The sequence below is a fragment of the Miniopterus natalensis genome, chromosome 10 (assembly GCF_054644295.1).
Source record: "Miniopterus natalensis isolate mMinNat1 chromosome 10, mMinNat1.hap1, whole genome shotgun sequence".
Lineage (NCBI taxonomy): Eukaryota > Metazoa > Chordata > Mammalia > Chiroptera > Miniopteridae > Miniopterus > Miniopterus natalensis.
The window spans coordinates 25442258-25514346 of NC_142090.1; the positions used below are offsets into that span (position 1 = coordinate 25442258).

Below are 72089 nucleotides of genomic sequence, written 5' to 3' on the forward strand. Positions count from 1 at the left end.
TCCCAAGAATCCTGAAACACTAATCACAAAGAATTTATGCACCCCTATGTTCATACCGGCACAGTTTACAATAGTTAAGACCTGGAAACAGCCCAAGTGCACATCAGTAGGTGAGTGGATAAAAAAGCTGTGGCACATTTATACCATGGAATACTATGCAGCTGTAAAAAAGAAGGATCTTTTTTCCTTTGGCACAGCATGGAAGGAACTAGAAAGTATTATGCTAGGTGAAATAAGCCAGCCAGAGAATGACAATTATCACATGATCTCATTTATATATGAAATGTAATAAACAAAATAAACTGATGAACAAAGTGGATCCAGAGACATAGAAGCATGGAACAGACTGAGGGATCTCAGAGAGAAGGTGGGAATGGGGAACTGGGTGGGGAGAGATTAATCCAAGAACTTATATGTTTATAAGCATAACCCATGGACACAGACATTGGTCTGGGGAAGGCCTGGGGGTGGGGTGGATATGGGATGGAGGGGTTCAATGAAAGTAAAAAGGGGACGTCTGTAATATTTTTAACAATAAAGAAACAGAACAAAAAATAAAAATAAATCATTATACCCAAATAAAGGAAGAAAGAAAGAACTTATAAAACTCAACAAACACAATAAAACCAATCATATTAAAAAATGGGCAGAGAACCTGAATAGATAATTTTCCAAAGAGGATATACAAATGGCCAGTAGACATATGAAAAGATGCTCATCTGTCATTAATCATCAGAGAAATGCAAATTAAAACCAAAATGAGATATCACCTCATACCTATTAGAATAGCTATCGTTAATACATCAGCATACAACTGTTGGCCAGGATGTGGAGAAAAGAGGACCCTTGTGCACTGTTGGTGGGAATACAGACTGATGCAGCCACTGTGGAAAGCAGTATGGAGTTACCTCAAAAAATTAAAAATGAACTGCCTTATGACCCAACAATTCTACTTCTGGGAATATATTCAAAGAAATCTAAAACAATTAATTTGAAAGAATATATGCACCACTATGTTTATAGCAGTGTTATTTACAACAGCTAAGATTTGGAAGCAGTCCAAATGCCCATCAGTTGATTAGTGGATAAAAAAGCTGTAATACATTTACACAGTGGAATACTACTCAACTGTCAAAAAGAAGGAAATCCTACCCTTTGGGACAGCATGTATGGACCTGGAGAGCATTATGGTACGTGAAATAAGCCAGTCAGAGAAAAATAAGTATCATATGTTTTCACTCATATTGGAATGTAATGGACAAAATGAACTAACAAGCAATATAGAGACAGTCCCATAGACAGAGAGAGCAGGCTGGCACCTGTCGAGGGTGGGGGATTTTGGGAGCTGGGTGAGGGTGTGAGAAAATTGAGACAAAAAGAGAGAGAAAAACTCATGGACAGGGACAACAGTGTGGGGATTACAGGGGAATGCAGAGGTGGAGATGGGCGTAGTCGGGATAAATGGTGATGGAAGGAGTCTTGACTTGGGGCGGTGAACATACAATACAGTATGCAGAGGAAGTGTCATGGACTTTTTCACCTGAAAACTGTATAATTTTAACCAGTGTCACCCCAATAAATTTTAAAAAAAGAAAAAGAAAAGAAAAATAAACCAAATAAAATACATCAGCTTTGCCTAAAGCAACTAAGTATAACCTTTTTACTTCTATTTACATGATAGAATAAAAAGTATTTGACTTTGTTAATTTTTATAAATATAATTCTACCTAAATATATAGGTGTGTTTTTCATGACTTTAATAGAAAAACATGACTACCCCAATTATTTCATTTTAGACAAATGGATATTTTAATGCTTATCTTTATTGTTTGTCTTAAAAATTATTATTCCTATTTCTTATACGTAACTCCTTCTACTAGGGTTCTTTAATATTTTATGTCACTGGAAAGTAACCATGTCAAACAAAATATCTACTAGTTTATTGTTTCCACAAGATTAACAATAGAGCTTATAATAATAGATATTTTTCTTCTGAGACAAAACATCACACACACTACCAAGGGCAATGCTTATTTAAAGACAAATCCTTAATCCAGCTGGTAGTGCCTGGGGCAAAACATTCTGAGGGATAAACTTTTTCAGAATGATATTGGATAAACTTTTCTTAGGTAAGTGAATGCCAAATTTAACCTTATACTCATATTGCGGTGTCTAAAAGGTACAAAACAGTAACTCAAAAGGTAACTCATTTAGTGTCATTTTAGCTGAGTAATAATATAAAAAGCACAGTAAAACCAACTAATTTAGCAAAACATGTTAATTTAAAAGGCTAGAATATCTTGAAAATTTATTCAAAGTTTGTATAAGCATGAAAAATTTTCTTTTGCTACCTATTTTAAAACTTTATAAGCAATGGTAAGGGAAAATTCAAGTTTATTTTGCCCCTACTAAATGCCAGAAACTGATCAAGATGCTTTATCCCATTTGAGAGTGCTTACATTATGACTATGAGGAGACTACGTCTCTCACTCCATTCAAACTGGGAGAAGATATTTCACTACAGTTTATAGTTCAAGAAAACTTGAGGTCATATTGACCATAGACACTTTTATATGGTTTAAGACAACTCACACTTATTATTTGTTTCAATAACAACTAATTCTCTTGCTGTGTTTAGCTGTGTTACTCCCCATGGTTTTGGTAAAATGATGCAAACCTAAGTAATGTGTATCATTAATCTCAATACATGACCAGTCCCTTCAAAACTAATTTATTATGTACATGTTTTTGACTATTTTACATTTGGCTAATAAGAAATGATTGCCTAAACAGTTTGAAAATAAGAGCAGTGAATTAACAATGTACAGTTTGCAGGCTTCAAAACACAGAAGATATATAAATACAGAGGAATTTCACCCATCAGTTACCAGATCACATAACCTATTTGTAAAGTTGGAAGACTCTTATTTCTAGCCACTTAAGTTTAAAGAGTGCCTAAGAATATTCTCCCCTTACTACATAAGTTTCTTTACCAGGATAAAAAGAATCTTAAGTTTTCTGTATACTGGAGAGAATGAACTTTACCGGAGCTAAAAATAGTGAATCAGAAACCAGAGTTCATTGACCTTATTTTTCAACTGTGCCAATCATATGGTATATGGATTTGAGAGTCATTACTCTGCCTTCCTTTTTATTTGATTGTAAAATACAATGATACCTCACAATTATGATGCCAAACAAATTTTTATTTATATTTTTAACAGATGTTGATTTTTTTAGTGCACAGATTTTTCATAAATTGTTCCACAAGTAAGGAGGTGGGAAAACAGTTATGGAAGCCACATAATTAAATAGAGCTGATCCCAAGTAATGGACCTTATAAAATTGTAAAGCAACTCTTGCTTGGTAGCCATGGCTCAGTGGTTGAGTGTTGACCTATGAATCAGAAGGTCATGATTCCATTCCCAGTGGATTTCAGGCTCGATCCCCAGTAGGGGGCGTGCAGGAAGCAATCAACCAATGACTCTCTCTCATCATTGATGTTTCTGTCTCTCTCTCCTTCTCCTCTCCTCTCTCTGAAATCAATGAGAACGTATTTTAAAAAGAGAAAAAAGGGAAAAGTAACTCTAAGTCTCATGTGTTGCTGAAAACAGCTCATCTCTGCCTTTCAAGTTCTATGTGTTATTATCGGGAGTCCATTTTATTCCTGTTGTCTATAATATAAATTTCCATCCTTCAATCACACAGGTCATAAAGAATGGAAACATTTTAGAACAGTTCTTAGAATTAATGCTCAGGAGAGCCCTTACCTTTTCACAGGTTGCCAGATAGATGTTGCCTGAGTAGAATCTGAAGGTAAGTTCAAGGTTCACTGACATCAGTGGCTTTGGTTTGGAGGGAAATGTCAACACTAACGATTATCTGAGGTATGCTTTCTCTTGTCTTTTTTGTCTATAAAAATACTCTGATGAACCCACATGAGCATGAAAAGTAACTGTTGTATTTATACCTCAGCTCCCCATGCTGATCTCAAAGTTTCCTGGCTTCTCCTTCCCCTCCTCACTCTTTTGCTGTCCTGTAGTGATCTCATGAAAGAAATGACTGCTGCCTACACCCCACCTCCCACCCCCATTTCAAGTTTTATTATTACAATAAAACAGCTTTAGGCTGGCTTTTCTCAAAAAACAACCAACCAACCATACACAAAAACATGTCCTTATGCCAACCAGTCTTTCCTTACTCTGGCCCTTGGTCTCCAGCTTTAGTAGAAACAAAAGGAACATTATTTAGCAAATTGGAGGAGAAACAAATTGATCATTACCTAAAAAGCTGTTTTGAAGACAAAATAAAACTATTCAACTAAAAGAATATAGTTAAGAGAAACAAGTAAATGTAATGAATTCACTTTTGGCTAATTGACCTATAGCCATTTCTATGTAAGCCTGTCTTCAAAAGTGATGTTAGCCAAAAATTTTAATAGAAGCTGATTGGACCCAGGCTGTGCTTCATTTACATGGATAACAGCCCTCTCATCTTTTCCCCACTACAGTGTGTTTTGATACAATCCCCATAGACATTACTTTATTATATTCATCTTTCTCTTTCTGCCCACTTTTGTCTTATCACCCAGATTTTCTCTGCTTATTGAGCACAGAGAGACATACGGAGAGAATCACAATTGAAAGCCTTCTATCCAAATAATCTGGTATCTCCAGAGTTCCTAGGAAAATTATATTACACTCATTCTATTTTCTTTTAAAAGGACAGTAATATAGATCTTTATTTACAGAATTAAATTTTGGTTTTGGCACTAAGAAATTGGAGCAGTCCCCCACCTTATCCATGGGGGATACTTCCAAGACTCTCAGTGGTTATGTTCCAAGACCCCTATATATACTATGTTTTGTCCTATACATATGTACTTATGACAAAGTTTAATTTATATATTAGGTACACTAACAATAACTAATAATAAAGTAGAATCATTATAACAATATACTGAAATACAGGCTATGTGAATAGGGTCTCTCTCTCAATCTTTCTGATAACTGATCTGATAACTGAGCTGGCTATTAAGTCACTACTGGGGGAACGGTCTAGGAGTGCACACAGACAGCATGGATCTCCTGGACAAGGGGATGATCCACTCTCTGGGATAAACTTGGACATCATGAGATTTCATAATGCTACTCAAATGGCATGCGATTTAAATCTTGTGAATTGTTTATTTCTGGAATTTTCCATTTAATTATTCAGAGTTTGACTTTGGGTAATTAAAACAATGGGGAACAAAACTTTGAATAAGGGGTGACTACTATACCCATAATCATTTTCTACTCTCAGTTTACTTCATTGTTTTTTAATAACCCCTCTCATTGTTCAGCACAAAATCTTCTAGTTTATCATTTTATACAATGTTCTGTTATAGTTGTTTGAACATTTAGATATATCCATCTTCATTCCCTTATGTTGCTATTCTGATAGTTGTAATAGCTGTAATAAGAATCTTTGTGAGGACCGTTCTCAAAAGCAGGTCCTTATAAGCTTAAATAAATTATATCTATCATAACATGTTCTTTGGGTTCTCTAACTAATTTTATAATAATCAGTTGGGGATTTGTTGTTGTTGTTTTATTCCTCACCTGAGGATATTTTTTCCATTGCTTTTCAGAGAGAGTGGAAGGGGGAGAGAGAGAGGGAGGGAGGGAGGGAGGGAGGGAGGGAGGGAGGGAGGGAGGGAGGGAGGGAGGGAGGGAGGGAGGGAGGGGGAGAGAAGTGAGGAGACACATCGATTGGTTGCCTCCTGCTTGAGTGCCAACCAGGGCAGAGATTAAGCCTTAAACAGAGATACTTGCACTTGGCTAGAATCAAACCTGGGATCCTTCAGTCCTTGGCCGACACTCTAACCACTGTACCAAACCAGCTAGAGTTCAGTTGTTTTTTTGTTTCCAGGAATCACATTTCAAAACAAATGTCAAAATTATATTAACTATTCATTACATTTAAAAAAGTATCACATGATATGATATGATATTTTTCATATCATCTCAATTTTCAAATCAAAGTGATAACATTATAAAACATAATTGTCACAATAGCAAAAAAAATCCTATTTTTTAAATTAATTTTATATTTGCACATTAAATAAAATATTCAATTAAATAAATAATTTACTTTTAAGTATTTCTAATATTTTAGTAAATACAATTTCAAAGTACAATTTGATGTGTAGCAATTTTAACATTGGCCTTGTGAGCTGTTTGCAAGGTTTTTGGTGTAAGGTGCTTGCAAGATATGAAATATCACCAAGACAGAATAAAGAATCTCTTTATCTAATCATAATAGTCAGAGCAGCTGTTTCTGAAAAAGCATTCCAAAATGTTTTTGCTCAGAACCTCTTTCTCAGAATTTCTCAAACTGGACTAGCATTTATGTGCTTCATTTTTAACACAGAATATAAATATTTTAAAATTTAATGTAATTTTTAAAGTTAGTGTTCAAGTAAAATAACAATGTTATTTACATATTTATACATATTTATAACTCCTACCAATAAAAAAGACGTTGGATTTTTTTTAATACTCCCATCCCCTTCTTCTTGACCTAATGTGTTGCCAGCTCATTTTAGGATATAAGTAGTAAATTACCAGAATTAAAAACAAGGAGGCAAGTACTAAATTAATATCTTTATATTGAATTCTTACTGGTTCTGGAGTGGACAGATTTGTTCCCAACTGTGGAACTATAGCTGAGTTACCTTTTTTTATTTATTTCATAAAAACAATGGACTTATGGATATGAGAGAGTAACACTACCTTGTCCACAATAACAGAAACAGAAAAACAATTACAAGATCACCGTCTGAGTGAGGTGTTTGTTGAAGACAGATTAAAACTTAGAGTTGTGAAATTTTGGAAGATCTATCCTCCAAATAAATATTCTTCAAAAACAAATTCAGTTTTTGTTAATGAGAGAAATTTCAGTTAATGGAGTGCTGTTCTAGTGGATTGGCACAAAAGGAAAGAAAATGTAAGTGGGAATGTAGAGGCAGTGTGCAAAAATGCCTTTCAAGAGAAACTGGGTTGTTGAAGAGAGCAAAGGAGACAGACGTCCCCTTAAGATGGCAGAGTAGGTGGACGCTATGCTCAGCTCCTCCCATGACCACATCAAAATTGCAACTAAAGGCTAAACAGAAGTCTTACAAATAACGATATAAAGAAGAAGCCACATGGAGATTGTTAGGAGGGGCAAAGACAGAACCTGCTGCCCCCACACCCACATGAAGCCATTGAGAATCAGTGGGGTGGGTGACATTTCAGCTGCAGAGTTCCCCATGAGGAGTGAAGGGTCCCAGCCCCACACCGGGCTCCCAAGTCCTAAACCAGTGTCAGGAAGAGAAGCCTACAAAAAGTCTGCATTAACCTGGTGAATTCCACTAGTCCCACCCTAATGACTTCCTGAGACCATACCCCACAACAATGGTCAGCAGGCCCCAGGGGGTTGGCAGCTGGCCTCAGTGTATCCTGAGACTTTTGTTGAGTGGCCTCAGGCACAGCACTGGCACCAAATTTTTTTTTTTTTTAACTTTTATTTATTTATTTTTTAATATATCTTTATTGATTTCAGAGCGAGGAAGGGAGAGGGAGAGACAGAGACAGAAACATCAATGATGAGAGAGTCATTGATCGGCTGCAGCCTGCAACCCGGGCATGTGCCCTGACCAGGAATCTAACCCTGATCTCCTGGATCCTAGGTCAACGCTCAACTGCTGAGCCACGCCTGGCCGGGTGGCACCAAATCTTAATCTATGTCAAACTGGTGACTCACTCCAGTCTGGTGATTACCTCAGAAATTGCTTCACCCAACCCCTGTACTGCTCAAAGATCTTCAGTGGCTGAGCCTTACAGGTAACTAGTGGGTGGCAACAGGTCTTGGGGTGCCTTGTGCATTTTGCTGATCTGCCCCAGGCCTGGTACTGGTGGCATCCAGCTTTGGTTCACAGCATGGCTTCTTCCTCATGCATCCAGGTCCAGCAAAGGCAACTACAAAACATGGATCACATTATAGCTTCTAACAGGCAGCCCTGGACCAGTCACAGGCAGTGTTTGACAGACAGAGAAAGACAAATGCCATATGACTTTACTTGTATTTGCAACTTAAAGAACAAAATAAACAAACCAAACAGAAGCAAACTCATAAATACAGAAAACAAAATAACGGTTGCCAGATGGGAGGGAGTTTTGGGGGCTTAGTGAAAAAGGTGAAGGGATTAAGAAGTACCAGTTGGCAGCTACAAAATAGTTACAGGGATGTAAAGTATGCCATAGAAAGTACAGTCAATAATATTATAGTAACTATGTATGGTGTCAGGTACTAGAATTACTGGAAGGATTACTTCATAAATTATATAAATGCCTAACCAATATGCTGTACACCTAAAACTAATATAAAATAATGTTGAATGTCAACTGTAATTAAAAAATAAAAAATAAATAAATAAACAGAGCAGAGAAAAAGACCATTAACTGGTGGGCAATGTGTGGCCTGAGTCTTGCTTATGCTAGTGAGAACAGTAGAATACTAATGGATAATAAATAGAGCACAGAGCTTCCCAAATCCATCTTGGAACATAAATTTAAAGGTTGAAATTGAAAGCAAGGAATACTGAAAAAGATCCATGATAAAAATGAATATTGTAAGAGAGAATCTAGCTTCTCTAAATGACTTCAATTTCCCAGGTACAGGTACACCATATTTCAAGGTGCAAAAGAATTTACTAATGAAATGCTATATTGCTGACATCAATTGTTGAGAACAGTATAAATATCCCAAAAAGGAATATGAGCAAAAATATTTTCCATTGTCCAAGCAGGGGCAATGATAGATTCTGCAGACCAGTGAGCTCAGCATCAATGATGGGCAAAATGCTAGACTACATTATTGGAGGTGGGATGTGTAAACGTTTAGGAAAAGTATCCAAAATCACCAAGCACCAGCTTGTGGTCACTTAGTACAAACCGTGTACATTTTACTTTAATTCTTTCTTTGAGAGAATTCTAGACTAACAAATCAAAGAAATAGAATACATGTAGAGAAGACATCACAAACTATGCCCAACAGGCCAAATCCAGCTTGCTGATTTTTTAAAATAAAGTGTTTTGGGAATAAAGCCATGTTTATTTATTTATATTTACTTAAGACAATGAGGCTCTTCTCTTTTTCTCTTTCTCTCTCTCTCTCTCTCTCTGTCTCTCATTTTCTCTTGGGGAATCCAGCTGCGTTGCTGTTGAATAGGTCCATGTGGCAGAAACGAAAGACCTAAGGCCTTCTGTCAACATCCAATGAGGAACTCAGGCCTCTAATAAAAAGATGAGTGCATAGCCTTCTTAGAAATTGATTCTCCAACTGCAGTCAAGCCTTGAGATGACTTAAGTTCTGGCCAACATTTGTCCTGCAACTTCATAAAAGACCCTGAGCCAGACCATTCCAGCTAATGCCTCTCCCATATTCCAGACCCCCAGAAATTATGAGCTAATCTATTTTATGTTTCTTTATTTTAAGCTACTATGTTTAAGTTTTTATTTCTTGTGAATCATGTTCACCATTCTTACAAATGAATCCAGGACTGACTCTTTACATATCCAGTATTTCCCCAAAATCACTGATAAATCTGAAGTTCTTGAGAATAAAAATATTTAAGACATAAATCAAACATTTCTCCAGACCCCTTTCCTTTACTTTAACTTCCATACTGCCAGCAATTATGTTTTTATAATACAAATTTTGCCCCATTCTACTTCTACTTAAAAATCTTTTAATAGTTCTCTATTGTCTGCAGATGAGAACCCAGACTCCAAGCCAGCTCCCTCAGTGGCCTGACCACAGCCCTTTTCCCTGTACATCATTCACCTGAACCACAATGTTTCCAGGCTCCTTTATTACTTAATTATAAACTCCAAGAGTATAGGTACATAGTATCATTCGTCACACACCACACACACACACTCACACACACACAAAAGTTGGATGTAGGTTCAACCAAGTGGACAAATACATAGTTAATTGTTCATACCTGAAGCATACTGAATAATGTGTTATGAATCATTCTTGGCTTTTGTAGGCAATGCCACATGGCTCTGTATTCAGCCTTTTTCCATTCAACATTTTAATCCCTAATGTGAATAAAGATACAAATTTTATCACTTTTCTCACACAGCCAAATCATTATAAATGCATTGGATAATGAAATTAAAATTCCATTAAAAATCTCCGAAAGTTAATATATTTCAAGATGAAACGTAGTTAGAAAAATGTGAAGTTCTACACTTTGATAAATAATAATTACAATGTTCCAAGGTGGAGACTATAATTTAATGACAGACCTCATGCAAAGGAATGAGGACTTTCATTAAATATGCTTCACTAATATGTATTTTTATTTAGTTCACTTATTTGCCTAGAAGAAGCTCCACTGCATACTAGGCATTCAATAAATATTGTTTGAATGAATGAGTCAGGTGTAAGTTATCACTACTACAAAAAGCCATTAAAACTGTAGGTTGCTTTAATAGAAATGAACAGGAAATAGAACAAGAGAGAAGACTGTTCTGTCTGCCTTCCAGAGCCAGCCCACAACTGTAGTAAGTTATGTCCAGTTCTGAAAAAACATACTATTTCAGGGGAAAGTTGCCAGAATGATTATGATACTCAAAACCTAGCAGGAACCTCAGACCAGAGATTAGTTATCAGGGTCACTGTCTTTAAACATACGAAAAGCTATTTAGAAGAGGAGTTTGAGGCATTCTAGATGGTGTCAATGTAGAGACTAAAACAAATGACAAGAAGAAAGATTTTAATCAATATAAAGGAAGGATTTTCTGGAAGCAAGACCTATCCAAAGATGCCAGAAATGTCTTAAGAACTAAGAAGTTCCTGCATTTTGAGGTGTGCAAAGATAAGATGGACAACCACTGGTCAAATGTTGAGGGAATAAGAACATCATAATGTATCAGACTTAAAACCTTTAAGATACCTCCAGTCCTTACTCTTTTAGTGATTTCTAAATAAGTTTATACCAAAGGTGAGGAAAATCTTCTTATGATTCACAAAAACCATGAAAAGGTAAAGCAGAAAATAAAACAAATTCATTAAGTCATATATGTGTGTATATGTGTGTATATATATATATGTATATATATATATTTCATGAATATGAGCCTGGTGTTTATCTGAGGAAATCTGATGAACTAGAACAATGTAGTAATACACATGTATTTAATTTTTACATGTTATTTTCTAGAAATGAAGTTATATACTTATAAATAAATGGACAAGGGATAAAAAACATTTAATTCTCATTAACCAATAATAAGTGGTAAAAAAAAAAAATCAAAATTATGAGATATTAATGAACGAAGTGGCCTTAGCAGTTAAGTACAATCTAAGCCAATTCTTTCTAATTTAAATGTATTTCTCACAAGAATGGCGCATTTAGCACTGTCCTTCTGATGCAATAATAATATACATCTGTTGACCAATGTCAGCCCAATAAATTTAATAAAAATAAAAAGTATACACACACACACACACGCACACACACGCACACACACACAAAGTATATATATGATCCATATCATGGTAGGAAACAGGGGTAAGGGCTTTCAAAGCTGGTACCAAGTGTCCACTGAATAAATCTCTGTACACCAAAGAGAAGCTGTTTCCTTGGGCTCCATCATGTCTGTTGTAGCTTCCAGATCTCCACAATTTTCCCAGTATCCTTCATTCCAGCACCATAGCACTACAGACTCCTTTAACACCTAGGTCAAGCACCTCAGTCTCACTGTCTCAGGCCACCTCTGGAACTCTGCAGCACATGTCTCTTTGTTATAATGCTGTCCTGCCACCCTCAGGGGCACAGTTGGGAGTTAGGGGTGGAGACTGACATAGCATCATATTACCAAAAGCAAACAGTAAAGGTACCTTACTTAACAAATGACACTTGGGCATACAACTAACAACCTCACAAAATACATGCTTCCTCCCCGAATGCTACATAATCCCATAGAGAGCAAAGGAAACCCCTAGATCATTTAAATATGTGTGGAATTATTCTGCAAGCCAGACACAAAGGAAATCAAATGGGTGGTGTTTACCTCACCATGCCCTGCACACAGATGGGAGTTATTGACTGAAAACTGATTTCTATCCTGGAACCAGATCTCTATCCTGGCTCTTCCCTGCCTTTGAATGGTGTCACCACTCTGCTTCTGCCTGTCCTGGGCTTTAGTTCATTTTTCAAAAGTAAGAAAGATGGCAAAGAGAAAGTGGGAGGGGTGGTTTAGGGCAGGGATGGGCGGGGATGACAACCTGTAAGACAAAACAAAAATAATTCAAAAATACAAAAACCAGATTTACTCCTACAATATTTCATAACATTCGAAGGTAGCTGAAAATACTACATGCTAACACAGACAATGATACACACCCCAGGAGGAGGAGTCAGTGAGAGACTGTGGCAGAGGCCACTGGTTTAGACTAAGAGCCCTTTCAATGGACTGCTGAATGGATTGGATCTGCTGCATCAGCTGTGAGCATTCTTTGATGGTGATACAATAGGCACGACAGGTCTGCTTGGAGCATACAAATATGGACACATTCTTGACTTCACACAGCAGCGGGAGGTGCAGGGTGATCTTCAGTGTCTCTACATCTGCAGCCATCACAATAAACTCATATGTGCCTCTGTTGAAGGTTGTGATGGCCTCACTGGTTCCTTTCCAAAGTTGCTTATAGTTTATATAATTGCTAAACAAGGTCCAATAGTCTCTTGGTGACTAGAAAGTGACCTAAAACCATGCTCATTGCCTAGGTGTGTACACTCCTCAATTTCATTAAAGGAAGCCTTAATTAAAGAAAGCACATCAATCAAATTGTGAAGAGTACAAATGGCCAGGCAATTCGCACAGAACCCAGTACTCTGATTAGGTCTGCCCAGCATAAAGTTGAAAAGCTTGCCTTCACAGTGGATATCCAACTCCTGATACTTTTAACTATAACAAAAATACCTTTGACTGGTCAATATGAATGATTACATTACCTAGCACAGGTATTGGTCCACACAAGGAGCTATGTAAGTAGTGCCATGAGGTTCCTCTATATTACTTCTGGAAATATGTGGAGTAAAAATCAGTCAATAATGTATGGGAGGCAAATATTATTATTCCTATTCACAGATAAAAAATGTGAAACTCATAGACTGAATGACTCCATCAAGGTCACACAGCCAAGACAAAATAGAAATGAGTCTAGAATTATCTGACTCTAGTACGCTACAGTTTTCATTGCACCATACTACCTTCTGTTATAAGATAGAAAAAGGCTAGGAAAGTTTGTTTCAGGGCAGGAGGAATAGGGAAACTGAAGCAGGAAAATTAAACAAAGCCTAAAAGCTTTGCAGGCCACTTGTAGCAGGACCTTATCGTTAGAACAAAGGGTTAAAGCCTCTCCTTCTCACAAAACGTTGCAGGACAGGAGGGGGAAGGGAAATAGGAGAGGAAGAATCTTAATTCAAATTAATCAGAGAGACTCCCTAGTGTGAATCATCCTGAAGCTGTTATAACAGCAAGGAGAAGGGGAAGAGAAGAGTGCCCACTGTGTGAACAGTTAAGTCAGTGGTCTTGGGTTTTTCAAGATTAACTTACCAGGTACTCCTTATATACTGTGGAAAAACCATAACAAAGAGTTAACCTGTACCAGGATATCTGGCAGAGGAATTTTTAAAAACTTACAGACAAGTGAGTATATACGACAGAAAATCCCCATCGCTCTTGCTCTTCAGATTAGCTGAGAGCCCGTCTGTGCTTCATAAGCCAGATGTATAGATTTGCTAGCCTTGTTTCATTGATAAATGTGTATGCTTTAATTTTTTAATTCATTTGCTTTAATGTTTTGATAAATTCATTTCATTGTAAAGTAATCAAGGCCTCTAACATAAAATCATTTATATGAGAAGACAAGAACTGAGGCTGGGAACAGCCCTCTCCCAATTGATTCAGCGAGCTGTCCCATAACACCTCTCTGGTGTCTGTGAGAGGTGCCTGTCACACTTCTTATATGTTTTCCGTGATCTATATCTACAGCATAATTTTATAACAAATAAAATTATTGTACAGTAACATAGAGTTAGAGTATGAAATAGTTTGAACATATAACCTTATTGTTTGTTTTCTTATCCTTCTGTGTACGTGTTACCAGAGAAAAACATGGGTGGTCTTCCCCCGTTGCTAGTGGGAGTGGGGTTCTTGGGGTACTGATGGAAGAAGAATTTCCAGAGGTCCCCATGCAATCCAGTCATAGAGGTATAGCTGGGGTTTCAGTAAAGCTAAAAGCAAAGCCAGTATCCAGAGTTTCCTTTCCATGTTGGAGCTCGGTTCAATTCAGCATCAGGCTAGCTACAGTCCATTAGGCCATTGTGTGGGGGTCCACATGGTTATGGGCCATGTGGACGAATGCAGGGAAGAAGGAGCAAAGGGGCCACACAAACCCAGAGTCACAGGAGTCCCAAGAGAGCCAAGAGCATAGGAGAGCAAGCTCCGTTGTTTAGGCAGTTAAGTATCCCAAATCTTCGAGGGCTTGCAGTGGCCACGCCCGTTCTGGCCAAAGACCTCTCTTCCCAGGTGTGAATGATAGTTTAATGTCTTACCTATGTCACCCCAACTTTACTGGCATGCACCTGTCTCCCCTTTGTCCAGTCACCTCCCCCCAGTATTTTGCAGGGAACTTGCCTATAATGCCTGGCCTTCCCTTTTCTCTTTTCCTGTTATTAATAATTAGTTAATTACAATGGTATCATACATTTTTTTAAAGTACCTAAACAAAAAGTTTAGGGCTCCTTTAGCACTTCCAAATGAGATTTTTCTTACAATATTTAAAGAAAAAAACTGCCTTTAATTCAAACTGACAGGTAATTTTTCTTAAGGGCCTAGAATGATGAACGTAGCATTTTTATACTAAGACTCTTGAGACTGTAAACAAAATAAGAATTATGTATTTGAACCTAAAATTATGAACTATGTATTCAAAATTTATTAGCTTATACTTAAAAGCCATTTATAAGATTGAAAATGTTGCAGTTTTCACTAGCTTTCAGTTCCTTTCTAGCATGGAATTGACAAGTCCATTAAAGCCATAATCTATGTCTGCAAAGAGAGTTCAGGCAGGAGCCTGCCTAAAAACTGTGGCTGATGCCTGGGAAGCAAGAGGAGCATCCCTGAACTAGAGAACCAAAAAAATTCGATGTGTGTAATTTACACACCACCCAATGTCCCTAGAAAATCTATTTTTTGTAAGCTCAGAGGCATGTAGGTGCATCTACAATGATTTATTTTTCTAATTGCTGTGGTAAAATCTCTCCTGAGTAAATTAAATGTTGCTACTAACAGAACTTTGCGTATTAAAAAACATTATTAGGAAAAAAACCCCTCAGGAGTATTACTATCTCCTAGATTTTTTTTAAAGTCTGGAAGATTTCTTTTCAAAATTCCATACTTTATATTTCATTAGTGAGAAATAAAAACTCAAAATCCATAGTAATCAATGACTTAAGTGTAGACTTGCATCTGTAGATCATAGAGAACAGAAATTTGATTAGAAAAATTTACTTTCTTAGCTCTTTCTCCCTCCTGTTTGCCCACAACTTTCTTACTAATTTTCCTTAACCATAATTAGTTCTTGTTGTATATGTGATGGCATAAGTCAGATCTAATTTTTTATAATGAACTGACTACGTATTTTAAATACAGAAATAGAATGTTCTTGATATCAAGAGATGACTGCTTTGTTATTTTAAAAAGAGATAAAGTTTCCTGCAATTATGCCACTAAGGAAAACTGGTGAAAAAAATATTTGGTGTCTAATTTATCTGCTCTATATTCACAGAGCTCTTGTGCAAAAAGACAGTAAGTACTTATGAAGTATGTGGCCACAGAGTTGTTATTGTTAGATACACAGGTATTTATTTTTGTATTTCTATAACACTATAAAGAAAGAAAATCTTATTTCCATGGGAAAATCTAGATTGAGCCACCATTCTGAATTCACTTCTATCAATCCTCAGAGAAGTTCACGGCTCTTAAGAGTGACCTATTTAATGGGGCTAAGAAGAGCACTAAAGACCTTCATGTGTAAAATTTAAATAATGAAAAAACTTACTCAGGAATCTTTTAGGGCACTCATGTATTTATAAAATAAATATGTTAGCAATAGAAGGGGACATTTTCTCATTATTAATGTAAACTGTTTTTCTCCTGAGGAATAGCTGATATAGCTTCTGAAGATTTCCAGGTCACTAAAAAGACATGCAGCAAGCTGTATGCTTACTTGAGTTCGAATTAAAAAGAAGTCAGCTGAAGTTTCCCAATGTAAACACTTTTTGAAACTAGCAAGAGAGACCAAGAGCCTGAAATCCTAAGGTAATATGGACTAAAGAAAACTGAGATATGCATCAAATACAGACTTTGCTGTATCATCATCCTGTTTTTTCCAGCCAGTAGGCTACCCCTTTAGGGTCCCAGTACATTAAACACCCAGAACAAAGCAAATTATCATTAACTCACCTGAACTGAAATTTTCCTTCAAACTTGAAAATAATTGTTGCTTTCCTCCCTAAGGAAATTTGACAGTACTTTTGTTTACTAATGCCATGGGTAGAATTATGGCTATCACTTACCTAACAATAGCACAGAGACGACTATACAAGCTGTTAGCACTTAACTTTAACAGTTACTCTCAACATATAGTCACTTCGCTTTAGCAGCTGTTCACATGAATAACAATTGCCCTTCTATTTTTCCTAATGTGTTATTTTATAACGAATGTCTAAATATTCTTTCTTCTTATCCAATACATATATAATTGTATGTAGTTACTAGTTTTCTAGTTTACCTCATGTGCTATGTCTTGTTTTGAAGTTTTAGTACACATTTTTCTATTGAAAATTGGCAAAATATCCATAAGGAGGCATGCAATCACAGTTTTTGTGTATTCAAGAGAACTGAAATACCTGTAATTTACTTTTAGTGAAACTTTCTTTGAGTTGGAGTACTAATTTTATTATTCCTGTCCATGTGGTAATATTTACATTATATTTCACCCCATTAAAATATTTATTAAAGGCATTAATTTGGAACTATTTTCTGTCCTTATTAAACCTTTATTAGGTATATTGGTAAGTTGTGCTCCATATCTTTTCTAATGCTTCAAAGATAGATCTGACCCATTAAACCCCTCAGCATAAAGTGAGTTCTTTCTCCCAGAGATCTGGATTTGGAAAACATCAATTTTTTTTCAGTTTCCCAAATAGCCTCCTTCAGAGATGTGTCCTATATAGAAGTCTCAGTCCACATGTTAGTTCACCTAATAAAATGTGGCACAGAATAGAAGATCACAAGCATATGTAATCAGAAAATTTATCAAATGTAAGACAAAATATTTTCTTTTCTAAATATGCAAAGCTCAGCTCTAAAAATTGAAATCTACTTTAATGATATTTTTAAATAAAAGAAACCAATTTTGTTTGGTACTGTGGCAGGATTGGGAGGTTGGAAAGGATTACCAAGTAATCTGGCAAACTTAATCAAGTTAAATAACCAAGTTGTCCAAATACACATAACCTGAGACAATATTTTCTCAATATTTTCCTAAAGAGCACTCCCTGGATCATGTACACTTTTCAATTTCTCAAGATCTGGAAAAGAACTCTTATTGTACCAGTAGACTTGGGGGAGGCAGGAAAGAGCACAACGAGTGATATTTTGTACTGTTTCCTCTGGCCCCACAAGCAGTTAAGCAATCCCTAGGAGCTGCTGCTAGGCTGGCTTGCCACACTTCCACATATTTGGCTGGCATGCAGATAACTAGTCCAAGTGGATTTAGAAAGTTTATTGCTTATTGCACAAGAAGAAGCATGCACTTCACTTCATGTTTGCATTACTTCCCTTTGCCTCTATCAAGTCCACTGAGTGATAAAGAGGCAGGTCCAGGTAGATACTGCACACACAATGAACTTGTTTCACAGCTGAGAACACTGAATTTAGGAAATGTCCAATCTGCCATCCTGGTTCCACTTAGCTGTGGCTATATAAGTTCAACAGCCTGTAAGTTCAGGTCTATCCAAGGCCTAAAATGATCCTGCCTGACTAGGTTAGGTTTAAAACTTATTTTCCTGCCCTAATCCTGGTACGCCTAGGGAAAACCTTTAAATACCTTTAATCAAAAGGTTAAAATAAGCCGTTATATGTAAATTACCCACATTTAGTAAGTATCCTAGCATCCTCTTTAACACCAATAAGTTTTGTTTCCCCCTTTCTCATGATAGTTTTGCCTTTACAAATGTGGTTGCCCTCCAGTTTCCCTTGTAAAGAGAAGCAAAACACACAAACAAACGAAAAACCTGAGGGTTTACCTAAACCCCAGTCTATTTGGCGGGTACACTGGTGTCTTATCTCACTCTTACAAGCTCCACAGACTCATATCCCAATCTCTGCTAGCTGAAATCCTGCTATAACTCAGATATCTTCCAAGTTCAAATCATCATCATATAGCTCACTCTAGCCACTGCTTCTTTCCCCCAAGATACTTCTCACCACCCTACAGCCTTGGACTAGCTTTACTGTAACACCAACATCAGCCAAGTGTGAACATAGATTGCATCTCATACATGGATACAATTTCGATTCCTGGCCATTTTAAAGGGGACTTTACTATGGGATTAAAGCCTTTCCCCATCCCTGCCCTATTTACTTTTTTTCTCCTTGTGAAGTTATAGCATATCTTTAGCGCTAAAGTTTTGTGAACTCTAAAGCAATGAGGAAAAGAGCAGAGCCTATTTTCTTATATCTTTTGCAAGTTTTCTTCATCTGTTGACTATATCCTTACTAAGGATTTTTTTGTAATCCTTTCAGGAAACAAGTGTAGGATTTCTGCTTCCAGTATTACTAATTAAGCTCCTATCAGATCAACTACCTTTTCAGCATGGCACAGTGGCAGACTGCCATAGCAGCCACGTGTAAACTGTATGGAAGAATATCTTCTTGAGTTTCTTCAGATACCTAGTCATTTTCTTATTTGGTTAGCCAGTGCCTAAGAGAAGGGATGAAACAGGGAAAAGAATAGAAATAAAATAGTACTTTTATTTTAAAATGTCAAGGCTTTAGAGGTCATTATAAAGACTTTGGCTTTTACTCGGAATGGGCAGGAAGTCAGAGGAGAACCAAGAGAGATCTCTCTGGAAGTTCTGTTCAAAATAAACTGAAGGCAAGGCTTGAGTGGAAGCAGGGAGACTGATGGGGAGGATATTATAATCCAGGTGATTGGTGATGGGAGTTGAACCAGGGTGACAGCAGTAGAAAGAATAAAATGCAGTGTATTCTGCATATATTTCAGGATAGTAACCTGAAATATAGTGAAATGAAAGCACAGTTTCTTCTGAAAACAATGTAAGTTTCTTTATTTCTAATTAGTTAGAGACCAGGGAGGTTGGCAAAACAGTGTAAGTTTAAACAGGCCTGGGATGCTTTAGCTGCCTTCAACCTTGGCATCTGAAACTGTTCAAGCATTTTCTCAAGAACTTTGTCTAATAAACAACTTATTTTACCTTAACTAGCTACCTGACTATATGATAATTAAGTGAACTGCTAGGTTTTGAGTTCAATCCTTTGTTGGGGATGTTTCTCTATCTCCCTCCCTCCCTAAGATCAATGTAAAAAAAAAATTTTTTAAGTCGCAGGAGGAACCATACATTTTTATTTCGGTTAAAAATAATACTTTGCTACTCTGAAATTATAATTTATCTGTAAGTTAATTTTTTTCCTTCATTGATATAGTGAATTTTTATGTCAGGAATTAAAATATGAATATATATACATAAGCTCTTGGCAAAATCAGACATTTGTTATATTTGAATCTTAAATAATGCAGCATAATCTTGGATGGTCGATCATTCAAATTGAACGGGACTGAAATATATGGTTTCATTCTCTATAAAGAATGAGTTTGCTAAACAAACTGATTTTCCCAATTGACAAGAGATCTCCAGTCATTTTTAGCACTAAAATTTTAAATCTAGTTCGAGTTTTTGAATAAAAATAGATTTTATGGAATTTTAGAGGATTTACTGCTTCAACCAAAGTAGATGCAACTATTTACAAATGTAGTTGGTCAATCTGTTTATTAAAGTCATCCACTGAGACTTCTTACTAGAATCATATTACCATTAAAAGTTACTACATGTGCTTGAAATAAAACATGTTCTTTTTTGTATGAGTCCATAATTTCCGTGTTTAACTTTATTCTAAAAAATAAATCTTTCCAGCCACACCCCAAAATAATGAGTTTTTACTGTAGTAGCATATAAAAAGATAAGTATGAAGGCAGCTGACCATGACTGAGACCATCTAGTGCATCATCTTAATGAAAAATAGAAAGTAATTTTGTCCAGATATGACAAGCCGAAGAGTTTCGAGAAAACCGGTGGCTACTTTTAAGATGAATTTTTTTCTAAATGTGGGTTGTGATATAGCTATACTTTTCCTGTCCAGAATGATGATGGTAGCCAAAGGGAATGAACGTTTAGAATATAATGTTGATAATAAGTGCTGGATGTTGACTTTACAAACTATAGAGAAATAATATATGTGATTTCAAAGTCAGAAACTGAATGCTGATAATATCTTCATATAATTCTTTATCTTCTCTATATTAAATAAGTTCTCAAGAAGCATAATTTTAAAAAGATTTATTGCCTATGTTATTTGTTAGATATAGGTTACGTCTGTCACCTATAAGGAATTATCTTTATTTTTAAGGAATTATCTTTTTTTTTTTTTTAAAGTCTATCATTTATTTTGGTTCATTCTTAGGATTTCCATCTCTGCTTATGTTGCCCACTTGTTCTTGTGTGATTTCTGCTTTATCCATTAGAGCTCTTATTAATCATAGTTATTTTAAATTGCTGGTGTGATAATTCTGACACCCTTGCCATGTTCTGATACTGCTCTGTCCCTTCAAATGTGTTTTTTGCAATTTGGTATACATTGTAATTTTTTCTGATAGCTGGGCAGGATGTACCAGTAAAAGAAAAAGATAAAAATAGGCCTTTAGTAATTTGGTGATAAGGTGTGGGGCCAGGGAAACAGTCTATGATCCTATAATGAGCCTGTGCCACTGAGCTGTGGACTTCACAAGTGTTTTAGTACTTTTCTCCCTCCTTAGGTGAGACAGCACGGCTAGAGGGGCTGTAGTTTGGTATTTCATTTCCCTTCCCCCAGTCAATTAGGCTCTGATAATACCTCAAAGGTTAGACTCAGGTTAGTTTCTCCTAAGGGCAGGCTTTGTAAAGAACAGTGAGCCCTGGCATAATGGTTCCTTTCCCCCTTCCTCTGCCAGAAGCACAGGATACTTTCTCCATTTAGTGTGAGAACCCGGTGAAGCTCCAGGAGGTAAATCACACAATATTGTGGGGTTCCCCCTGGAGTTTTTAACTCTCAGACTTATTTACATTGAGCCTCCAGCAACTGGTTATTTCTTCAATTCCTCATGGTTCCTGCAGCAGTTTCTGCTTATGAATCTCTGCTCTGGTAAGTCATGACTCCCTGAAATCGCCTGTCTCTCCAACTTGAGGGTCAGAGTTGCCCTGTCTTCTTCCCCTCTCTAAGTGACCCAGGAAAAGTTGTTGATTTTTTAATGTGTTCAGCTTTTTACTTGTTAAAACAAAGCAGTGGAAACTGGAAGTCAGCAGTCTATTCTTGATACATGAAAAACTAGAAACTTCTCGGGTGTTAATTAATAGCAAAATGGATAATCAAGACGTGATGTATTCAATACTGGAACACTATTCAACAAGAAAAGGGAAAAGTAATAATATATGCATAACATTGGTGAGTCTCAAAACAGTATGCTGAGAGAGGGAAGCATTACCCAAAAGAGTATATATTGTATGACTATATAAAGTTCTAGAATAAGTAAAAGTAATTTAGGGTAGAAGAAAACCAAAATAATTTGGATGGAGGAAGGGGGTACATTGGGAAGAGACATGAGGGAATCTTCCTGAGTAATGTTCTGTATCTTGATAGAGGTTTGGGTTGCACAGATATATGCATTTGCGGGTACTCATCCCTTGGTATACTTGAGATCTGAGCATTTTATTATATATAAATGTTATCTTAAAATATAAAAATTACACTCTCGTTAACAATATGAATGCTGAAGTACTTGAGGGGAAGTGTACTAATGCCTGTGACTTACTTAGAAATGCATCAATTAAAAAATGAATTGATGGATGGATAAATGGATGTGTGATAATAAAGCAAGTATAAAACATAAGAATCTAGGTAGAGGGTATATACAAATTCTTTCAAATTTTCTGAATGTTTAAAAAATTATTTTTACAATGTTTTGGTAAAAAAGGAAATTACAGAAATGTGATCAAGTAGACAAAGCTTTGTCCTTAAATTTAGAAGAACTGAGGTTTAAATGCCAACTCAGCTACCTTCCACCTTTGAACTCATAAGCAATTTACTTTTCTTTCCTCGGCTATTTCTATTCTATAAACTAAAGATACTAACCTTTAAACAACAGGGTTATAAAGGTGTTTAACCAGGAGAGAATACCAGCCCTTAGATAGCTTCAAATTCCTCATCATTCTTTAAAGTTCTTCATCAAGTTTCAATCCAGTAATCGCACTGCTTTCAGAAAAAAATTTTTTAGTAAGTTGGAATACTTGAACTTGGGGATCTCTACCGGTCTCTTTCAATTCTAGGGTTTTTACGTTTGGACAAGTCAATGATTTCTAACTGAAGTTTTAATATTTTTTTATAAAATGCCTCTATATTTATTTTTCTTTATATGTGAGCACAGTTTTTTTTTTTTATCAGGACATTATTTAACTTAATGCTATACATCCCTTCTACTCACTAATAACATAACATGCTGCATACTACTTTGAAAACTCACAGCAAAATTGTAGCAGCCCCCAAAAGAACATAGGAAGTATACTTCCTAATCTTATACTAAATTCATAACTTTTCTTCTCAAGATTATTGAGCACTTTGAAGAATAAGTTGATAAAATGGAGGAAACTTTAGCTATGGAAAAGAATTCACTTTTAAACCTCTAAAACAAGAAAAGGGCTTTCAGATTTATGGGTCAGAAAGAAAAAAAAAGCTCAAAATGGAGGAGTTCTTTTTATGATTTTGTTCATTCGCTGTAAAAACTTAAAGAACTCTGACACAGAAATGATTGCACAAATTCCTTGAATGGGCTTACATGGGAAATGCTCTGTTTGTGCTTCATCATCATCATTGCCACCATCAGTTATAGCTCATTACACTGACTCCAAAGAGAAAGATCCTGCCTTAAAATGCCAACACAGCTGGGAAATACTGGGAAGATTTGGCATGCAGAACATAGGTTTAATTTTTGCTACTTCTATTAGAAGAGATTTTATAGCAAAAAAAGGTAGTGTAATAGATGTACTTAACTCAGTCATGAAGATTTACATTTGAGCTTGCTTACCTTTTGAGAAAAGCCTTTGGGGAAATAACTCAAGCACTTTCAATAGTATGACTTTTAGGATTTTCTTATGAATGAATAGTTTTTATTAGCAAATTAAATGTGTTGAATATAAAGCTTATTATCTTAAAACAGGAAAATTCTCCTTTGGTAAAACTTTTAAAATATTACATTTTTAGAAAATCTGATTTCTTTGTATGTAAAACAAACTACTTCAAACTGCTGGCATTTTGAGTTTTAAAACTGCACTTTTTTAGGTGCCCTTTTTTATGGAGTTGGGTACTGAAACACTAAACACCATTTCTTTAGTTTTTGTTCTTTAAGCTAAGCTCCACTATTTATTTGAATTTCTCTTGCCAGATAAAATAATAAATTTATATTTGAACAGATTCACATAAAAATATACAAGAATAAACCACATTTGTATGCATTTCTATTTAATCTAAAGGTTGTCCTCTTAAAAGATCCTCCCCCAAGGTTTTTATCTGTAGAGCTAAAAGAAATTGCTGTACTGTAGAACACCATCAATGCATTTGTTCAATGCTAAATGACTCTTCATACAAAAAGAAAGAAAACAGGGAATACAAAACTTTCAGTCTGTGTTATGCATATTAATAGCAGATCCAAAAAGAAATTAAACTATCAGTTATCCTAGAACTATAGTTCTCAACTGGAGGTGATTTTTACCCCATGGGACTTTTGGCAATGTCCGTAAACATTCTTTGTTGTCATAATGGAGGAGAGGGGATGCTTACTGGCATATGATAGGTAGAGGTCAAGAATGCCAGACATTTTGCAATGCCCAAGACAGTCTCAAAAAAAAAAAAAAAAAGTGTCCACCCCAAAGTGTCAATAGTATAGCAATTGAGAAACCTTGTTCTAGAGAAAGAAAAATCAAATTCCAAAGCCCATGTAATTTATTAGAGTCAATAAAACAATCAATGAAGATTGGTAACATACATAACAATCCAGATTCAAATTGTACCAGTTCCAGTTTACATTTCCACCAACAGTAGACAAGTGTTTCTTATTTCTCCATATTTTTGTTCTCTATTGCCTTTTTTATAACAGACATTCTAAAAAATGTGAGATGATATCTCATTGTGGTTTTGACTTGCATTTCCCTAATGGTAAATGATATCAAGCCTTTCACATACTTATTGATCATTTGTATGTCTTCATTGGAAATATGTCTATTCAGTTCCTTTGCCCATTTTTTAACTTGGTTATTTGTTTTTTGCTATTGACTTGCATGTGCTCCTTATTTATTTTGGATATTAACCCCTTATTGAATGTGTGATTTGCAAATATTTTCTCCCATTCCACTGATTGCCTTTCCATTATGTGGTTTCCTTTGATGAGCAGAAGCTTTTTAGTATAAGGTAGTCCCACTTTTTTGTTGTTTGTGCTTTGGTGCCTAATCCAAAATATCATTGCCATGACCAATGTCAAGAGGCTTATCCCCTATGTTTTTTCTTAGGATTCTTATAGTTTCACTCTAATGTTCAAATCTTTAATCAATTTTTAGTTGCTTTTTGTGTATGGTGTAAGATAGAGGTATACTTTTGTTCTTTTGCATGTAAATATCCAGTTTTCCCAGCACCATTTATTTATTTATTTATTTATTTATTTATTTATTTATTTATTATTACTTTTAAAATATATCTTTATTGATTTCAGAGAGAGAAAAGGAGAGGAAGGGAGGGAGATAGAAACACCAATGATGAGAAAGTTGTCATTGATCAACTGTCTCCTGCACGCCCCCAACTGGGGATGGAGCCCACAACACAGGCATGTGCCCTAACTGGGAATCAAACCTCAATCTCCTGGATCCTAGGTCAATGCCCAGCCTCTGAGCCATGCCGAGCTGGGCACTCAGCACCATTTGCTGAAGAGACTATCCTTTCCCTCTCATGTACTTTTGTTGTTGCCTTTGTCAAAGTTTAATTGACCACATATGAGTAATTTCTAGGCCCTCTATTCTATCCTATTGATCTATGTATCTTTATTTATGTCAATATCTTACTATTTTGATCACTGTAACTTTCTAATATAGTTTACAGTCAGGTCCCATTATATCTTACACCTCATATAAACAAATCTAGAGTTGGGTTTTCAAATGCAAATCAGTGACTAATGAGAAAATTCAAACAAGATGCAAAGCAAACACAGTCAAAAGTCAAGGGGGAGGATGGGATAGCAATGGGAGGAGTGCAAATTGCAATGTGGGAAGAGGAGACCTTAGAGCCAAAGAAAAAATGGCTTTAATGACTTTTACATGGTTCTGCAGCCCTTTTTTGAGGACTTTAAGGTATAGCCTGGGACTGAACACCAAATAAACAAGTAGGGAAGATCCTTAGCATTTTTCAAAAGCATATTTAGTAGGCAAGATTTCATAGGTATCACTAGATAAAGGCTTTCCTTAGAGATATCTTTGAGCAGGTGCATAGATAGAAACTGAGAACAAAGGTTATGAACAATCACAAAAGAATTCCTGTGACCTGAGCTAAGAAAAAAAAAAAGAGGAATCCAACTTGGACAAGAATAAAGACGATTGGTGCCCCTGGCCACACTGGCTAAAACTTTGAACCAGACTCCAATCAAAAAGACTTGTAGGAAATTTGTAGTAAAAGCCCTTTGTAATAGAAATCATTGGTAAGGTCAAGGAATCTCAGTCCACACACTCAACAATGCAAGCACTATATCAAATTTTATGTAAACTATTTACAACTCTGCACCTCTGTTTATGCTGATAAGAAATTCAATCCAGTTTTATTTGGGGATCCTTCCTCACTACAAGATTTTGCAGAGGTCCAGATAGGCAAGCCTTGGTCATTAGCAATCCGTCTGTACTGACAATTATTCTCCTAATTGGCCTGCTCCTCTGGCCTCCAGTATGCATGTCACACTTGGGACATGGGAACCTTCAGGGACAATGAAAACCCTGGTTGTAAGGGCCTACTGCATCTCTGCAATGTCAGTGTGGAAAAAATGAACCATTTCTGAATCCACAGATATCTGTCCCCTTCCCAATCTCTGGGAAGTTTTCCTATCTCTCTGTGCTCAATAGCCTTCTCTCTCTAGCATTTCCTCTTGAATTCAAAAGGCTTATCCTTTTGAGGTCCACTTTTGTTCTTTTGCATGTGGATATCCAGTTTTCCCTACACCATTTATTGAAAAGAGTATCCTTTGCTTGTTATCTAAGAACGGAAGAGCATTTGAGTTGAGGCCCTTCTGTTTTCAGTCTTCTCCAATTCCTCAGGCAAGACATGACCAAGCTTATCAACCTATTTAAACTGGAAAGAAAGGAAAACTATAGGGAGGACACATACTCAAATTAGTATTTTAGATTATCCTTTTACACATAGTTTATTTATAATTTCAGTATACTAACTATAAATTCAGTGCATGAGCTCCACCAGGTGGTGAATGCAGATATAGTCACTTCAATATTCAAACTTGCTAGACTATGGGAAGTTTAGTCTTTGTCATAGAACCCCAATACTGTACGTGCTCTGCTAAAATACCAGGACAGATTTCACTGTCCCACAATAGTGATAACTGAGCTCCACAGCTGAATCCAGAGTTCCAATGTCATCTTCTTTATTCCCACTCTATAGAAACTGTTGCCAAGTGAAGCTGGAAATCTACTACATCAAAGTTGACAAAGGTAACGCTACCTTTGAGATCACTGTGACTGTGGCTAATAAGTAGGAAATCCACATTATTGCTTCTGAGATATGAAAAGAATGAACCCAATAGGTAGGGAAAGTATCCTGTTGCTCGAGATATAAAATATTCCGGTGACTACTGATACAGCTTTTCCGTTGGGATCTGTACACCATCTTCAGTGAAAGGTCTTTTCATGTATTTTGTCCTTTTGCTAATTGTATTGCTTTTTTTGGTTTTCTTTCTTTCTTTTTTTTTACTATTGAATTTTTGGAGTTCTGCATATATTCTAGACACTACTAGTGTTTTGTCAGATATTTAATTTGCAAATATTTTCTGTCTAATTGTAGCTTGTGCTTTCGTTCTCTTCATAGAGGATAAAACAGGGCCTTTCACAGAGCAAAAATTTTTAATTTTTATGAAGTGTAATTTATCAATTTTTTCTTTTACAGACCATGCTTTTGGTGTCACATTTAAGAACTCTTTGCCTAGCCTTGGAACCCAAAGATTTTCTTGTTTTTTTCTTTTTTTTTTTTTCCCAAAAGGTTTCATAGTTTTACATCTTTAAGGCCATGGTCTATTTTGCATTTATGTTCATATAAGGTGTGAAAGTTAAGTAAAAGTTTTTTGTATATTGCGTATGGATGTCCAATTACTCCAGCTGCATTTTTTTGAATAGGTTATTTGTTTCCTCCATTTAATTGCTTTCACACCTTTGTAAAAAGGCACATTTGCGTGGGTCTATTTCTGCATTCTCTCTCTTATTCCATATGTCTATCCTTCCACCGATGCCACACGGTCTTGATTACTGTACTATATAATTAGTCTTTAAGTCAAGTAGGACAATTCTTCCAACTTTATTCTTTTTCAAAATTGTTTTAACTATTCTTGTTCATTTGCCTTTCCATGTAAATTTTATCTACAAAAAAATCTTGCTGGAATGTTGATAAGATTGTATTAAATCTGCATCAACCCAAAAGAACTAGCATCTTTAATATGTTGAGTCTTCTCATCTACAAACATGTTTCTCCATTTATGGAGATTTTTTATTTCTCTCATCAGCATTTTGTAGTTTTCAGTATGTAAATTCTGGACATGTTTTAAGTATTCCATTTATGGAACTGTTTTTAATTTTGATGCCCACCTGTTCATTGAGAGTATATAGAAATACTATTGATTTTGGTATGTTTATGCTATATCTTTCAACCTTGACAAATTCAGTTATTAGTTATAGAAGTTTTTTGTATCTTTATTCAGATTTTATATGTATACAATTATGTCATCTGCAAAGAAGGACATTTTTATTTTTTTCTTTCCAATCTTTATGCTTTTTATTTCCTTTTCTTGCCTTACCTGACTGGTAGAACTCTTAGCATTGTGTTGAATAAGTAAAGCCATCTGAACATTTCACTATGTATCTTTAATATTCAGGTGCCTGTTCATGTTATATTTTTTGAGTGAAGTTTAATAGTTTATATTATTAAAGTGTCTGTACATTTCATCTATGGAATTATGTGACTAAAGTTATTTATACTATTCCTTTATAGTTCATTTGATATCTGTATAATCCATAATTTTGGCTCCTTATCAATTTCTGATACTTGTAATTTGCATCTTTTATTTTCTTGATCATTGAGGTTATAAGTTTAGTAATTTTAGTTTCACTGATTTTTGTTATTTTATTGATTTCTGCTCTTCATTCTTCCCTAAGCTCTCTTTGTCCTTTTTTCCTCGTTTGTTAAAGTGGAATTTTAAATTATTCGAGATAATTCTTCTTTTAATATAAGCAAGGACTGCATAACTTTCCCTCTAAGCACCATCTTAACTGTCCTACTAAGGCTGCTTAAGAAGAAGCATCCCAAAAATGTTGATAAGTTCTCATTTCATTTTCTTTTAATTCAATATATTTTCTAATTTACCCTGTAATTTCTTTGACATATGATTAAAGTATGTTGTTTAATTTCTAAATATCAAGGGATTTTCATATATATTTTTATTGATTTCAAGTTTTATTGTGGTCAAAGAACATACTTTCAGTATTTTAATCTTTGTGAATTTGTTGAGATTTCCATTATGTCCCAGAATATGGTTTATCTGGATGAATGTTCTGGGTGCGCTTGGCAGAAAAGGTGCAGGTGGAAAGCTCTATAAATGTCAGTTATGTCAAAGTGGATGCGGTGTTTCTAAATCCTTGCTGAAGTTTTTGTCTATTTGTTTTACAAATTAAATGAAGAATGTTGAAGTTTGAAACTACAGTTGTGGATTTGTCTCTCCTTTTAGTTGTATCAGTTTCACTTAATGTATTTTGAAGCTCTGTTACTATATACATACACTTTTAGGGTTAGATGTCTTCTTCATTAAATGAACCTTATGTCATTATGCAATATCTTTTTCCTCAGTTATATTTCTTGTTCTGAATCTACTTCACCTAATATTAATATTGCTAACCTAATTTTTCTATTAGTGTTTAAATGGCATATAATTTCTTGTTTTATTTTTAATAATCTTTTGTCCTTGTTTTAAGGTGGGTGTCTTATAGACAGTATAAGATTGAATATTGTTATTTTTATCTGATATTGTCATTCTCTGCCTTTCAATTAAAGCATTTATATTATTTAGCTTTAATGAATTATTGACATGTTTGAATTTAAAGCAACCATGCATTACTTGTTATCTATTTATCCCCACTTTTTTTACTTTTCCTTTTTTCTACCTTCTTTTGGAACAACTGCATATTTTTTAATGGCTATGTTCCATTTCATTTCTACTACTGAATTTGGTTATATTTTATTTTTAACTTTGTGGTTGTTCTTCAATTTAATACACACACACACCTTATCACAGCATATCTACCAATAATATTATATCTTTCACATATAGCATAAGAACCTTACAATAATATACTTCTATATCCTCTCTACTCTGGGATTAAAACCAAGATATCCACAAGCTGCATTCTCATCTGGTCCTCAGGGACCTCTTACAAGCTCATAAAAGACTGAGAAGAATTCAGCGGTTTGTCTCTGCAAGACCAAGGTCTCCTTTTTCTTACTAGCTCTTTGTTAGGGGATGACCTCAGCTCCTGTAGGCCACTTACATGCTCTTGCCACATGGTCCTCTTCAAAGCCAGCAGGAGAATTCTCCTCTCTTCAACTCTCTCTCATACTTACATTTCTGAATTCTTCTGACTTTTTAGATTTAGATTTAAAAGACTCATGTGATCAGATAAGGCTCAAACAATTAATCTCCTTTTTGTCATTTAAGGTGACATAATCACAGGAATGGTATCTCATAATATTTACAGGTTCCATCCACACTCAAGACATGTGTCATTGGGGGTCTTCTTATAATTTTGCCTATCACACAAGGCGTGGAGATACAAATAAGCTAAAGCATAATTTCTTAAAGATGGATAAGAGAATTTCAGTCTGTACCCACTCCAGTTAACTAAAAAATCTTACTGGACATATAAGGAGAACTCAGTATTTGTTGACTGTACACCTGACTTCTCTCTGTGACTAACAGACATCTGAAGTGTGCAGATTAACATTATTCACCTCATTTACCTTAATTGCTCAAGGCAATCAGATGTCCTAGATTCCACTTGTACATCCCTGCTTACTGAATACTCCAACAAAATCCCAAGTGAAATAGTTCATGGTAAAAGAAGCACAGCTCCACTCACTATTTCCCTGCATTATGAGAACTCTAAATATGAAAAAAGTAAAAGGAAAAAATCAGTCAACACACATGCGTGTGTAATCTAGGTCCATACATTGATCATAGCAATCAGAAGTAAGATCTCTGGGGCACTTTCTTGGAATCTTTCAGATAAAATCAGAGAGGTGGTGCTCCTAGGTACCTGACACACATTACAAAACAAAACAGCATTCTTATTTTTTCAACTCATTTTATAACCCCTTCTTTCTCTTAAACATAATTTTAATGTCCTTTCCCACTGAAACTTTGTCTAGTTGCCTCTTTGCCCCAGATCCTCCTGTTTTTTCCTTGCTCTTTCTTTTCTCTGCTTATTGAGGTACTTGTATTCCCCATCTCTGGATTGATCCCCATCCACCCCTTCTCTTCATATTTCTTCTCTCCTCTCCCTTTCTCTTCTCTTTCAGTAGACCGACTCTTCTCATAACTATCACATCTACTAGTTCACCTCTTCTCCCTAACTAGTTCTGACTCCTTTAAACAACTGTTGCTTACTTTTATATGAATTTTATTTTCATCCTCAGTTCCTGAATATTGAAGTTTGTAATAAGAACAATATGTTTTATCAATGATTAGGGTACATCTATAATATAATATCAGCCTATAAAGACAAGACAAAGGAAATATTAAGCATTTTTATCCTATATAATCTGAACCAGTACACACTAACAGAAAACACACATTGCCTCAGAAAATCTCAGATCAGTTTCCATCTCCAAATATCTCACACAGAACTGTTTTCCAAAGCGGAGTATTACTTAGATTGTCCACTGGATGGCAAACAATTGCACAAGGAGGCTGACAAAAAGAGATTTCATAAAACTACACTTTTTTTTTTTTTTAAATAAAGAAAAGTCAGGGTTTTTGTTTGTTTTGTTTTTTTTAACAAATGAAGCATACACCAAATAAAATATCTTACAAATGCCTTAAATTTCTATGTAAGATAAAATTCTTCCAAATTCCTATTACCTTATAATTATTTATGAATCAGAAGCTAAGCAAAAAATAAACCAATAGGAGAAAGGTTATGTAGAGTAAGTGTTTCTTAGCTACAAGGACTAAACAAAAGGTTCACAATTATTCATCATTGAAATAGGAATAAATAAAATGAAAATACCGTAATTAGCTCTGTGAGTGAAGTGCTCTAGATTTAAAAATACTGTAAACCCTTATAAGTAGTAACTATGTCTAGAGAAGAAATATTAATGATCATATGAAGAGAGCATATTCAAATAACATGATAGTTCACATGTTAGTTCAGTGAAGGATAAGTTTATTATTAGAGGTAAAGTTGATTACTGCAAGGAATCACAAACTTAAAAATCTGTTAAACGAAATTAAAATTATCTCTGTTATAAGCAACAAAAGTGACATATGCAATAAAATGAAAATAGGCCAGTAGCCTTGATATTTCAAGTATTCAAGCAAATCAATAGACAAGTGGGACTATATCAAACAAAAAAGCTTCTGCATAGCAAAAGCAACAACGAAATGCAAAGAAAACCTATGAAATAGCACAATATATTTGCAAATCAATATATCTGATAAGGGGTTAATATGCGATATATATAAATAACTCATGCAACTCAAGAGCAAAAAGAATTACAACCCAATTAAAAAATGGGCGGAGAAACTGAATAGACAGTTCTAAGAAGTATATTAAAAGGTGCTTGAACCCTGGCCAGTGTGGCTTAGTTGGCTGGACATCGTCCTGTGCACCAAAAGGTGACCGGTTCATGCTCAAGTTCCTATAGTTTGTGATCCGTGATGGTAATTTAGAAATCTATCATTAAGGAAAGTTGAAGAACTAAGGAGTGTGTGGGGTGAGAGAAGGAGGGTGCCCTAAGCAGAATCAGTGAGCATAGAAAGTGACTTTTTTATAATGGAAGGCTAGAAAAATACCAAAAGCTGGCAAACCCCATAGAAATTGGGAAGGACTTGTTTTACATGGAAATGAGGTTAAAATAAGCTAGATCAGTAGCCCAGGCAAAGGTATGGTCTATGGTTTCTGGAAGATAACAATGCAGCACTAGCATCCAGGAAATTGGCTGGTGCCAGCAGAGACTGCATCGAGGGAACACATTCAGAAGAGTTTGTGATGGAATTGAGACAAGGCTACCACTAGCACATAGAAATACCCGTAAATATTAGAAAATTTTTCTTCCTTTGGCACAGACTGGTGTCAGAGCATATGGTTTGCTCAATCTCACTTGCTCCCTCCAAGAAAGTGGCCTAAATATGCACAACCTTATACATTAACCCTAGTTCGGTTGGGATTAAAAGGGAATGGATGGGGATAAAAGTTAGACTTCAATCATAAAAGGTATTCCTCCAAGCTGTTCACATGAGTGAGAAAAACAGTCTGTTTATATGGCTGCCTAGAGGAAGTTTAACTGTTCACCAAGGTCAGATGTGTATTAAATAGTTGTTTTCTGTTGTTAAACTTATTAAAAGAAGAGTGAGTGTGCTCTAGTTTAGATATTACCAGGCACACTAAAATTAATTTACAATTTGACAACTTTCTAAGATATTAAATACTTGGGAATATTCACAACAATGAACAGGCAAATAAGTCAAATATTGCACTATACCTGCACTATACAACATACTGCTCTAGAGTATGCATGTTTTCCAAATGGGTAGTGAGCACAATTTCAATTATAAAATATACCAAGTTCTTTCTCTATCCCATCTAGTTTCTATTAGGTATTCCATGTCAAAATTTCACCCAGCTTTCAGGACCTGATTCAAATGCCTTCTTTTCCACCAGGTTAACCTTGATCAAGGTACCACAAATGATCCTTCCCTCCTCTAATTCTTGGGTGTTTTGCTTGTGCCTCTCTTATGAATTAGCTTTTACTTTGATATGGTAAGTTTTGATTGGAAGCCCCAGCAAAATTTCACGTGCTCTCCCAGCCCAGCCAACAAAGTTCTCTTTCATTTGAAATCACCCCTGAGTCTCCCTAACCTGCTCTAGGTAATTTATGACTCTCTCCCTCTATGCTAATGGTGAATGTAGAGTACACATTGTGTAATCCTCATTAACTTACACTGTTGAGAAATTCTAAACATTTATGTGATTACTGGGGGAAGAAGACATAAGATATCTTTTTCATCTTTGCTCCCCACTACATATTATAGACTCTAGACCCGTGTTTCTAAGCCTGGGCACTGTTGACAGTTGTAGTCAGATAAATACTTGTAGGGGGCTGCCCTGTGCATGTGGGCTATTTAACAGTATTCCTCCTCAGTCTTGAAAACCAAAATATCTCCAGACATTGCCAAAAATTCCATGGGGGGACAAAATGAGAACCACAGTGGAAATGAAATGTGTGTTGACTTGATGTCAAGAGTTGTCAGGTGTTTTTCCTCCACTTTAGTGCTTCTACATCAACAATCATATATTTACATGAATGAGTGATTTAAATAAGTTGCAAATAATACTAAAATCTTTCCTCTGAGCCATTAAAAACAGAGTTTACAAGCATGAGATATATTCATCTAGTTATGAGTGAAATGGTGTGGTATATTGATTAATGAGCAAATCCTGGAGTGAGACTGGGTGGGTTCAAACCCAAAATGCATGGGTTTATATGCCAGCTCTCAGCTCCCTAATTCCGTAACCTGGAGAAAGCTACTAAACCTTGTTGTACCTTGTATCCTCATCATAAAACGAAGATGTGAATAGTCATTACCTCAACAAAATTATGTGAAGTTTACATATGTCAAGCACTTGGAGCAGTGCCTGACTAGCGTCAGTTATTATTATGTACTTGACAAACTGAATAACTACTATACAGCAAGCATTTTGTAAGTGATGAGGATTTAACTATGAATTAAAAATTCAAGCTCTCAAGGAACTTTCAATCTACAAGGCGAGGAGGAGAGGAATAAATTATAAAGCACTGCAAGTGAGAACCAGAAAAGGCTGCACTGAGGTCCCATGAGGGAAGGAAGCTGTCCGAGGCAACAGCTAAAGGACATCTTCCAGCAAAAAGTCTTAAGCCAAACCATATTGAATGTGTTTAAGGTATAGCAAGGAGTACAGTGAAAACTGAATACTGTGTGCTGTGTGTTTTAAAAGAAAATGCAAAATTGTAAATTCCCTTTAAGGAAAAAAAATGCTCTACAAATTTTAAAAGACTACAAAAAACATGCCAAAAATTGAACAAATGTTTTGTTTGAATGACTAGACTATGGTAATGCATTTTTTTCTTTTCTATCCAAATTTTCTAAATATGTATTAATATAGTGTTTTTTAAAAAATGAAAGTACTTGTAAATAAAAGAGAATTTCCAATTACACAGGATTATTTATCATTTCTCCTCTATTTGTAGCCAAAATGATATTACTTTATTTAAATGTTGTAATGCATGCCTAACACGATATATTGCAGTTTACTTTTGCTAATATTCCATTTAGTATTTTGACAAAAAAGATTTTCTCTGCCTATATACTGAACACAATTGTATCTTTTCAACTAATATAGTTATGTGATAGATGCTTGTCTTTTGAAATTTCTTCACATCTTCTACGGTGAAAACTGCTCTCAATTTAACAAACTTTTCTTCAAACAAGTAGTCAATGAAAATGCTGTGATAGTCCACTTAACCGCTCTTTCAATATAGACTTTTTTAATTCAAGGCACCAGCAAAGGATTTGCAGAAATGAGGTTGCACATCTAGAAAACAAGTAATATTTGTAAAGTCTGCATTTATGTCCAAATATTTTACTCCTAAATACATTTCTTAAATTCTAGGCCTCAGCTACAACACAGAATTTAGCACTGATCCTTCTGCATTTTATAGTCATTTTTAAAAGTGAATAATTATCCCCTTTGAATCTGTCAGAAATACAACTTTTTAACTTCGCCACTTTTTAGTGTCTTTTGGTAATTGTCTTTACCTAACATTTCAACTATACTTTAAAACATACAAAAATTAACATTTCACTAGAAACTGGAAACATGTATTACCTTGGGGATGGTTTTAAAGTGTAAACTACAGAAATTCTTTACTTTTTATAGCTGTGTGGACATTAAAAAAAAGAGTGAGATGGTAAGAAACAAGTATATAAGGGTTTAGATCAAGAGTCCAGAAAAACAAACTTTGTTGAAAAAGTATGTGACATTAAGTTATAAAAGAGGAATTCAGGGAAATTCTCTCTTAAATGTACTCACCTCAAGTCAACAGGACCAAGCATTGTTCTACGTGTCATAACTACAGACTTGAGGGCACGGAGAGTGTTTGAATAATTGTGACATTTATATGATCTTATCATCAGGCTCCCTTTTTGTCCCTACCTTGTTTTCTTTTTTACAGCATAGGTAAAGGGTTTGGAAGGGGTGTGGTTGCTGGTGAATACAGAGAACAATTGTACAGATGTTTATTTCATTCAACAATTTGAAAAATGCCAATGTAAGACATGTTCACCAAAAAAAGCTGATTTTTAGAGACCTAAATAACTATATTTAATTTTTAAAATAAACACCAAAAATTATTTTAATAGATTCATGGTATTTTCAATTTGTCACAAATATTGTTACTTAATTTTAAGTTTTATGAAATGATTAGGTATATATTACATTATCTATCATCAAAGTACTTATCTGAAGTGTTTTAAAATAAAAAATTTACTAGTATCTATTAAAATCACTATATAATGAAAAAATTAGTTTGTTTCCAATATCTGGTCAGGAGAGTATGGATAAAATTACCTTAATCATTCAGGATATCTTGCATTACATTTTCAGTCAACACAATGTCAGAATATTTTAGTCACACATATTCTTAAGAACAGTTCTTAAAAATATTTAGCGTTTCAAAATAGGTGAAAATTTCAATTCCGAATAAAATATTACTTGCGAAAGCTGTGTTCCTCCCTAAAAGACAAGCAAATAACCAGCAAGAAAAACTACTTCTATTCTTATCTTCTTACCTTCCTTCAGTTCTTCTGTATCAAATGTAGTGTCCAAGGTTGTACCTTCAGTAGGTGTCTTTTTAACTTTCTTCTCCTTTCCATAATTAGCAATTAAATGATGATATCTATTCATAAAGAGAAAATATATATTAATATCAGCATTCATAAATAGTCAATTCAATACATAATTACCAAATAAAAACCTTAAATATTAACTAATGCCTTGCCAAGTATGTCACACACTGGACGCTGACCTCAAGTGTCCTCTCAAGCCAACTCCATTAACAGACACCATTTTTATCTCATGTACTCCCATTCTCTGGCACTTTTTTTCTTCTGCTGTCACAAATAAGCCACTAGCAAGGTAGAAAAGTGGCTTTAGGTAATATTTGTTTTATTAATTTTCTGGGGCTGCTATAACAGAATACCACACTGGGTGGCTTAAATAATAGAAATTTATTTTTTCACAATTCTGGAGGCTGGAAGTCCAAGATCAGGGTGCCAGCAGGATGGGTCTTCTCTAAGAGCCATAAGGGGATGGTACGTTCCAGGTTTCTCTCCTTGGCCAGTAGATTACTGCCTTCTTGTTGGCTCTTCACTAGGTAGTCCCTATGTGCATGAGCACCTCTGATGTATCTGTATGTCTTAATCTCTCTTCTTTTTTTCCCCTCTAACTTTTAGCCTTTAATACAGAAAATTGTTTGCAAAAAACTTTAGAAGGCCTGAAGGGGCAAAGATGTGAAAGAATGCTACCCAGATATTGATCATTACAAGAAGCTGCCAACCCCTAAGGCTAGAAGAGCAAAAGGGAAAGGGTGTTGCCAGATCACATGAGTGCTGTGCTGCTGAGGCTTCCAGAGAAACACTATTGTCACTGCTAGTTTGCAGGAAGCTAGGCGTCCCAGTGATGGTTCCAGATTCTGGAAGCCATAGTCCCATTTTTGCTGATAAATGTGCTGCTGTTGCTACAACTGTGCCTCTATTACAGCAATGCCCTGCCATTGCTAATCTCCCCTTCTCATAAGGAAACCAGTCAGATTGGATTAGGGCCCAACCTAATGCACAGATATTTCAACTTATTACCTCTTTAAAAGCCCTTTCTTCAAATACAGTCATCCAAATTCTGAGGTACTGGGGATTAGGACTTTAACACGTGAATTTGACTGGGAGCAGGAGGGGATGGTACACTATTTAGCGCATAACATTGGGATCAACAGTAAATTGACACGTGAACACAATTAACTCAGGGACTGAGACATACCCTGAAAGAATAAACCTTTTCTCCATGCCAATGTAAGACATATTCACCAAAAAAAGCTGATTTTTTCAGACCTAAATAACTATATTTTTTAAAATAAACACCAAAAATTATTTTAATAGGTACATGGCATTTTCAATTCATCCCAAATGTTATTTAATTTTAAGTTTTAGGTAATGATTAAGTACATGGTTTCAAAATTTTATTGAAAGAAATGAGGAAATGTATGGATTAAAGCTAACTGTAACATAAATATCTAAGTATAATTTCCTCATTTGAAACAGTTTCACTTATTCTTAAAAACTATATAAGAGCCCTGGCCAGTGGTTAGAACATTGGCCCTAGCACCAAAGGGTCTTGGGCTCAATCCCTGGCCCTGGTTGGGGTGAGTGTGGGAGGCAACCAATCAATGTCTCTCTCTCTCTTTCTCTCTCTCTTTCTCCCTCCCCCTCCTTCTCTCCCTTCCACTCTCTCTAAAAATCAATGGAAAAAATATCCTTGAGTGAGGATTAACACCACCAAAAAAAAAAAAACTATATGAGAAACATTTTCTGTGCTTCTACTCTTAAGAAGCCATAGAACCTATGTACCAAGAAAGAGAGCAAATAAATGGTAATAAGCAAAGGCCATGTATGCGCTAAATATGTATGTGCTCGATAGATAGCAGCTACTCAAGCTACAAAAATCACAATTACAGAAAGCTTATAGTTCCCATTTCAAAAGAGGGTCAAAAACAGAAAAAAAGTTTTCTGAACAGTGAATTTTATTTTCTCATCTATTAAAATCAGAAATATATGATCATACATGAAAAGTTTCATATTTTGTTGTTTGTTTTTTAAATATATATTTTTATTGATTTCAGAGAGAGGAGGGAAGATGGAGAGAGATAGGAACATCAATGATGAGAGAGTCATTGATTGGCTGCCTCCTGCATGCCCCCTCTGGGGATCGAGCCAGCAACCCGGGCATGTGCCCTGACCGGGAATCGAACCCCAATCGCCTGGATCCTAGGTCGACGCTCAACCACTGAGCCACGCCTGGCCAGGGGAAAAGTTTTATATTTGGGGTTCATGACAGTATATTTATTACACTGCTAAAGTGTAAACACAATTAAAGGAGCTTGTGTGAATTAATTACGTTTTGCCCAGCCCTATCCCCAGATTTTTATTAATGGCTATGTCACTAGTTGCTGGAATCCCATCCTGGCATTCTTTAAATTTCCATGCCACTGGGAGTTAAGCTGTACACTCTGCCTACCCATAGTTCTTATATTGATTGGACCCTACAAGCAGGTGAAAGCAAGGATACTTGGATCCATGGGACCAGAGTTCATAATGTGGTAATCTATACTGCAGAGCTTATTCCAGCTTTGTATTTTGGGGCTCATGTTTCTTTTCTTATGATCACATTCCATACAATTATTAAAAGATATTCATTATCACTTACATAGTAAAACCATTAAAAGAAGCATATTCCTCAGCTGTGAATCCATAAATATCTTGGCAAGATAGGTCTACTTCTTGCTGAAGAAGAAGACTGACTAAACTTGTCGGTTCATCACTTAGAGCAATCATAAGGGCTGTTCTGGAATAAGAGATATAAATGTCTATTTATGGATCTTAAACATGTCTTATACTTTTTTAAAAAGTTAATGTTTAAATTTACTGTTCAAGTGTAGAATCTCTATTAGGAAAAGGATCAGGGCAAGAATGTAAAAAGTGAGGTACATCTGCTCAAAAACATGTGCTAATCCCAGATCATATTAGGGGTCTAAAGGTAAAGAGTCCCTAAGAAGCAGCCAGCTCAATGATTTTCAATGCCTTCTTTCCAAAACCCTAGGGTTTTCAAGGAGATGTCTCAAATGCTACGGAGGAGTATGTCTGGAGCTTTGGGTCCCCTACTCTCGTTTAACTACAACATCTAGGACTTAGAGATTGAGTTTCTACATAAGATTCTAATGTTATAAAAAGTTATAATAATAATAACCTACCAAATTTGTCCAAGTGTTTAATTTTACAGGAAAACAGATCTTGGGAATGTAGGTAATTTGCCCAAAATCATATGGCCAGATCTTTTCCCAAAAACAACAGAAACAATAATACACATTTTATATATGTATATATATATATATATATACACACATACATATACATATACACATACTTACACACACACACACTTACACACATACACACACAGATACATATATGTATATACACATTCATACATACAAATATATATATCATCCCATTAGGTTGCTGTAGGTATATGCTCTTATTAGCATTAATTATACCTTTGATTCTTATCTGAAGCATTCACATCCGCCCCTCTCTTCAGAAGAAATTCCACCATTTCTGCATTGTTTTCAGTAATGGCAAGTAAAAGTGGAGTGTACCCATCCTGAAATTATTATTTCAAAAAGAGTATTTAAAATATTGTACCAACATTAACATGCCTTTTAGATCCAAATTCAATTTAAAAGATAGGTGTGCTTATAAGAAACCTCTGATATACACTTTAATTTTTAAAAGGTTTTGATACATAACAAAATATGATTTTAAAGACCAAGAAAATAAATTGGAGTTGGACCATTCAAAAAATAAAATTTAAGTTTCAACTTAAGTCTTAATGCAAATTGTGGGTAAGAGGAGCCTAGGTTATTTAAGTGATAAACACCTAGCATTTAATATTAGTATTGCAAATCATACATTCACATTTCACAATGTTGTTACAGTTGAATTTTCATAAGGTTTCACTTAAACCTCCAAGGTTGGCATGTATTTTGGTCTGTCCTGTAGACAAAATATCAGTGAACTAAGGCTCTAAGAAGCTTTAAAAAATACTCATCAGTTTTCCATAATGTTTCAGTAGGAGATTTGGATTACTTTTAGTATTGTAAGTGATTTTCTAATTCAACCCCATTCTTACCATTATTCATAAGTATATAAATAAGAAAAATATAGGCTTTATGATTCTTAATCAATATTCATTTATAGGAAAATCAAATAGTCCTCATTTGATATAGGCCTTTGAACAGTTGTCACTGTTAAATGTGATGTTGCTTTGGAGGTCAAGATTACAATTTGAAATAAAATGGAGAAAGATTTCTTAAAAAGGAAAATAATAACAGTACTTGATAATTCCATTCTTCTTCTCCTCAATTTCATTTTGGAAAATTCATACTCTATATCAAGGGTGGGGAACATCTGGCCCGCGGGTTGTATATGACCCTAGAAATCATTTGGGCTGGCCCTGTCAAGGTAACTGCAGTTCCAGCCATCACATTAGGGGTGAGTTAATGAAACGTTTGACCAAATACAGCAGGCTAATTTTTAAGTTGATAATTTTGTATGGCCCAGGAATAATGTTATAAATATCCAAATGGCCCTTGGCAGAAAAACTTCCCCACCCCTGCACACGTGTTTCAACAGATATAAATTATCTGCAATGAATACTTTCTTTCATTGTCTTCTAAAATACAAGCTTTCTAAAATATAATGTGCTGTATTTAATAGAAGACTACCTTATTTTGTGCTTCAAGATTAGCTTTGTGTTCAAGTAGTTTCTTGACTAATGAGACACTTTGACCACAGACAGCATAATGAAGAGCAGTATTGCCACCTAAATCCACCAGATTCGGGTCTGCACCTTGGTCGAGAAGAATAGTAGCACAGTTCTCCTTTTTACACTGTACTGCCTGTCAATACAACAAGAATAGATGAGTAACCAATTTGCTGCTCAGGATAGGATATATTAAACAAATGTTTAATATTTCCTTTTAAAATATGAAATTCAACAAAAGTTAACAAAGAAAAGAACTAAACACATTCCAATTGAAAAGGAAAAATTAGCGCACCTTAGCCAGTGGAGATTTCTTTTCACTATCCCAGACATTTATTTTGCATTGTTTCTCAATTAAGAGAGATACAACATTTGAATATCCATAAGCACAGGCCAGGTGTAAAGGTGTCCTATATCAATATAACAAGATACAAAGTTAGAAATAAGCCTTAGTTTGAGAAGATACTCTACTCGGGAACATGCCAGGTCATATATTAAGGTATTTACTTAATGTACTGATTTATATTTAAACAAAATTTACATAAATCATCATTGCTTTTTACTGAATTATTACTTGTGTAATAGGAAGTTTGTCCAGCCCTCAACCCAAACACACAACCCAAAGGGCCAAACGGCTTTAAGCCCACCTAAAATAACTTTTTGCAGTAGCTTAGCAATTTCTAGCAAACATTCTGACTGTCTCCTTCATCCACTATTACACATATCCCAAGAATTTAGTCCCAAGAAACTAAAGGTGGCTTTTACTCAATCTTTAGATCCACCTCTTCTTCCAACTCTAGTTCTCTTTTTTCATTAACTTAACAAAACAAAAAAAACCCACAAACCCCATAAAACAAAACCCTGCTCTAAGAAAAAGTAAATGCCATTTGGGCAGTTCCCATAGGTATTCCCAAGTGGCTGCTGCATGCCTGCTGGGTAAATTTCACTCTTCTAATTGAAGTCTAAACCCCACTGTGGCAATTAAACCTTTTCTGAAAATCTCAAAGCCCATCTGTATACCCCAAGGAACACAGGAAATCGGCCTCAAATTCCATAAAATAAAATGGCTATAAAAGCCTCAGCTTTCTAAGGAACTATGGAGCAATATAGTACTGTGGTCTTCCACACAAAAAATGTGAAAACAAGACAAATCTATCTTTTTGTTTTTTAATATATCTTTATTTATTTCAGAGAGAGGAAGGGAGGAGAGAGAGATAGAAACACCAATAATGAGAGAGTCATTGATCTCCTGCCTCCTGCACGGCCCCAACTGGGGATCAAGCCCACAACCCGGGCATGTGCCTTGACCAGAAATCGAACCGTGATCTCCTGGATCCTGTCCATGTTCAACCGATAAGCCACACCTGGCCGGGCAAGACTAATCTATCTTGATCAAGCATGAAACATTACATAGTTTACAGTATTACTCAAACCTTCGAAACAGTATTACAAACATTCTTTCTTGGAATATTTTGCATCTTATTAAATGAGCCACTAGGGTTTAAAATGACAAACTGTCTTAAAAACATACAGATTTAACACTTGCCTACATTTCATTTTAAGTTTTAGATTCAACTATTTTTAAATTCCAGAACTAACTATTAGAGTATGCAGTAAATGATATCTTTGTTATAGCCATTTGCCAATTTTTACACATAGAAAGTAAATGCTTCGAAGCCAATATGTTTTTTCATCAAATGTCACAAACAAAAACACTTCTATTTTTTAAAACAGTTGAATGCAAAATGTGTATTTATATCTTAGAGAAACACTTTAAAACCAAGAATATTATTCCATTTCTCAAGTATTCTTAACTTTTCTTTTATCAATGTATTTTATTTCCAGTCTAAGACTTTAGTTTATATTGTTACTTTTTAACTCATAGCACTTATCTCACAAGAAATTTAAATTCCTGTGAGGCCTAGTGCTCATTTCTAAAGTTGCAGACTAGCTGGTATATCATTTTGTTTCATTCAAGCTTGGTTTTCTCCCAGTCTCTCACTCTCTCAAATATCAGTGAAAGGATTGTCAGCATAGATTTTGAACAGGTGAAAAATTGTCAGATTCTAGAAATCTCTAATTCATGTTTAACAAAAGGCACGTATTGGATGGGTATCAAGTGTGGATCACCCAATGGAAGGTGAAATTAAAAGTTTTATTCTTCTAGACAGAGTGAAGGACCAGAACATAGCTGCAGTCTTTAATTACAATTTTCATTTAAAGGTCTTTATTTAGGTCTTATCATAAGAATGTCCTTTTGATTAACTGACTTTCTTGGGCTCTTAATAACTTAGAATCCAGGGTAAGCAAAGAAGAAATCAAGGACGCTACCTCACACTAGATCATTATTATTTTCAACTCTAGGATGGGCACTTTAGATCTAATCTAGTTCTGACTAGTGTGACTAAAGTATTAGTTTAAAATTGAGCCTCCACCTGTCAAACTATGTAGGATTTGAAGGACTTTTTATTAAAAACCATAAAGCTAATTTAATTTTATAGCTGGAAGAAATAGTAAAGATCTTCTATTCATTTTCAAACTTACTAGACACAGTATTCTTGAAATAAACAACACAAAGCAGAAATCACCAGGGACCATTCTCATTCTACCTACTCCCTCTGTGCCCAAATCTGCTCTTCTCTTCAGAAGTAGTGATTTTTATTTTTGTATGTATCCTTTCAGATTTTATCTCTCTCATTCTCAATCTCTCTTTCTCCACACACAAATATTCAAAGAGACTACACAGCTTGAGATTTATTATTCATCTTAATTGAGGTATAATTTATATATGAAAATTTAAGTTTAGAATTTGAGTTTTGACCAATATACAGTGATATAAGCACCACCATAATCATAATAAAGAACATTTCCATCACTCTAAAACTTCCCTCATACTCATTTACAACCAACCAATCCTATTTTCTCTTCATCTGAAACCCCAGCTAACTACTAATATTCTTTCTATGGCTAAATTTTTACCTTTTAAGAATTTTATACTAATGTAGTTATTCAACATAAAATCATTTGTGTCTGTCTTCTTTCGCTTAGCATGACACTTTTGAGATTCATCCAGGTTGTTGAATGTATCAGTAATTCATTTTATTAATAAAAGATATCCTTTTATTTCTGAATAGTGTCTTTAAATTATCACATAGATCTACATATAGATGTATGCTTTCATTTATCAAAAAGTATTAAGTACTTAGTATAGCGAGGCAGGATTCTAGATGATAAGGATATAGCAGGAAGCAAAGCAGACAAAAATATACCTGCTCTTATGGATCATACATGCTAGTGAAAGAGGTAAACACAAAACTTATAATACAAAGTACGCTGAACAGTATTAAGTGCTAAAAAGAAAAATCAGGCAGGGAAGAAGAGTAGGAAATGTCAGCAAGGAGTGGGAACCCTCACTGATAAGGTGACAAACAAACACCTGAAGGAAGTGAGAGAGAAAAAGCCCTGTGAATATCTAGGGGGAAAGCAGTCCTGGCAAAGTGAACAGCAAGTGCATTTCCGGCATTTCTGTAGAACACTAAGGAGGACAGAGTAGCTGGAGATGAAAGAAAGGGAGAGTTGTAGGAGGTAAGATCAGAAAGATAACAGGTGGGTGTGAGATGGAAAGCCAAGTGGAAGTTTGTAAGGCAAGCAATGACATCATTTGACATATATTGTATATGATAATTTTGGCTACTGTATTGAGCATAAGCTGCAAAGGTCAAAAGACAGAAAACTAGTTAGGAGACCACTGCAGTAATTCTGGTTAAGACATGATGGTGTCTTTGATTAGAGTGGTAACTGTAAAATGGAAGAAATGGTTGGACTTTGGTTATATTTTGAAGGTGGAGCCAGCAAGATTTGCTGTTGAATCAGATGGAGAATGTGAAAGAATGAAAGGAGTCAAAAATAACTCTAGGGTTTCTGGCCTAAACAACTGAAAGAAAGGACTTGGCATTTATGGAAAGAGAAGAGCAGATCTGAAGAGGAAAAACAGGAGTGAAGTTTCGGTATGTTTGAGATGCCTGATCAGTGATGTGATGGAGCCAGTGGCTCTCACAAGCCAACTGTTATATTCTCAGGACCCATTAGGGCCAGTTGACATCACATTGGTAGCTTGAAATCAGGGCTTCTCCTCTCCTCAGGCCACCTCCATCTTTCCAAGTACCTGTTATTGAACATTTAGGAGCATACCACAGCCTATTAAATATCCAATTCAAAGTGTAGGCATTTATATATGAGTCTAGGGTTCAGGGGAGAGATCTAGCTAGAGATAAAAAGTTGGAAGGATTGGAATATAAATATTTAAAGCCAATCTCTCTTCACCATGCAAATGACAGAGAGAGACAGAGAAAAAGACACAGACACAATATGAATGAATGAATGAATGAATGAATGAATGAATGAGAATATCACTTCAAGGTTTGAGCCCTCAAATTTTTACCAGTCAGCAGGATGAGGAGAAATCAGCAAGAGTCTGAAAAGTGTCCACAGAAGTAAGAGAAATGCCAGGTAAACCAAATATCCTGCAAGACAGGAAAATATTTCAAATACTGCTGATAGGGCTAGTAAGATTCTTGTCTGAGATACCTGCCAGGTAAGACTGAGAACTGACCACCGAATGAAGTCATACTGAGGTTATCCATGACCTTGGAAAGTAATTCAATGAAGTGGTATAGAATAAAAAATAAATTGGGAAACTCTGTTCTTGTAAAGAAGAGGTAAAACATCAGCAAGATGACACAAATCTTTCTAGCCATAGTTTCCTGTTACCCAATTATGATGAAAGATGACATCTTTCATGCCCTATAACTTAAAAACTCCCCAAAAGATGTTAAGGTAGGCACACATAGTACAATATTTTCTGTTAATAATGACAAACACATAATTTCTTTGTTTCTTAACATATAAAATTAAATTTGTTTTGCAGTAAGTGGTGTTGGTGGGATTTTTGAAGTTACTCTGCAATTGAAAAAATTCCTAGAAGGTCCCCACTAAAGAGTTGTTTTGCTGTTTCAGTCTCAGTCTTAATAGCCACTGTTCTGGGAAGTCACCTCTACTCTTTTCCTATCACTACATTAGTAATATGACAAATCTTAGGTAGCTGGAGACAATATGCTCTATAGAAAAGAGGGGGGAAAGATTGGGAAACGTGGAGTAACCAGTGGAGATTAAGGCAATGGGAGGAGAGGAGAGAATCAGAGAGGACACAACTGTCTTCAAATAGCCAGGTAAGCATTTTTAAAAGTAAGAAGAGGAGCCCGGCGGGGCGCGGCTCAGCTGTTGAGCGTCGACCTGGGATCCAGGCCATCGGGTGTTGGATTCCCTCAGGGCACATGCCCCGGTTGGGGGCTCGATCAGTGACTCTCATCATTGATGTTTCTGTCTCTCTCTCCCTCTCCTTTCCTCTCTCTGAAATCAATAAAGATATATTTTTAAAACAGAAAAAATTTTAAAAAATAAATAAAAGTAAAAATAAAAATAAGAAGAGGGAAGTTGGGAATGTGACCCTCTTCCAGGGCTACCAGCCCTTTCCGCCAGGGAGTGCGGGGGTCGCTGCCCCGTGGGCACCCCAACAAGCCGCGCTTCTGCTTAGAGGACCAGGGGTCTGGCGGCCCCAGCTTCCCACCCACGCAGCCTCTCGTCACTCTGCTCACCTGTATTCTCTGTCACGAATGTTCACATCATGCTTCTTGAGCTGCAGGTACTCCTTCACCTTTTCCAAATCCCCAACTGCAGCAGCTCTGTGAAGTTTCTTTAAATCCTGATCTCGAAGGTTGTAGCCCGGCTGCTGCGAGGAGGGGCTGCGGGGCTCCTCGCTCCTTCTCCACAAGGTGAAGAGCTTCCTCATGGGGCCGCCGAGACAGGCCGTGGGTCCACGAGGACGCCCCCGGCTCCTAACGGCCGGCCTGCCCTCCGCTGCCCCGAGCGAGGCTCGGGCGCGCGGGTCCCTCTGCTCAGGCTTTGGCCCCAGGACCGCAGGCCGAGCGGCCAGAGACCGGAAGTGGGCCAATGACCCGCAAAGGGCTGGGCAGGCGCCTCACAATGCTCGGGGCCTGCAGCAGCGGGGTGGGGCGCAGGCTCAGGGTGCCCATGTCCAGATCCCCACTTAAGATCTTAAACTGAATGCCACACTCGGTCTTCCTATTGGATCGGGAGCCTTTGGGTGGAAACCCAGCAACTCTCAGGAATAGGCCCTTCTCCATCAGGGACAGACCTAAGGGCTTCAACTCCTGCACACGGATTCGCCTTCCTTGTCGTGGGGACGGATCTTCTCCTGTGATCTTGCCCTCTAGCCTCTAGCCAGCATCATTCACACCATAAAAATGCTCTCTTACAATTACTGAGATCCAGTCATAATCTGTTTCAAACATACTTTTGAAAACCACCTCTCATATTCCAGCTCACTTTCATCACAGAACTCATTGCATCTAAAGCCAGCTCATTAAATCTGCCACCTTTCACTGACCTTGGCCACTCCACTCTGACTTCACTTACCTACTTAACTAGATTAAATTCCATGGTTAATCATTATCATCATTCCCACGCATAAACTTTCAATATGTTTACCCCCCTTCTTTTTCTTATTTGTCTGCCTAAACAACAGTCCTCCTTAAAACTCCCATCTAAACTTGTCTGCCCTGAGCCACGGAATGTGACTAAAGGAAAAAGGAAGGCCATGCTGTCTTGTCTCACTTGTCTCAATCGGCCTGAAGTGGATTAGTATGCTTTCCAGCAATTCTTAGATATTTTATATCTTCCCTTACCATTTTGTTTATCTTCTCTTTTCAAACTCATTCTTGACTGATGAACTGGTTTCCTAATCCACTGAGAAAAGAGAATTAATCAGAAGAGAAATTCTACAGGTTCCCAGGACTCAGCTACCTACACCTTGCCAAAAAATATTTTACCTTTTCTCATGTTCATATCGATGATATATCCATGTTTCTAGAAAAGGCCAGCACTTTTCTTTTAAATTTATCTTTATTGTTGAAATTATTACAAATCTCTCCTTTTCACCCCCAATTGATCCCCTCCATCTGGCATCCACCCCCACCCACCCCAGGCCTCTTCCACACTATTGTCTGTGTCAAGGGGTTATGCATATATGTATATAAGCTCTTTTCTTTTGTGTACCACAACCCATCCTCTATAGCTTATCCATGAACATTGCTTCAGCATTCCCCTCTCCTCTGCTTTCTCATGTGTCTTTAAAGTTTCCCTTTCTGGCTTAATATCCAAATTTTATAAAGAACTTGTAAAATTCAAAACCAAGTAAACAAACAATCTAATTAAGAAACGGGCAAAGGACCTGAATAGACACTTTGCCAAGGAAGACATACAGATAACCAATAGACATATGAAAGGATGCTCAACATCACTAATCATCAGTGAAATGCAAATTAAAACTACAATGAAATACCAACTCACATCTGTCAAAATGGCACTCATCAATAAATCAACAAACAGCAAGTGTTGGCAAGGATATGGAGAAAAGGGAACTCTGGTGCACTTTGGTGGGGAAGCAGTTTGGTTCAGCCACTGTGGAAAGCAGTATGGAGTTATCTCAAAAAATTAAAAATGGAGCTGCCTTATAAACCAACAATTCCACTTCTGGGAATATATCAAAGAAACCCAAAACACTAATTCGAAAGAATATATGCACCCCTGTGTTCATTGCAAAGTTATTTACAATGAGCAAGATTTGGAAGCAGCCCAGTTGCGCATCAGCAGATGAGTGGATAAAAAGCTTTGGACATTTACACAATGGTATACTACTCAGCTGTAAAAAAGAAGGAAATCCAACCTTTTGCAACAGCCAAGATAGGTCTGGAGAGTATTATGCTAAGTGGAATAGGCCAATCAGAGAAAGATAAGTACCATATGATTACACTTATTGCGGAATCTAATGAACAAAATAAACTAACAAAGTGGAGACAGACCAGTGGATACAGAAAACAGAATGACAGCTGTCAGAGGGGAGGGGGTTGGGGGCTGGATGAGAAAGGTGAAGGGATTCAGCAAAGAAAAAATAGCAATACTCAAGGACATAGAAAACAGTGTGGTGGGTTCAGGGGAGGCAGAAGAGGGTAAAGGCAAGGAATAAATGGTGATGGAAGGAGACTTGATTTGGGGTGGTGAACACACAATACAATATACAGATGATGTATTGTAGAACTGTATACCTGAAACCTATATAATTTTATTAACCAATATCACCCAATAAATTCAATTAAGAAAAGAAGAGGAAAAATTAATTTCCCTCTCTGTTAACTGATTCTTATTAGCATAAATACATATTAGTATTGTCCATCTTAAAAACAAACAACAAAATTGACACCTTCCTGGAAACCTTTGCATCATTTCTCTCCTTTATAGCAAAACTCCTTGCAATTGTCTATAATCTTATAATTTTATAATCTTTCTCTACAATTTCTCTTCCTCTGTTTTCAAAGCAATACCCATTATTACTCTTTTGTTTCCATCTCTCTTAATCAATTCTGCTTTAAGTACAATTGATCATGATCGCCATCATGTGAAATCCAATTGTCATTTCTCAGTTTTCATATTAATTCAGTAGCATTTGATGCAGGTTTCAAGGATCATTGCTTGTTCCTTGAAACACTTCCTTCATTTAGATTCTAATACATCACACTCTTTTAGTTTGATTCCTTCTTTTCTAACCATTTCTTTTCAATCTAGTTTGCTGATTCCTTTTTATTGCCAATATTGGAGAGGCCCAGAATCTGTCCATCAATAGCTTCATTTTTTCCTAAAATCCTCAGAGTCATCTTCGAATCTTACCTTTTATACCTACATTTAAACAGCCAGTAAATCCTGTCAACTCTAACTACAAAATATATCCAGAATCCATTTGATTTCTTCTCTTACTCTATATTCCCTTCTGTGTGATTGCATTCAGTCCCAAGGCTTTCAATGCCATCTATATGCTATCAACTCCAAAACTGGGAGTTTCAGTCTGGTCCGCTCTCCTGAACTCCAGTCTGGTATATCCAGTTACCTAGAGACTCTATAGGCATCTTGCAGTTAGCATGTCTAAAGTTATCTCCTGACATTCCACTGTCGCTGTTTTTCTTACTTAGAGAAGAGGTAACTCCATCCTTCATGTTGCTCAGGTCAAAAAGCTTTGTGTCATCCTTGACTTCCTTCTTTCTCAAAGTCCAAATCTAATCAGTTAGCAAAATCTGAGTGCACTACTTCCAAAATACGTTCAGAATATATTTTGACCACTGCTATCCCTGTAGTCCAGGTCAACATCATCTCTCTCATTTGCATTGTTTTATTTTAATATTTTATACTAGAATCTTGACTGGTCTTTATGATTCTTCCCTTATACACCACTTTTGCTCTAGTCTTTTATGAACCCAGCAGCCTGAATGATTCAGTTGACATGCCTTCAGATGATGTCACTCGTCTTGCTGTAAATTTGCCAAGGATTTCCTAAATTCCTCATAGGAAAAACTAAATTTCTTATAATGCCCACAAGATATAATCTATGACCCTACTTCTCCAGATGCCCCACCCTTTATTCCTGTGACTTCAACACCTTCTGCTTACTTAAGCTCACCCTGCTCCAGTCACAGTGGTTTCTTTGTTGTTCCCAACACACTAAGCCTGTTCCTGTCTCATAGCCTCTGACCTTGTTGCTCCCCTTTCCTGGAGTGCTCTTCCTGCCACCATGATATAAGCTCTGAGAAGGCAGGTGATTTTGAATGTTTTGTTCCAGGATTTAGTATATTAAGTGATCAGTAAATAGTTATCAAATTAATGGATAACTATGTGAATAATAACCTCTGCTTCTATCTACCTTTTGAATCTTAAGTGAAATTTTGAACACAGAATTTTCCTTTAACTCCATGGAGTAGGAGTAAAAAGCAGGCTGTAATGTTTAATAAGAAACTTGGGGGTGGCAGATGGGAATGAGAATACAGAACTTAATGTGAAACTGGCTCACCCAAGGTAACTGTTTTCCAAAACCACAGAGCCCAGTCCAACTCCATAGGAACCTTTAGTAGGCAGCTTTCTGGCCATGAGAAGATTACTGTGTGACACCATCGACCCTTATTCTACCCTCAGGAATTTCCAAAAAATAGTACATAACACTCAAGGCATACAAAAAATAATCCACTGGGTGAGGAAAGAAAGTAGCAGAACCTCTTTGCACCTATTATTATATCTTCCTTTGAAAATGTGTATGTCTTTATGTTCTATAGTAGGCATGATATATTAGTATACTGACACATGCACACATATATTTAGTATGTCAATCAATAAAATACACACAAGGTGTGTTATTTTTTTAATTTTGTTTTGCCAATCCCCTCAAATTAATTTAGAGACTATTACCCTAGTGCATGTCTAAAAGCCCCTGAGTCCAGGCCCAAGAGACCATTAAATTGCCTTAATAAAAAAGACCAACAACACAATCCTTCACTTCTTATCCCAAGATGTATCTTTCACTTGGATGATTGACAAAGAAAATATCCTCCCTGTTTAGGGCAATATCGCCTCTACCCAACAGAACAACCATCAGAACACAGCAGTCCAATATAAGGGATATAAAGACATGTGAAAGGGTTACTTTCTCCTGAGCTCCTTCCTATCCTATTTGGAAACTTCTCTCCTCTTTCTACTGCCTTAATACAGCCTGTTTATCTCTTGCTTAGATTACTACTACTATGGCCTTCTAAATAGTCTCTGTTCATTCACTTCTAACACCACCCAAACAGTGGTGGGCTGGAGTTGACTCATATACCTAAGGACCCATTACTAAATATTCTGGAACTGTTGAAAGCCTGAAATCAGAAATAGAAATATTTACATGATGAAAATTGGCAAGAAACAGTAATCAAAGCTTGCTTTCAATACACTATAATATTACTATTCTCTGAAATAAAGAAAACAGAACATAAATATTTAGATAGAATAATAACACCAACTCTTAGAGGATACAAGTACAATTTATGAAAGGGGGGGAAAACTTTGTTTATGTTTACAAGTGGTTATTTTTCAAATTTGTTTATGGTTAATATTTTCCTTTCCTCTTTCCTCATTAGTTTTTAATGTTTCTACAATTAACATTAATTTTTTTGCAGAATTCTCATAAAAGTTTAGTATAAGAACATTTTCCTGGGGAAGTGCAGGAATAGAAATCTTACAGACCTAAAGATCATCTCTCTCAGAACAGTTTCTTTGAATTAAATAAAAATAGATCATATCTTTTTCAAATTAAGGAATATATTCTCACTATGTCCTATAAATTTTACAAATACTAGAATTAGGTTCTAATTGTGACTATTGAAAATTAATAACAAATTATAAGATTATATTCCAGCATCAAAATTATTGCTTTTTCTTATAAATTTCATTTTAAAATTATGAGGTCTTCAAGTGCATTTATCTATTAATTCATTCCTCCATCCATCAAAAATGAATTGAGCTCTATTGGGACATTTAACTCCCATCTCTCAGGACCCTTCAAGCTATAAACAATTCCTGGCTACGTCTGGTCTGTGTAGGTTGAGAAAAGTAAAATTAAGTATTAGTACTAAGTGACAAGTAAAGGTTTCTCTCTTTTTTTTTAAACTAAAGCATTTCTGAATAATGGCAATTGTACTAAATGATTTTTCAAAGTTTCATTGACAATAATGATCATTAGATGTGAGTTAGTCATTGAAAATGCCTGCTGTACATATGTTTAATGAAAAAATTCCTCTACTAAGCTTAAATGATAACTTGGTTATAATGATAATTCATTGGTCCATTTACACACCAACCTTTGTGGTTCATGGCCTGATAGTGGTTTTCCTTCTAGTGCTGAATAACATTCCATTGTCTGGATGTACCACAGTTTATCCATTCACCAAGGATATCTTGGTTGCTTCCAAGAAGCATTATGAAAAAAGCTTCTATAAAGATCCATGTGCAGGTTTTTGTGTGGACATAAGTTTTCAATTCCTTTGGGTAAATACCAAAGAACATGATTGCTGGATTATATCATAAGAGTATATTTAGTTTTGTAAGAAGCTTCCAAGCTGTCTTCCAAAGTGGTTGTACTATTTTTAAGTTCTACAGCAATAATGAGAGTTCCTATTGCTCCACATCATCACCAGCATTTGGTGTTATCAGTGTTCTGGATATTTGTTGTTCTATTAGGTGTTTAGATCTCCTTCTTTCAATCAAGATACTTTAGATAGGTAGATAGATGATGATAGATAGATGATAGATGATAGATGATAGATAGATAAATGATGATAGATAGATAGATGATAGATAGATAGATAGATAGATAGATAGATAGATAGATAGATAGATAGATGATAGATAGATATAGATAGATAGATGATAGATAGATGATAGATAGATAGATAGATAGATAGATAGATAGATAGATAGATAGATAGATAGATAGATAGATGATAGATAGATATAGATAGATAGATGATAGATAGATGATAGATAGATAGATAGATAGATAGATAGATAGATAGATGATAGATAGATAGATGATAGATAGATGATAGATAGATAGATAGATGATAGATAGATAGATAGATAGATAGATGATAGATGATAGATAGATAGATAGATGATAGATAGATGATGATAGATATAGATAGATAGATAGATGATAGATAGATAGATGATAGATAGATAGATAGATGATAGATAGATAGATAGATAGATAGATAGATAGATAGATAGATAGATAGATAGATAGATGATAGATAGATGATAGATAGATAGATAGATAGATAGATAGATGATAGATAGATAGATAGATAGATAGATAGATAGATAGATAGATAGATAGATGATAGATGATAGATAGATAGATAGATAGATAGATAGATAGATGATAGATAGATAGATAGATAGATAGATGATAGATAGATAGATAGATGATAGATGATAGATAGATATAGATAGATAGATGATGATGATAGATGATAGATAGATGATAGATAGATGATAGATGATATAGATAGATAGATGATAGATAGATAGATGATAGATAGATAGATAGATAGATAGATAGATTAGATAGATAGATGATAGATGATAGATAGATAGATAGATAGATGATAGATGGATAGATAGATAGATAGATAGATAGATAGATAGATAGATAGATAGATAGATGATAGATAGATGATAGATAGATGATAGATGATAGATAGATGATAGATAGGTAGATAGATAGATAGATAGATAGATAGATAGATAGATAGATGATAGATAGATAGATAGATAGATAGATAGATAGATAGATAGATAGATAGATAGATAGATGATAGATAGATAGATGATAGATAGATGATAGATAGATATGTCCTTTGATAATAAACCTTAGAAAACCTTTGGAGTGGAGAGATGTTCCATGTTCTTGAACAAGGAGATAGTTATCTAAAATATGTGAACTTGCCTGGTCCGGCATGGTTCAGCTATTGAGCATCAACCTAGGATCCAGGAGATTACAGTTCGATTCCCGGTCAGGGCACATGCCTGTGTTGTGGGCTCGATCCCCAGTTGGGGGCCTGCAGGAGGTAGCCGATCAATGATGACTCTCATCATCGATGTTCCTGTCTCTCTCTCTCCCTCTCCCTTCCTCTCTCTGAAGACAATAAAGATATATTTTTTAAAAAATTAATTAAATATGTGAACTTTTCCCTTACTATTCTAATAATTTCCTATAAACTAAATAAAAACAATCAATATTTCAAAAATATTGGGCCCTGCCAATGTGGCCCAGCGGTTGAGCATTGACTGACCTGTGATCCAGAAGATCATGGTTCACTTCTCGGTCAGGTCACATGCCCAGGTTGCAGGCTCAATCCCCAGTGGGTGCGTGCAGGAGGCAGCCGATCAATGACTCTCTCATCATTGATGTTTCTACCTCTCTCCCTCTCTCTCCCTCTCTCTGAAATCAATAAAGATATATTTAATAATAATAAAAATTTCAAAAATAAAATTATTTGTGATGTCATCCTGGTATACTATTATGATGATATTAAGAAAATTTTTGAAAAAAGGTAGAGATTTATACATTTTCACTAGTTAAATATTGTTTTACTGACAAAATAGACAAATGGATGAAGTAGAAGCCTAGAAACATACCCAATTATATTTGAGAATTAGTACTTGATCATTGTGACAATTCAAGTTAGTAGGGAGAGGCTAAATTATTCGTAAGTGCTGGTCCAGATCTTTAGTAGTAAACCACGCTTGTACTCTTAAGAGTACAGCTCTTTTAGTTCACACTGAAGTGCTCATCCAGTTTCCAGAGCATTCTTCCAGTTCAGTCAGAACTTTGTATGGAGCCCAAATCATCACCCAGACCTTCATGCTAGATTCCCTTTGAGAGTTCTGTTGTTCTTGTGCACAAAATCAGGGCTGGGACTAAGATGAGGCAAGTGGGACACTTAGTGTGCAAACCTAAGAAATGCTAATAAGAACCAACTTAAGCCATCAGATTCAAATACTATTGCAGCAAGGGATCCGTCTCCTTTCTCTACTCCCAGATGGTCTCCTGAGAGCTGTGTCCTATGTAGTTGCCTGCATCAGACTATGAAAGTTCCTGTCATCTTTCCCCAGAGCAGTGAGGGACTATTTTCCTTAATTCCCTCTACTAAGGTGGGCCACTGAAGTCATGTTAGACATAATTACAAAATTCTTCAATGTGACTTCTGTCTCTACCTCAATTTTAGCAAAGGTGGCCATATTTTTCAAGGCTCAATAGGATTCTGTGAATCTAAAGAACCTAAGTCTCCCAGGAAGGGTTCATTCAAATCCATCCATGTATCAGTATCCAAGTATAAATGTTAGATTCCATTGTCTAGACAACTGGGGATCAACATGGAGACTGAGCATTATTCTCATAAAGACCATCTAGTTTGGAGTCTGTGTGGATAAAAGAGAAATAGTTTTCAAATCAGACTTGACCCCTGTTAGCTCTCTCCTACTAGTAAAATTGGCCACTATTAATAGAGACCTTAAATTTTTTATATGCAAACACAAATATGTTATCTAATGATTTATAATATACATATTACTTTAGTTACAAATGATATACTAGCTGAGCAAGTCATGAAATTTCAAACTACAAGCAACAGACTGCCTAAGAAACAATATTAGAATTTAAAACATTTTGTGAAAACTACAGAACTTTGAAACTTTAGAAACTATATAAAAACAAGTCAGCTTGAGATGTCTAAACACTTTTTTTAAATAAAATTTTAACTTTAAGGATAAATTTTATTTTTAAAAATTTAGCTATCATTTTGACCTTTTTCAAACCATTACTCTTAAAATGTCATATAAGCCATATTGCAGCACTCTGGCAACTTATGTGCTTGTGAGTTTACCTTTTTGTAAAGTGCAAATTATTATAACCTATGATTTTCCTAATATGAAGAATATTAAATGATACATAAGATACTTTGAGAGTATTTTCATACATCAAACAGAATATGCTCCTGCCTACACCCTACCCACCCCACATGCTTTAGTTTTGCACATGTGACATAATGTGTTGTATTCCCCGGGGACCTCTCCCATCCCCCCCACTCCTAGATTATTTTCCTTTTAACACATTTCAAATGTAATAACAATCTGGTACCATTTCAGTCATATGGTGTTTATAAAGCCAGTATATGGGTAAAATAAAACTAAAAAAAAAAAGATGTTTACAGTACAATTAAAAATTACCCCAATGAGAAGAGAGGAGCCATATTATTCAGTTGAAAGAACACTGGAGTATAAATAATAGGATGGGATTTTGATCCTAGTTTAACAATAATTGACCTGAGACACTTTTGGCAAGCAATACATCTATAAAATAAATGGATGCTTAGAAAAGAAACTTGTACATCCTAGCCAGCATGGCTCAGTGGTTGAGTATCAGCCAATGAACCAGGAGGTCATAATTTGATTCCCAGCCTGGGCACAAGCCTGGGTTATGGCCTCAATCCCCAGTGGGGGGCATGCAGGAGGCAGCCAATCAATGACTTTCTCTCATTATTGATATTTCTCTCTCTCTCTCCCTCTCTCAAATCAATAAAAACAAAAAAGAAAAAAAAAAAAAAAAGAAATCACAAACATACAAAAATATGGAAGTAAAGGGTATAACAAAAATTATAAAAATTGAATGTTTTGAATTTTTTTAATGCTAAACTTAAGATGTCTTGAAGAATAGTTCTAAATGCCTTCATTCACCAAATGATGACAGGAGGCACAGATGGTATCCTGTTGGCTAATGATAAAGAACTACTGGTAAAGTCCTATTTTGGCTTTTTCCTTCATGTTATGCAACCTACATACACTCCACAACCTTAAAACAGAAAAAAAAAAAAAGGCTGGTAAAATTCAATACAAATTATATTCAATTTACAAAGACAGTTTTTAGTTGCTTTAAATGAATCCAACAAATGTAAGTTATGTTCTAGAGTACTGAAAAAATTTCATGAAATAACTCATGACCTTGAACAGTGAATCTTTGAGTCAAGGTGATTTGGTTGAGGTACTATAGATAGATACAAGCTTCACAAGAACAAGAGCTTGTTAATATTGCTCCCTGATACATCCATAGCTTCAAGCACAGTACCTAATGTGCATTAATGGCTTGACAAATGTCCCTGACAAAATTCAAAAATCTGTTTTTTGGTTGTTTCGCGCGCGCGTGTGTGTGTGTTTGTGGACACATAGAAATGTAAGCAGTGGTCACAAGAGGCAGCATCTATTCACGAAGACCAGTTATGCTCATGTAACATAGTTCCCCACTATAGAGAGGATTGAAGATCACTAGGCTATTTGATGGACCACTATCAACCTGGATGGTGAAGGCAGCTCTGCCTTGTCAACATTTTTTTTCAGCCTTACATGTAAACAAATAAATTTTTATCAAATTTGCCCATGACTTTAAACTGAGAATAACAGCTCTTTTTTTAAAAAGAGCTCAAAATTTATAAAGTAAAATTTAAAATTAGTAAAAGTAAATTTATAAAATGAGGTATATAACTATGCAAGTACAAAATGGAGAAGTCTGTTTCAATGTGACTTTTGACTTTTGTATTCCAACTCCATGAACTGAGAGTATGATTGTCATAAAAAAATTAATATTATTATATATATATATATATAGTGGTTAGTTTATCATACATACCTTCCACTTACCCTGAATCCTTATAATTTATATACTCCAGTCTCTTGTAGCGAGATATGACACCCAGGGGAACACTGAAAAACTAAGGTGACAAGACCCATGGTTGTAACTTATTCACATTGGCCTTTAAATACCTAGAATAATAGCTGTTTACACTTATATCCCAAAATCAAATCATACCAAGTTTTAAATGCATTCAAGTTTCATTTTTCACAACTCCATAAGACAGGTATTATTCCTGTCTTAAAGGTAATGACTGTGAGGTATAATTAGGAACTCATCCAGGTAAGTGACAAACGCTTGTTCTTTTCATAATTCCACCACATTTTCCTTAATTTTCTATTTAGTGAGTATTACTTTTTGCCCCATTCCAGGTTTACGGAACCACAGCAGTGAGAGCAGGGCCGAAGAATACTGAAAGTATTTCAGGTAATTAATGGCTTTGGAAAAAGCCTTAGATCATCTAAGTATTTCTTTCAATCAGGGCTTGAGAGCAGAGATTTTTGAGATTATACTTTCTGCTGATAGGAGTATTAGAGCCCTCTTGTATAACCAGTCATCATAAAATTTAAAGCTTTGTCTCGTGTTTATTGAAGTCAGTGTCTATTCTCATCCTTACTATTGGAATAGATTTGTCTTTTCTGGATATTTCATACTAAATAGAATCACACAATATGTGATCTTTTATGTCAGGCTTCATCCACATGATATTTTGGGAATTCATCAATTTGCTAGCATGTATTAAGTCTTTCATTCCATGAATATACATTTCTATACATTTATTTTGATTTTTTTCCTCAGCAATATTTTGTATTTCTCAGTAGATAAGTTTTTCATTTCTTTTGTTAAATTTAATCCTAAGTACATTTACTTTTGATGATATTGTGAATGAAAATATTTTCAGCTTTGTATTGCTTTTATGTAGAAACGTGGTTTTAAAAAGTATTGTAACTGTTGTTACCCATTTAAAATTATCTAGTAGATGAAGATGGTTTTATATTGGAAAGTGCACTGAGCTACAAGATATAATTATATATATAATTTGCATGAAAATGTGTGGATTTATGTTCAGATCATTTTAACAGGTTTTGGATGTCTATGAATGTATGAATGTTTGGCAGTTCATTCAAAACTTTTAAAAAATTTGTTATTGATTTTTAGAGAGAGGAAGGGAGAGAGAGAGAGACTTCGATAGGTTGCTGCCCACATGTGCGCCGACCCGAGGTCAAACCCACAGCCTGGGTATGTGCCCTGACAGGGAGTCCAACCCGCCACCTTTTGGTGTATGGGATGATGCTCCATCCAGCTGAGCCACACCAGCCAGGGTACCAATATGTGCTTCTTAATCCCTTCACCTTTTTCACCCATTCTCCCAACTCCCCTCCCCTTTGGCAAACATTAGTCTGTTCCATGTATCTATAAATCTGTTTCAATTCTGTTTGTTTATTTTGTTCTTTAGATTTCAAATATAAGTGAAATCATGATATTTATAGTTCTCTGACTGACTTATTTTATTGAGCATAATACTCTCCAGGTCCATCCATGCTGTCACAAAGGGTAAGATTTCCTTCTTTTTTACGTCTGAGTAGTATTCCATTAAATGTACTACTGCCTTTTTATCTACTCATCTACTGATGGGCACTTCTTCCAAATCTTAGCTATTGTAAATAACACTGCAATGAACATCATTCTGCATATGTTCTTTCAAATTAGTGTTTTGTGTTTTTTCATATACACAGAAGTGGAATCACTGAATCATAAGGTGGTTCCATTTTTAATAATTTGACAAACCTCCATACTGTTTTCCATAATGCTTGCACCAATCTACATTCCAACCAACAATGCACCAGGCTTTTCTTTTGTCCACATACTTGCTAACACTTATTTGTTGATTTATTGATAATAGCCCTCCTGACAGGTGTGAAGTGATATCTAATTGTGATTTTAATTTGTATTTATTTGATGGTTTGTGACCTTGAAAATCTTTTCATGTGTCTATTGTCCATCTGTATATCCTCTTCAGAAAAGTATCTGTTTAGGTCTTCTGCCCATTTTTTAATTGGATTTTTTGGTTTTTAGGTGCTAAATTTATGAGTACATTATAAATTTTGGATATTAACCCCTTATCAGATGTACCATTGGTGAATATCTTCTTCCAATTGGTACACTGTCTTTTCATTTTATTGATGGTTTCCTTTGCTGTGCAAAAACATTTCGGTTTGATGCTGTCCCCTTTTTGTTTGTTTGTTTGTTTGTTTCTCTTGCACAAGGAGATATATCTGAAAAAAAATATATTGTTAAGAGAAATGTCAGAGGTTTTACTGCCTGTGTTTTCTTCTAGGAGATTTTTATTTTCAAGTCTTACTTATATTTAAGTCTGTAATACATTTTGAGTTTATTTTTATATATGTTTTGTGATACTTTTAATATCAACTCTCATTTAAAAATATTGAGCTGCCCTGGCTGGTTAGCTTAGGTGGTTGGAGTGTTGTCCTGTACACCAAAAGGTGGCAGGTTCAGTTCCTGGTCAGGGCACATACCCAGGTTTGGGGTTTGATCCCCAGTTGGGGCACAATACGAGAGGCAACCAATAGATGTTTTTCTCTTTCCCTTCCTTTACCTTCCAAATCAATCACTCAATTAATTAATTTAATTTAATAATAAAATAAAAATATTGTGCCTATTAGAATAAAAGCCCATAAATGAAAATATAAAAATTTACTGTTTGGGCAATAAATACATACATGTATTAATACAATTGATTCAACAATACTAGTCATCCATTGTTTATCTTTTAAATATAACATTAACTAATTGTCAAATGAATGTAAACATATGCTTTTCAAAACAATTTAAATACTCAGTTATGTACACAAGAAAATTTTAATAATAAGACTGTTCATTTCTTTTGTTCCCATTGAAAGAGTAATGACTGTCTTAGCAGTGAATCTGTCTTGTCTGCTGAAAGACAATATGGTCTGCTGGAGAGAGCTCTGGAGTTGGGGCTACAAAACCAATTTGTTTAATCTCTTTGAACTTCAGTTTTAGCAGCATTAAAATAGTGATTGTGTTGGTCTAATAACTGATATCTTAAGGATTGAAAACTGATGTAAAAACTTAGCCATTGAGTCCTGTAACAGATAAAGAATATTAGTGGAAAATTGATCAAATTCAAATAAACTGATTTAGTTAATGGTATGATACTAATGCTCATTCCTTAGTTATGGTAATTAACGATAGATATGTAAGATCAATCTAAGTGAAGGGTAAATTGCAACTTTTTATATTATTTTCCAGCTATTATATAACACTAACATTATTTCCAATAAAACATTTTAAAACTACTATTGAATAATGGGTTTGATATTTCTAAATTGCATTTTTACAACACAGGAAGAAAGTGCATGCACACCAGTACAGATTAAAAAGTAATCCATATTTAATATTCATGTCTCCTCTTGCCTTTACACTCAGTCCCTGAAAAGAGTGACTGGAATTGTTTACATATAGTCACTGATGACCAAGGTCCTGCTGCTGCTTTGAGGCTCAAGGGTTTTACCTTATGAATAATGAGAAACAAAAAAATGACTCTTTCTGTGCCCGACCTAGTGTAATAATAGCAATCCTGTGAACCTCATGGGTTTGAAGTAAATTCCAGAGAAAGCTAGTTCAGCAGTTACAACTGACAGCTGAGTTGCAAATGGCAAACAGCAGCACCCATGTCCACTGCCTGACCATGTTGTAGGGTGCATGGAAGGTCCCTGGGCTGGGCTGTTTGCAATATGTGTCCCAGCCTCAACCCAGGTGATAGTTCTTTCCCTGTGAAAGTGTCCAGGCCAGGCCAACGAGCACTTTCTCCTGCATTTATCCATTTTCGTCTTTCCCTTTTGCTTCAAGCTATTTGGTAAAGTGTTTTATTATTTAAGAGCAAAGGGAAAAATTAATGAAGAAAGAAAAACTTTAGTAAGGTATAACTTAGTTAAGCTGAGAAAGATTTTACTGCCCAAGAAATGTACAATTACATATAATTAGATATAAAATTAGATATAAATATAATTACATATAAAATAGACTATATAAACAGAAAATTTGACAAGTTTCAAAAATATTTTTATTCATGTTTAAGGGAAAATGTGTCTTTTTATAATGCTTACTTTAAGAAATCACAGATTTGTTTTTACCCCAAATGCTAAATTAAAATGTCCTGAATAATCATCATTCCATTTAAGCTTAAAGTTTTAAGTCATTTAGAAAAGAAAAATAATAATAGTTAACATTTCTTACATGTCCATTGTGTGTCAGGCTCTGTTTTAAGTACTTAATGTTTTTTCTTTTTATGTTCACAAGGACGTTATGACGCAGGTACCCAACATCTAGATTCATATGAAGATACATCATTGTGCCCTGGGTTCGATCCTTGATCAGGTCACATACAAGAATCAAATAATGAATGAATAAATAAGTGAAACAACAATTTGATGTTTCTATCTCTCATCAATAAATAATTTTTTAAAGATTCATCATTGTGAATAAAATAACCATCCTTACAAGCTTACTGAGAATAAAATAACCATCCTTACAAGCTTCTAATGAGACAAAAGTAAGAGATCATGTAATACAAACGACTAGGGATCAGAGTAGAGTGGCTATTTTGTCAGGAACATTTAGTTGTTAGCAAAAAAGGAGCAATGCCTTCATAATGCTAAGGAAACAATTTTCTACCTAAAATTCTACACTCAGCCTAATATTACATCAAATAAATGTAAGCATATAATAAAAACATTTTCAAGCTTCTCCAAATACTTTTCTCCTATGCATTCTTATTGAGGAAGCTAATGAGGACGTTCTTCAGCAAAATGAAGGAGTATACCAAAGAAAAAGACCTAAGATCCAGGAAACGAGATCCAATACAGGAGAGACATAAAAGGAATTCTCAGGGTGATGGGAAAGGAAAATGGCAAAATCAGCAATGGGGCAGCATGGTGCTCAACTGTCCGGAGTGGAGTACAGTACAGAGGAATAATCCATGAAACAAATATAACCAGTACATTAATGCTGTGTCAGTATATCTAGGACATTGACTCTTATGTCACAGAGTTTGAAGAATAATTGATAGGTACACAGAAAACGAAGTGAACTGAGAGAGAGAGAAAGAATTTTCAATAACTTGGAGGGATAAAGGGGCAAGAATAGAAATATAACCATAATACACTATTAGGCTCATCTATGAATACTATTTATATAGTCATATAATGTAAATATTAAAAACTTATTTAACCAAAAAATGCGATATAAAACATACTGGGGGTTGTGGGGAGTGTGTATAATGTTTGGCGAGGGGCAATGTGGGAGAAGATCTATGAGAATAAGCTTAACCCTCATCTTCCATAATTAGAAAAAGATAAAACCAAAACACTAAAATATAGCATTACATACAGTATTTAAAAATATGAATGTAAATATTAGAGAAATATAAAAAAGCTGAAAGTAATTGTCTCAGAGGAGGAGGGAGGCATTACTGGCCTTGAAGTACTGACTTTTAAAATTGTGTACACTTATGACATTGACGAAAAAATAAAAATTAGATCCAAAATAAAAATTAAACTTTACATAAAAATTAATATTGCTTAGTGAAAACAGTTGGATGTAGAGCAAGTTTGTTATTTTTCATTAACTATCATTACTGGTAATGTACTAGGCTCCTCAAATTCCCTATTCTTGTTTACCTGGGCCTTTTGTTGGGGGGTGCACTATCATTGAAAAATCCAAAAATGTTGTCTATATCAGAGGCCTGTCTCCCTGTAAAAGCCATCAGGTTTCTAAAATATATTAAACACTATGGATCACAATTAGTTAAAATATATTAAACACTATGGAAAGTGTACCATTCAAAATAGCACATACATTGAACAGTTTTAATAAGATGTACACCCTAAAGGTGTTCTAAAGGTAATCCTTGCTTTTTAAAAAATTCATTAATTGCCTGGCTGGGCATGGCTCAGCAGTTGAACATCAACCTAGGATCCAAGAGATCTTGGTTCAATTCCCAGTCAGGGCACATGCCCGGGGTTACGGGTTCAATCCCCAGTCAGGGGCCTGCAGGAGGCAGCCAATCAATGGCTCTCTCATCATTGATGTTTCTATCTCTCTCTCTTCCTCTCCCTTCCTCTCTCTGATATATTTTTAAATTAAATAAATAAATAAATAAATAAATAAATAAATAAATAAATAAATAAATAATTCATTAATTAATGAGCAACCACAACTTAAAAAATTTATCTAAAAGAAAATATCCATGAAATTATCACTTTGGTACTCCATATTGCCATCTTGCTTCTGTTCCTGAAGGCTCTTTGTCCCCCAACACCAAAAAACCCCAAGACCAATGTCAACTCATGTCAAGTACTGGCCATCATTTTGTGGAGTTTAAGAAATACCTTTTATTTTCCCATGAAACAGACTTGGAGAAGACTCAGAATAAAACAACCCACAGATAAGTGTGCTAATAGCTCTCAATTATTTATTTACTATCAGCTAAAAAAAAATCACTGTGTCAAAAACAGAGCAATCAATACTCATTTGCTGATTTTTAGACATTACTTTTTGTTGGATGATTGTGTCTTCACAGGGAGTGAGGCATGTATCTCTAGCTACAAACACACTGTGATAAGTGGGAAAGGTATTATCAAGCAAAATATATGACAAATGACCAATTATGATCAGGTGATGAGATAACTAGCCAAAGTAAAATAATTATTGTGGATTATAATGAGAACTATGATACATACAATCACACATGTACACATTGGTGGCATCTAAACATAAATCATATCTTATTCCTTCTGGAGTATTGCTTCAGAAAAAAAATCCATTTTAGCATTTTACCCTAAATAATAGTTACTTCTAAAGAGCTTCCAAGCTAACTGTGAATTTATTTATTTTTTAATATATCTTTATTGACTTCAGAGAAAGGAAAGGAGAGGGAGAGAGAGAGATAGAAACATCATTGATGAGAGAGTCATTGATCGGCTCCCTCCTGAATGCCCGACTGGAGATCCAGCCCGCAACCTGGGCATGTGCCCTGACTGGGAATAGAACCCTGATCGCCTGGATCCTAGGTCGATGCTCAACCGCTGAGCGATTGTGAATTTCTAACATGAATCTAGTTCACACATTAATTTCTTTATGTGACTGTAACCAAGACACAGGTTTGGCTGCCTGCCACAATGAAAGCAGACTCGTGAGACTGGTGCTGATGCAAAAGGGAAGAGGTTGAGTTAGGCGTTGCAGCCTGAGAGAATGGTGGACTCCCATCTCTAAAACCATCTCCCTTTCCTGCTCAAACCTGAGTTCTTTTGGTGATAGGGAGGGAAGGATTTTTTTTTCTATCCAATTGCCTTGCTAGCTTTTTGTGTGCTCATACCTTGACCATTCATCTTTCTAGCTTATGGCATGCTCAGGCCCTGTCCATTCATCTTTCTAACTTTTGGCACACTCAAGTATTAAGTACCTCCCCCTGTGCCATCTTGGCCAATGGGGGAGACTCCCCAGCACTCACTGACTGTCTTTGCTAACAATTCCCTCCTTCAAAACTCTAGATCCTTGTAATCTTAGAAGAGTAAATGGATGAAGGGCTCATCTTCTGTACTTTCTTTTTTCTGTTAAAGGGCATAATCTTACCTATCCCCAGGTCCAGAGATTCTTGTTATCTACTTAAGGAAGAATGGGGTCAAGAATGGAGGGAGGCCATTAATGAGGGAGATGGATTGCTATGTTTGGAAGGTGGCAATAAAGGAGACAGATTGCTATCTTTGGAAGGTGGTATACACAGTGTCTAGAGGGTGGCACTATTGAACACATGAAGCTTCATATTTCAAGAGGCGGTGTTGCAGATGGGCTTCCAAAGTGAGACTTTTGGGAAGCACTGTCCTTTCTTAAAAGAGGAATTTTAAATCTCTTTGAGGCGTGCAGGTCCAGCTTTCCCTTGCAATATCAACAACAGGAGCAAAATCCAAGTCTTCCTCAGGATGCACCCACTTTATCCATGTGTGGTGGATCCAAGGCTTGATTTCCTTGAGCTTTAGGGAAGAGTGTGTTGTCAGCAGGATGTCATAGGTACCAGTCCATTACTTAGCTAAGTGCTATTCAGAATCTTGAGTTTTCCATGTCTGTAGTAAGACTTGATCTCCAGGCTGGAACGAGTGTAAGGGGAATTCTTAAAGCCTTGTGGCAAACAGTCCAACAGTTGGAGTGTGGCTTTAGTTTCTGGGTCCATTCATTCAAAGACAATTAATAGTTGAGTTTGTTCATCTACTGCAGAATAAAAAAGCATCTTTCAAGTCTAATACTGAAAACTGTTTGCTATCCCTGGGCACTGTGGTCAACAAAATATTAGGTTTGGGAACCATAGGATGAATGTCCTGGACATCATCATTTATGGCCTTAGGTTCTGTTCAAATTGATATTCATCAGAGTGAGGCTTTTTTACTGACAAAATGGGAGTGTTATCGGGAGACTGGCATGGCCAAATTAATTCTGATTTTAAGAATTTCTGCAATGCTGGTTGAATTCCCTCTAAAGCTTCCTTTTGGGAAGCTTCCTTTTTGGAAGCTTTTTGTTTCTTCCATGGAATTTGAGCTCCTTCTTTTAGGTTAATTCTTACAGGTTGGATGTTAACTCCCCTATCTTGGGTTTTGTCGGCCCAAACCACTTGATCAACCTGTTTATAGATCTTGGGTGGGAAGAGTTCACCTTTGGGTTCTTCTGGCCAAGTCACTAGCACCTGGAGCTGGAATGCATGTTCCAGTGGCACTCCTAAACATAATTGCTGCTTCTCAGGGGAAAAAGTTATTTGTGCATGAAATTTACGAAGTAAATCTTGGCCCAACAATGGAATGGGGAAGTCTGGCATGTAGAGAAAACTATGTGTAAGTTTTTAATCCCCAAACTGGTATCCTAGAGGTTGAAGGAATGCCTGTTTTTGTAATTGTACAGTCACTCCAGTAACCGACACCACAGCTGCATTTCTTTCTAACATTTCTCAGCTATGGTTTCTATCCTTTTAATTTTTCTTTTTGTGTTCCGAGCAGTTCTTTCTTTAATGGCCTTCCTCTTTGTAATAGGTACATTGATTAGCTCCCAATGAGTCTTTCCCTTTTTCTTTCAGGTCTCACCTCTCCTTCTGGTTTCCCCCAACTGTTTCTAAGAAAACAGTGGCCTGATTTAATGTCCTTATTTCCCAGTCATGGTAAACTTTAAAGGCTATGTCCACCAGCTGGGAGGGATTCATTCCCAAAGCCCCACCTAAACATTAGACCTTCCTTCTGATATTTGTACACTATGCCCAATATAAGTCATGTTTACCATCTGAACATTTTCCAGTGCCTGTGGGTCAGTATCAGTGTGCTTCTGGTAGGCTTGACATCCTTTTTAATACTAGAGAAGGATCTTTATTTGGTTTTTGTTGAATGGCACATCATTTTAGGGCTCTTTCTTAAGCCCTTCTAATATGCACCTTTTGTAATGTTCTAGGGAAGCTAGGTCCCCACCATTTGGGTCCCAGTTGGTCCTTGTCAAGGGAGTTGCCCTGGCTGGATTGGGGTCTTAGGATTTTCTTGATGGAGGCAATGAGTCTCTTCACTAACCTTATATGTAATTAGCCACCTTTCATCTGCTGTTAGAAGGATGTTAAGGAGAGCCTGTATGTCTGCCCAATTTGGATGGTGAGTGGCAAAAATGGAAGTGATAAGATCTGCCATTTTCTGAGGATCCTCCCTATGTGAGGGGTTGGAATTTTCCAACTCAATAAATCTGAAGTGAAAAATCAAGTATGGGCCCAATAGTAGCCAACAGGCTTGCCTTCCTGGTTATTCCACCTATAGGATATTCCCTTAAAGGTGATTGTTCCCCTCCAAATAGGGATGTCCCCTGGCCATCTGGGGTGCCCTTCCAGGTCTTCAAGTGGGGGACCATTCTTTCATCATGCAAGGGAGGGGCTATTGCCCCTCTGGGCCCTATTTCTGGGCTATCTAGCAGCAGGGGTGGTTGTGGGGAAAATCTTCCTGTTGCTACTCCTGGGTTCCCCAGGTTCAGGCCTTAAAAAGCCTCATTTCCTTATTTTCCTTTTCTTCCTGTGTCTTATTATCAGGGAGGGGTTTTGAAGTCAGTTCCCTTCTTTGTATGATTAGTTTGTTCCCTTATTTTTGCAAAATGCTTATTGTGTAAAAGACACAAACACCCAGGCATAAGGGATTTCATCCCATTTCCCTGACCGTTGGCATAACCACTCCAATTGTTTGATGGTATAGTAATTTGGGTAACCATTTAGGGGCCATTGTTTCCCTTAGTCTAAAGTATACATAGGCCAAGCAGTGTCACAATAGAAAACAAATTCCTTTTTAGTCATCGGATCATAGCTGTACATGGAACAATCTGCTAAAATTTGGCCCAGTGTGTTCCCTTCAGGGGTCTAAACAGAACAACCCCTGATGGCACAGAAGTACAAACCCAAAGCCATAACCATAGAAAGGCCCCTGACAAAGTGGAACATATGAACATAACTTGTATCCATAATTCCATTAGTCCAAATGAACACACACAAGCAAGTCCTAGAATCTTATCTCCTGCCAACCTATACTGCAAGCTGTCCTGACTGGACCCAAGTGGCACAAAGCCCAAGTGTCAAGAAGCCCAAGCAGCAGGGGTAGAGGACCCCTGGTGTGCATGTCAATTCGGCTTACGCAGTCTTGGATTCCATCTACTATGCCAGCCGGCAGAGTCGAACGGTCCTGAGGAAGGGGTGAGGATGAAGAAAAGACAGACACAAAAAAGATGGGATCGGGAGGGCTGCAGCTCGTGCCTGCTGCCAACTGCCAGCCCCAAGTTTATTTTCCAAGCTCTTTTTATACCGGTGCTGTTGTTTTTGCTGAACAGCACCCGGTCCTGTTTTCCTCCCCCTTGCCCGATACAAAGTAATTCCTTTAATGCCATACGACTGCTCTTTCCGAGTAAACATCCTGCCTCTTGCAGGAGCTCAGACCTTGGTAACTAACCTTGTCTCGGCTTCTAACAGGAACTTTTGGGGGGGGATTAAGTCCTTGGCTTGGTATGTGGCTTGACTGTCCCTTAACCCTTCAGGCCAGGGGCAACTTCCTAATAAGCCTTTCTAGAATCTAAGGCTGCAAGCTAAATTAGTATCGCCTTGGTGCCTCAAGGTCTGAGTCAGGGAGCAGGGGAGCACATCTGCAGCTTACCCAGGCAGCTCCTCTGTGCCTGGGGCCACAGCAGCTCACCCACATCTCCCTGGGAGCAGGGGAGCACATCTGCAGCTCACCCAGTCACTGTGCCTAGGGCCACAGCAGCTCACCCACATCTCCCTGGGAGCAGGGGAGCACATCTGCAGCTCACTCAGGCAGATCCTCTGTGCCTGGGGCCACAACGGCTCCCCACACTACTCAGAAACTCATTTCCTTTCACTAACCAAGTGTTTCAGGCAGCTTACACATTGAGAAGAAGTGCAAGAAACTTCACCAGGAAAATCTTTCAACAGCTGCTGGGAATTCCCCACAGTCTCATTTCTGGGGTCAGCCTGCCACAGACAGCTGGGACCCCAGCCCTGACCCTCTGGGACTTACCAAGGTCCACAATGTCCCACCAAAGTTGCCAAAAACTGTAACCAAAACACAGGTTCAGCTGCCAGTGGAAATGAAAGCCAAACTTGTGAGATGTGTGCTGGTGCAAAAGGAAAGAGGTTCCACAATCTGGGAGAATGGTGGACTTTTGTCTCAAAGACCATCTCCCCTTCCTGCTCAAGCCCACAGTTTTTATAGGGATAGGAGAGGGAGGCTTTTTTTTTTCCTATCCAATTATCTTGCTAGCTTTTGGCACACTCAGGCCCTGTCCATTCACCTTGCTAGCTTTTGGCGTGCTCAATGTAAGAACCTCCCCCGTACTATCTTGGCCATTGGGGGAAACTCCCCAGCGCTCCTTGACTGTCTACAGTAACATGATCACTATCTGAGTTTACACTTTAGTGGGACGTGCTATGTATAGCAGAGATGGAGAAAGCTTTTCTGCCACAAAAAAAATAAAGGCAATGTCTTCATTACTCTACTGCTAATCACTGAGGAATTCTTCAAGGTCAATAGAGTTCAGCAAAATTACAGTCAGAGAGATACTTGGTAAATGCTTACAAAAGTAATGGAAATCTTATTAATAAATTTTTAAGGCCTAAATCTTCATGTAAATTGGGACACACTTTGAAAACTGTCAGCTTGGCAGGAAATAGAATGCTTGTGTCTGGTGGATGAAAAAGGGAAAAATCAAGACATGTTCTAGGAAAACTTCATTAAGAAACACAGGAAAAAAGACAAAAGAAAAGGAACAGGCCTATAAATGAAATGCCGTTTGTAGAAACTAGAGGACTTGTGGATTTGACATGCTAATAAAGGCCAGTAGCTCTTGCTTTCGTGGCATCTTGGTGCCAGCCAAGATGGTAAAATCTGATGCCTTTTTCCATTTAAAAATCAGTGAGGTCTACCAGCCTGAGTTCCTCCCTCTGCTCCCAGTGTGTAGTCTTCAGCTCAAACAACTAACAGGCTAGAAGGAACTCAGAATAATTCACTTCTGTATACGAGTAGATGGAATAAATCAACAGGAGAAAAAGTTCTGATAATGGCATTTTTTGCCTGGAAGTAAGAGGCAAAAATGACTGGCTTAAGAAGGTGGTCTTTTTCTTGCTTTAAAAGCTTCCTACCACACACATCTATTTTAAAAAATAGAACAGTGACAGGAATAAAGACTGGCTTATTTCTCTAGCTTAAACATAGAAAAGGGTTAACTTCATTTTCTAAGAGAAAAAGATAATCATCTTCTGACTTGGAAGAAATCAAATCCCTCTAATTGTGACTCCTGGCCCATGCCCATGCATTCTGGGAGCCACGGCTGGCTGAGAATCAGGGAGGATTCCAGCAGCTGTTCTCCCACCCGCACTGGCACACTTATGGGGTCTCTCTCCCTCTCTCTAAAAATCATTTTTTAAAAAAAGGAATAGCAAAGAACAGTGGGACAGCGCATCTAGGTTGGGGACCCAGGCCCTAGGGAATTTCCATACCCTGGGCCAGCTTCCTGGGAGTGTTTCAGGTTAAGAACACCACCAGAGGCTAAGTGAGATGGCACCTGGCCAGGGCATATTGCTTCAAACCCTCCCAGGGACTCACCTCCCCCAAGACACATCTCCACCCTCTCTTGCTTAGTCACCGG

General features: G+C 36.2%; 1 protein-coding gene across 1 annotated transcript; it reads right to left on the reverse strand.

The window, feature by feature from the left end:
- Positions 1-12298: 12298 nt before the first annotated feature.
- Positions 12299-47498, reverse strand: ANKRD7 (ankyrin repeat domain 7). The gene is given in 9 exon segments (XM_016196927.2): positions 12299-12327; positions 36850-36956; positions 37603-37624; positions 39536-39581; positions 39583-39673; positions 40383-40489; positions 41613-41786; positions 41946-42060; positions 47305-47498. Coding segments are annotated over 9 exon segments (885 nt in total).
- Positions 47499-72089: the final 24591 nt, after the last annotated feature.